The following is a 62,244-nucleotide window of genomic DNA, read 5'->3' as shown; positions in this document are numbered from 1 at the left end:
TTGTTGAGTGTGTATGTTACATTAATTGTAACATAGCATTTGCCATATAAAAATATTTAAGCGGTGCACTCAGAAAAGGGATTTTTTCAGGAACTTAGAGGGGTGCCAATAGCCCCACTCTTTTTATTTTATATATAATAAAGCCCGGGCTTTTTGCTCGAGGCCCACAACGTACGGGCCCTAAACTTTTGAGCCCCTATACTTAAAATATGCGAGCTGGGCCGTCCCAGGCTTTTTTTGGACGAATCAGAGCAAGGCTCGTCACAATGTAAATAATTAATCCTTGTTATATATTCTCAACAAAGAACTAGGCCCAGACTTCCAAACCAAACAAGGAAAAAGGGGAAGAGCTTCGCGTCGGGTGCAGGTGGGCGACACGAAAATTTTTGGGAATGGTTATTTATCAGGGTAATTTTTAAAAACCTCCCCTGAGGTTTGAGGCTGTTGCAAATAGATGGTGAAAATCATTTTATTTGTAAAAGACCCCCTACCGTTAGTTAAAATTTTCATTGACTAACTGTTGACTTTAAAAAGACAATATTACCCCCAATAATAGTTTACCCCCAATAATAGTTTACGTCAGTTAAAATTTCCTTAAAATCTTAAAAAAAATAAAATTACAAACTTAAAAAAAATTATATTTTATATCAAATAATTAAGATTTGTAATTTTATTACAAACTTTAAAAAATTATATTTTTATATCAAATAATTAAGATTTGTAATTTTATTACAAACTTAAAAAAAAGTTTACGTCAGTTAAAATTTCCTTAAAATCTTAAAAAAATTAAAATTACAAACTTAAAAAAAATTATATTTTATATCAAATAATTAAGATTTGTAATTTTATTACAAACTTTAAAAAATTACATTTTTATATCAAATAATTAAGATTTGTAATTTTATTACAAACTTAAAAAAAATTATTTTAAGATTTGTAATTTTATTTTTTTAAGATTTTAAGGAAATATCAATAACTTGATCATAGTGAAAATAATTGTTTTAATTACTTATGAAATTGTAAATATTTAGAATTGTAAATATTAGGGGTAATATTGTCTTTTCAAAATCAACAGTTAGTCAATAAAAATTTTAACTAACGGTAGGGGCCTTTTACAAATAAAATGATTTTCACTATCTACTTGCAACAGCCTCAAACCTCAGGAGAGGTTTTTAAAAATTACCCTTATTTATCATGCGGCTGGCAGTGGATGTGTGCCGATCAATTCCAAGAATATGTAGTTACGTACGTGTGTCGATGATGGATATTAAAAGTGTTGAATAATGTCATCTTATTATGAAACTACAGGCACTCGTTATAGTTATGACCATTTTTCCCATAAAGAAAAATAAATCACTAGATGCGTACACGGTGGGTAATTATGTCCAATGAGTACGCCCACGCATGCAAGATATTTGTCGCATTGCCATTTTCTACGTGATGCAGCACGCGTAGAATTTGCTGACGGCAGACACAGTTTTTGCCCTTTTTCTTCGGCTAAAACGAATCGCGTCGTTGATGTTTTGTTTGTGACAATAATGGAACCCCCAACATAAAATGGACCCCACGCATGATTTCCGTTATAACCACGTAATAGGAAAGAAAAGGACCAAATTTGGACAACCAGTCAACCCGTGATCTGTCTTAGATGAGATTATTCAGCACTTCACGACTTCATAAGCAGAGCACACTATCATAAGTTTCACTAAAGAAGGAAATTGGGAGGCGATTTTTTTTTTTTTTTGGGGGTTAATGAGATGTTAATTGAAATGAAATATAGATGTGTAGATCCATTTGTGCGTAAAAAATATACTCATCAAGTAAATAATACGTTTGATTTTACGGTCTGTTTGGCAGTTGATATTACACGACAGAATTTTTTTTTCTTTTTAAATTAAAGATATGTATAAAAAGCTTAAAGATTCCATGGGGTTGTAGTTCCTAATGTTGGATTAGTTGGCATGATTTAAGTAATTAAATGAAGTTCTGATTTGGTAAGATTTTAAAGAAATTCGGTATAAGACAAAATTTGACTTATAAGGAGGATGGATAAAAACAATTTGAAAAAGTTATAAGAACACGTATACATTTGAAAATATAAATCCATAGATAAATTACACAAAGCAATTTGGAATCCCATAAAAATAAGAATTAAAAAAGTTAAACCTTTTCAATAAACAATTAACAAAGAGGGATTTGAACACAATAACACCCTTTGCCTTTCTTGCAAGTTTATATGATCATTCAATAAGAACTAACCAAAAAAAAAAAAAAACAATAAACAAATCAACCCTCCTAATTACGCAAATTCAATAGACAAACAAACAATTTAATGAAGTTGGTGTTGGGATTATATGCTCTTTTAAAGCATATTAATTTATTTTCTGATTAGTAAAATATTTGAGATATTTTCAATTGCATAAATATATATTGAATAAGGTCCGTTTAATCATATTATATGTATTTATGTGATCATCATAAAGATTCACAGAAGATATAAATACAAGTTATCTTCTGATTAAATAAATTTAGTTCGCAGTTGATAAATAGAGTTGGACGTTCTATTTATATTTAGACTGTAGTAAATTCATTGAATAATTTGTCTTAATCATATATGAATTTACTGATGTAATTTGACTACATTGAGTTGGGTCACATATGAGATTTAATTAACCTTGAAATAACTGGCAGATTTATTAAATCTCATAGACATTGATTTTACTGTAATCTTAATATTGAGTTAATTATGATTTCATGATTGTAATTGTTATTCCATTTGAGTTACCAATGGGCACGACACACAATTGTGGTCAAGATTATCCAGTATTTTGGTGGGAGCAATTATTAGTATTGGAGTTATAGATTAACAATATAGAATTTGTACAACACATCTCTTGATGGGTTTTCGGCACTTGATCATAAAATTCTCTGGTTAGAGTGTGTCAACATATTTAGTATGTTGAAAATGATCATTAGAGAAAATCAGTAAGTATCGAGGAATAAGATGTAATTAAATCAATTGGACAGTTGAGATATCGATTTAATTAACGATGTGGTACAAAAGATTATGCAGTAAATAAATCAATGTGGCTTAGGACGAATTATTATTCGAGCATACAATTATGGAGGTTAGTTCCAATCTTTTAGTGGAGTAGATTTGGAATTAAATAATTGGGCTAGTTTAATTACATGCCTAATTATTGTAGCCACTATTGTATGTTCCCAAATGATCCCCGGGTTAGCTCATTTAATTGACTGCACCACTACTGAATTAATAAGTAAGATAACTAGCTATTTGAGTCAAAAACCTAAATATATCATTTAGTGGGAGGCTCCATTTAATTAGCTTGTGTGTAAGGGGCCATATGTTATTTTACAAGGTGGGTCCCTTATAGAAAAAACAAGTAATGTGACTTTTGATTTTTATTATTTGGAGTCTAAGGGTTTCACTAAAGAGAATATACAAAAGCTTATTTTCTCTATAAAAAAAAAAGAGCAGTTATTTTATACAGATCAGATAAAAAGATTTTTCTCTCTAATTTTGAGAGAAAAATTTTCTCGTGCTAGTTGCTTTAGTGGTGATAAAGGCGCCCACACGTCAAGTGCAGATCAAACCTGAGTCATAACTTGGAAGATCATTGTTGACAGTTCGTGATCTAACAAGCGTGGTGGTGACAGATCGTGATCTAACAGGAGTGGTGGTGACGGATCGTGATCTAGGAGCCTAAATCACTTCAGCAGAAAAAGTCAAATCGAATTTTCAAGGTACGATTTATAGATTACATATTCTTATGTATTGTATGAGAGCGATTCTAAAAATTTTTATAAAATTTTAAAAATTGATTTTTCTCTAACAATTGGGTATATCAACTACCTATCAATCATCATTGAAATGGGAGGCAGAGGGCATAAAAACCTTACATGCCATTATAAAAATTAACCAACATGTTCTCTAATCTCTATAACGTTAAGATTAACAATATTACCAAAAAAATCATAAAATTTTGATCCTAGAATGAAAATATGTACGATAAGTCATATACAATTTAAAACATAATCGATACGTGGGACATTAAGTGGTTTTTATACAAACACGTGTACATTACTTGGTAAAAAATTTATGCCAAAATAAAATCATATGATAACTCTCGTTCAAAATTTTAGAAAGGTAAACTTCATGCCACGGCTTATGATTAACATTTAATTAAGGCAACATTTGGTTCGTCAAGCAGTGCCACTTCACCAATTACGCAACAACAACGCAAGGTTACAATTTCATTAAGCCAATAGTAACAACTCAATCGTGTCTTTGACAGCGTTGTGTCTCTTGGCAAGTTGATTAATTAATCTTCAGTCTGTCGTCCATAGTCGACTGGTAGACTTTTCAGGGCGATTAGAGAGAGCCGATCAACTTTATTAAATGTGTACAAATCAGAATTATACATTTGGTAAATCATGCCCAATCCCAATACGTCACATACTGATCAATAAAAATTATTAGCATAAACTTTAGATGAGTATAAAATAATTTCATCAACAAGTGCATTGTACAAAGACATTCGCAATTTCCGTAACATCAAAATCAATCATTTTATATATTATATGAAATTAAATCTATTATAAGAATATAATTGTTATATGCAAATAATTAGTAGCTACTTATATATCTAAAAGCCTTGAACAGTCGACAATTTGATCAATAGACCTGTGATGCATGCATATGTGTTCAATTATTGTATATTTAAACTCTACGTTCATCCCCTTTTTGAAATGAAAGAGGGCCACCAAGAAAAATGAGAAGTGGTGAAGCAGATGATATAGATAAAGAAAAAGTTGATGATGATAAGAATGAGCAAAATGAGAATCTTTCAATTACCAAACAAGACAATGGACAAAGTTGACTTTTTCAATTTTGTCCCGATCCCTCCCTATGAGTATATCCATCTCTCTCTCTCTCTCTCTCTCTCTCTCGTGTTTTCAATTAAGAATAACAAGTAAGATACCCCCCTCGGATTCGGATTCGGATTCGGATTCAGATTCTCAATGGCAATCACCTCTTTCGTGTATTATTTATTTATATGATTAAAGAATAAATAAAAGTTGCTTCTCTTTCGGTCTTTTTTTTTTTTTTAAAGAAAATTGGAATAGAAAGTTGTGAGGTTAAATTAATTTATTAATATAGTATAATAGTCAAATCAATTCTTAGTCAATTTCTTACATTTTTCCTTTCTTTTTCTTTTGGAATCTCAACTCACGGGATGTTTGGATCCACACACATCCACCAAAGTCTCATCTAGTACGTATTTTTATAAGATTCACTCATTCACACCTCACCTGATGATATTTGTAACATTTTACTAGTGTGCCACTTCCGCCTTGGCCGAAGTGGTGTGCTGCAGCCCTCACGCTTCAAGCCCCCACAATGTACTTGATAATATTTGTAACTTTTTACTAGTGTGCCACTTCAGCCTTAGTCGAAGTGGTGGGCTACTGCCCTCATGTTTTAAGCCCCCACACAAGTATTGTGGGGGCTAAAATATTTATAACTTCTTATTTTTTGCGAAATACAAGTGAAGTAGAGGCATTCATCTTCTGTAAAGATAATTTATTTGAGCATGTATTTTATAGAATTTAATGTAATCATATATAAGTCCTAATTAGGTATATCTGATTGTAAATATCAGTGTACTATTGTGATAACAGTTGTAAATATTTATAAATATATGTGCAATACAGTAATTTAGTGCGTAACCAATACTAAAACAAAAAAAAATAACTTTTTACTAGTGTTGGAATGTACCCAATAATTTGGAACTTTTAATACACTATTACTCTCGGCTTCCGAGACATATTAAAAGTGGAATAGTGATATTCAAACAGAAAGAAGATATATAATTTAACTATTGCATCGTACAATGCAAGAGAAAAAAACAAAATTAATCAACACTTTAGTACTATACGATGTTATAGTTTATTATGTACTCCTTTAGTTCGTTTATTGTTATTATTCAAATTATATCTAAATAAAGCTTTAGCATCTTAGCCGAGTCCTCATATTAAATACTTAACTCGTCCCATTATAATCACGTCTTTTTGAGAAATTGCCATGCACATGCAAATTGCAAATGGGCCAGAGAATTGTTGGGATTTATTTTCTTTTACTAATTTAATTGGATAGATATAAATTTCTCTCTCATTAATATAGGTGGAACATATATTCCTCTAGTATATATTAATTAAGGGTAAAAATTTAGACTGTGTCATAATAAATTGTTAAAGTTAGTTTTGATAGATTTTCAACTATAAATATCAGTAAAACTTAATTGTAATATAGGTGAGACTGCTTGAATCATCAAAATACAATCTACACCTAATTTCTCATTACACCCATTACAAAAATTTTAAAATCATAATTTTCTTGTAAGAGCGTCTTAATTTCAAGGACATCCCTACCTTTGTCTTCATTAACGTATTGAAGAGTAAACCAAATCAAACGGGATACTAATATATAAAAGCCATCGCTTCTTTTTGAAATTTCGTCATAAAGTCTTTCCAAAAGTTATGGCTTCCAGGTTCAGTTTGAAAAGTCAAGTATGGATGGCTTTGCCCATGTTGTGCGGCCATAGCAAAGAGGCTCGGACGGATTCAGAACGAGAAAAACGACTTCGAGGAAACCCACTTCGATAAAACATTAATTTCGTTTATAAAATTGAAGCCTACCTTTTGAGTAGCGGTCTTCGGTGAAGATGCAAGCTTTGCAATTGTGATTGGAGAGATGCTAGAAAGTCATAAGGATTGAAAAGTAATTTTATTTGAGTTTTTTTTTTGTACTATAAAATTTAATTAAAGAATTAGTGTAATGAATATTTAAATGGGGTTCAAATAATCTTACTGTTGTAATAATTTAGTGTATAAAAGAAAATGTATTTTTCAAATGCCGCATGCTGCCTCCATAAAAAACAAAAACAATAAAAAAGTAAATTTTAGCCACGAATGCTAATATTTGCAGAATTTCTCTTAATTTCTCTTTTCTTCTTAGTCTTCTTGAAACTTCTAAATTTATGTCTAAACATTGAGAAATTTTAAAATACCTCAGGTGTACTGCAACCAATTGATGTATGCATGACGTATGTAATTGAATTTAATACAATTACCACTTGTATGATAGTGGTTCAAAATAAATACACACATGTCATGGTATCATTGCTTATTGTATGAGTAACATATTACCTCAGAATCATCATTTGATGTCATTACTTGCTATTTAATTAACTAGCAAGTTAACATTAATTACCGACCTTGAAATAAGCATAATTTAATAGTTGATTGAATAAAGACTATTCCCAGCTAGTCAATTGCTACCAATCTTACCAAATATTCCACTTTTTTTTTTTTTTCAATTTGACAAGGTCGTGTGGTTTCAATTAGTATTGATTGTGCTGAAAATAGACTACCAAGTTTGACCATAACAGTATACAAAGGCAATGTTTCTTCTTCCCAAAGAAATGGAATTGCTTGTTTCACAACATCAAAAACAAAAAGTCACATTAGAGTGATTCTTGATTTCCTTCTGTTTCAATAACCATATAAACCCATATTTTTTGAACCTAGTGTAAGAGCGATCAATAAGAAAAGGGTTAACAACTGATTATTGTAAGCCTCATACAGTATTTAACTCTTTGATTGCTCATGTTTTCTCTTTTTTTTTTTTTTAATACTCGGTACCTCGATTTTAATATAAATAAATTGTCCATAATACTTGCAAACGTAATTGAAAAACTTTCTAAAATATTTTTCTTAAAATAAACTCTAATTTTTATAGCGAAATTGAAAATCTTTTCTTTACAAAACACATCATTACTTCCACTTTCTGTTTGCCTTTCTTCAAAAGTAAAACCGAAACTTTCTTCAAAATAATAATAATAAACAATTATCAATCATAATATAATAATAAGTAGTAAAAAGCTGAACAATTTATTTAGTGATTGCGATGCTGCCAAATCAGTGCTGCATTTTTTGTCACTGAATATTGTCGACAAATCAGCTCCTCACGGCTCACCTTGCCTACCGACTACCGTTCACAACACAATACCGAAACTACCCTTCACCCCATTGTTAAGCCTGTAACACTAAGCATTTTCCATCAAAATATTAAAAAAAAAATTTCTTTTTTAAAATTCATCGTAAGCGGTGACGCACTGTCATTTTGTAACTTTTTTGGTTTGGTTATTATATTAGAAGTTTTAGACACAAAAGACTACAGACCAAGAGAGAGAAGTAAATCGCCCTCATTCTTCTTTGATCCAAAAGGTAACGAAACACTAATAAAGGAGCCGTTTTGCGGCACCATTCAAGAAAATGATTTTGGGTTTTCTTTTACATTACAAAACGTTATTGCCCTTTTCAGCTTTTAGTAATTTGGATCCAAATGAGTTGGATTCCGTATCTTTTGTCTTTGTTATTGGTGTCTGAGATGCAAGAAAAAACAAAAGAAGTTTAACTTGTTTTAGAGGTGCTGTTAGCGTTTTTCATTTCTCCAAATCTTCTTTTTCAGGGTTTGGACTATGTGATAGTCCTTGAATGTACGTAGATTTTGACACCTTTTTTTTTCATGGTATTTTAGTTTTATTTTATGGATTGTAAACAAGGCCAAGGGAGAACTGTTTTATATCCTTTGGTTTTAAACTCTAGTGTTTGGTTGCTGGGAAAATTTCTTTCAGGAAATGGGAAAAAGATCAATGCTCTGGCCTTGTTGATAACGTCACTGATTGAAAATTTAAAAAAAAAAATCAATTTTCTTCCAGATAAATTTTTTCAGTGAAAATGCTTTCTGTCATGGCAGCTGATTGTTTTAACTAAATTTGTTCTCCCCCCTTCCCCCCCAAAAATTCTATCCTTTCCATTTTTTTCTCCAAATTTGCAATCTTTTTTTTAGCAGATTGTTCAACAGAACACATATGACAGGAATAACTTATAGTTATACATACGGATGCTTTGTATTTTTTCCCTATATAAATTTTCTATTTCCGGTTTCTTTTAAATTGTATGTTATTTTTCAAAGCTGTTGATACTAAACATGGGCTTGTTTTGTTGCAGAGACTGTACTTTAGAAAGTCAACTCAATTTTGTTGCAAAGAAGAATTGAGAGGGTACTGGATTATGCATAGTTGGTGAATTGTAGTGATAGGAAAGTGACAAAGATCATGGCTTTCAAGCCGTTGGATTGGTATTGTCGACCGGTGGCAAATGGGGTGTGGACAAAGGTTGTGGACAATGCCTTTGGTGCATACACACCTTGTGCCACTGATTCTTTGGTGGTCTCCGTTTCCCATTTGATTCTTATGGGCCTGTGTTTCTACAGAATATGGTTGATCAAGAAAGATTTTAAAGTCCAAAGGTTTTGTTTGAAGTCGAAACTCTATAATTACATGTTGGGGTTTCTGGCTGCTTATTGTACTGCTGAGCCTTTGTTTCAATTGATCACGGGTATATCGGCTCTGGATTTGGATGGACAGTCTGGTCTGGCTCCATTTGAGGTAGATTCTCGGGTTTATAATAGTTAATTACTTGTTGTGATATCAGTTTTTACTTTCTTTAATGTCATATCTTGTCTCCCTATTTATTATCATGTTTGATATACCTCCCTGTCAACGTGAATGGGGAACAGTGTTGCGTATAAGGGTATATCCTTATGTACAATGGAGAGAAACCAAATGGCTCCAATATTTCTTTCAAATAGAATTTACTTGTCAGTCTGAAAAAAATAGCATCTACTCTCGTCCTTCCTCATCTCTTTGGTGAATGAATTTTGCTTAGTTTTAATTTTAGTCGTTCTACCTAGTTGCTTGAAATTTTTTGAAAGATGGATTTGCACTTCAAATGTGTATTTTTTTTTTTATAGTTTTTCATTTAAATTGAATTTTCAGCATCAATCCCATGTCATATTTACTTACCAGCATTTAAACATCATTCAAATATATCACTAGCATGCTCTCCGGATGATCTCTCTGTTTCCGTTTCTGAAGTAAAAGATGCATATCCAACCAAGCAGGAAAGAAGGAGTTGTTTTGGGTGTATAAAATCAATTAGTCCTTGTATTTTGATATTTATTAGGCAGTATCTCTGTCTTTGGATTGACAGTATTTGCAAAATAGTGTTGAACCTTGCAGGGAAAATTGGGACAGATAAAACTGATTATATGAATTTCATAGTGTTTATACTTGCACTAATGCTTGCCCTGAGTGAGGAAGCTACCTGCATTCTATTGTTCCTCAATTAAAATTTTGTCTGTCGATCTGTTTGTTTGTTATCAATTGTTTTACTTTGCAGTCATGATTATTTGAAGACTGCGATGTCCATTTCCAGAATTTCTTAATTTCTTTGTTTTACGGCAGATTTTGTCCCTGATTATTGAGGCTCTTTGTTGGTGCTCTATGCTGGTTATGATTTTTGTAGAAACAAAAGTCTACATTCGTGAATTCCGATGGTTTGTCAGGTTTGGAGTGATTTATACTTTGGTAGGGGATGCTGTGATGGTCAACCTCATTCTGTCAGTGAAGAACTTTTACAACAGGTTTTGACTTTGCTAGTTCTCTAGTCGGTTCTCTCTCTTTCTGCTCCTCAGTTTCTGGATGGTCATTTATTTTGCTGCAGTAGAAATTTTTTAATTCTTGTGGATTAAATACAGTAGGGAAAGATAGACTCACGATTACATCTTGTTTCTGCAGTTCTGTACTGTATTTGTACATGAGTGAGGTCATTGTTCAGGTTTGTCTCATATTTCTTCTCTAGCAGCGTTGGTTGTTATTATTAATTTTATCATAATTTCATGTACAGTGTTAATTTTGGGACTTTGCCTGGTGGTTGGCTCAACCATGTAGGTGAACTCCCCTCGACTAGAAGTGTTATATAGCGCCTGAGGCTGTTCAATGAATCCTCAGACCTTGATAGAGGCATGCTATGTCTCCAAGAATGGTCTAGCAAGTCCTCACAAACCAAAAGTATTTTTTAGTAAAGTAATATCAACCGGTGCTAGCTGTTTTATTTAAAGCTACGTAATTTGGTTGGAGGGAGGGTATATAAATTAGCTCATATATCCCCTCAAATGGTTTGATGGGCTCTAGGCTTGAATGTCCTATCTTTATGGTTGTCTAATTAATGACAGGCAGTAATTAGGATGAATAGAATTAGCTGGAGGCATGGTGTGTAGAGATGGAAAAATACTCTGTCAAAACGATATGCAGGATGATATAACCAAGAAAGCAAGTAGTGCATTATTGTTATAGTTTTACTGACAGTTATATTGCTAAGATGCCAGTTTAATCTTGAGATGTGACTGTTGTTTTTTTTTTTTTAAGGCTTTGTTTGGTCTACTCTTGCTCGTGTATGTTCCTGAACTGGATCCTTATCCTGGTTACACCCCAATGAGAACAGAATTAGTCGACGATGCTGAATATGAAGAGCTTCCAGGGGGAGAGCAGATATGCCCTGAGAGACACGCCAACATATTTTCCAGTATGTCTCATGAATGTATTTCCTCATAGGGCCTAATATTTAGAAACATAGAGACGGAATTACATGTTTGGAGGACAATAACAATTATCCTTAAAATAGGAAACATTTGGAAAAGTATCAGTTTAGTAATGGATGGTCTTCCTGTGACCAAAGAGCACATCTTGCTACATATGACGTGATTTTTACTTTCTTTGATCTAAGATGAATTAACACATTGTTGAACAACAATTACAGTTACTCACTATATTGAATCAATTTGGTTTACTTCCATTATTTGCTCAAAATATTTTGATTTTCTTAAGTTATAGTGATGATTTGGTTAGGATCATTCCTGATGGCATTTTCTCCCTTCTCTTTCTCAATCTAATCATTATAATGCTCAGGCTATTTGTAGCTTGAGAATAGCGAATTACATATTTGACTGTTGATATGCTTACTAATCCAATATCTGTTCCTTGTTTGTGCTAGGAATATTTTTTTCATGGATGAATCCCCTCATGAAGAAAGGCTATGAGAAATTTATCACAGAGAAAGATGTTTGGAAGTTGGATACATGGGATCAGACAGAAACGCTCAACAATCAGTGTGTGCTTGTTTTCTATACTGAATTCTACAGTTTGCAATTGGCATGGAGTGTAATGTCTTTTGTTGATCATGTAGGTTCCAGAAATGTTGGGCTAAAGAATCACAACGGCCAAAACCGTGGCTTTTAAGAGCACTGAATAGTAGCCTTGGGGGAAGGTAAATGGTTTATATTGGGGGTTGTTGGTTTACATTCTTGTACTATTACATTACATTACAAATTTGTTTTTCCTTTATTGAGGAAAAAGAGAGAGCTCTCCAATGATGTTGCACAATTGATATTATCCGCTTGATCGGTTGTATATTTGATGCTTCATTGGCTTTTAGATTTAATATAGTAAAACATTTGGCAGTTTATTGACGAAGAAAAAGGAAAAAAATAACTGAAAATTAATTTGAAGATGTCTCTCACAGTATGGTACTTTTTTACTTTTTAAATATAGGTGTGAAACGCTTTTTGAAATTTATTGTCTACATAGGAGTTTCTTTTTCTTTACTTGTATATATGTCATCTGATTGATATTCTCCTGCTTGTAGGTTCTGGTGGGGAGGCTTTTGGAAGGTACTGAGTTAGAAGAACAAAATTATCTTCTTGATGTTACTTTTGTTGACTTTACAAAAAATTTGGTGCAATTGATTACTTGATCAATACTCCTGTTTATTTTTTTAAAAAATATTTTCCAGGATTTTCATTTTCAATCTTCTGACCTATTTGTTGTTCTTTTTAACATCTCATAGATTGGCAATGATCTTTCCCAGTTTGTGGGGCCTCTTTTATTGAACCAACTCTTACAGGTCTGCTGTTATTTTTCCCTATTTGTGTATATGATATTTGCATTCTAAGGGGACTGCTTATTCTGGATTGTAACTGGGGAATTTTTCATTATTATTATTATTATTATTTTTTGATGTAGTTTACTTATACCATTTGATGACCTATCTACAGTCTATGCAACAAGACGGCCCAGCTTGGATTGGTTACATCTATGCCTTCTCAATTTTTGTTGGAGTGGTATGATTAAATGATTTCCTATACTTTATATTGCTGGAGGAAGCTGGCTTTCAATTGTTGATTATGCTAGTCATATATCTGCTGCTTGTGAGAGTGCCAATACATATTTTATGTTTAATTATGATTCTTCATTCTGCTTAAAGTATATAGTAAATGTCTTCTCCACTTGATTGCTTTTTGTTGATCCAATTCTTAGTACCTGCAAATATGTGGCAAATATCACGTTGAGCCACTTTCTGAAACCTTCTCACCTTAATCTATTCTTATAGGATTTAGAATTCACTAAAAAACTTAGAAGACTTTTTTTAAGCGAATTGCACAGCCAGTACTTCAAAAGAAGCAGCTTGTAGAGAATTTTTACCTTTTGATGTTGAATTTTCTGGCACAATTATTTAATGTATGTAGGAGTTTATTAGATACAAATTTATCTGAAGCTATAAGTGATAAATCTAAGGTTTTCAAGATTTAATTATAAAATACTTTAGACCAATCGGGCACTTGCCATTTTGAGGAATAACTAGTGGCATGATCTTTACTTTTGTCAATCACAACTTTGGAATTTTGATGAGGTCCCCTGGAAAAGGTAGTGTATTTGCGTATTCGGTGCCTCTGATTTAGAGTAAATTGGATCCTACAGATCTTTTCTTCTCTTTTTCCTCTTGATATAATCTGTCTTTTCTCATTCAGGAGAAGAATCTATAACATTTTGTTAACTGGCTCTTCTATATCCTTGATGAATTTAGGCCATTTATTAGTACCTTGTTTGGTTTCTTGATTGTGATAAACAGGACGTTCCGTCTATGGGGATCTCCTTGTTTTCTGCTAAACTGGAAATAATTATTCAATTATTGATCAGAATATACTGTTTCTGAGTTGGTGTAACTTGATCCAGGTATTGGGGGTGTTATGCGAAGCTCAATACTTTCAAAATGTCATGCGTGTTGGTTTCCGGCTGAGATCTACTTTGGTAACTTTAATTTCTTCCTTAATAATTTGTGTATGATATGATGTAATATAGTGTGCATCTTGGAGTATCCCATGCAGGTTTGTTTTATAATACCTTTATATTGTTTATACCAACCTTTTCACGTAGCTTCTAAGATGGGACTGAACTTTTGTGGAAGGATTTCTTTGTCTTTAATGCTTCTGTATTTAGTCTTTTGCATCTTGTTCTGCTTTGCTGTGGGTTTGAATGGCATTTTGGTAATTAATTTTACTTTTGCAACCAAGTTTACCATTGTTTTTAGTTAATTTAGAACATTCTTGCTGGTAATCTTTTTTTTATTTTTTATTTTATCTTATCTTTTCTCTAGGCTGTTAATTTATTGCATATATGAAACCATGCACTGTTAACAAGCAATAAAAATTAATTAATGTCACTGGATCACATACCTGGGTTAACTAGGCCTTGATACACCCCAGCCTGGGCCAAACCAATGAGTGGCGGTTGGGTCTACATCTGGTTTCTAGACTAATGATGTGGGTAAATTACTGCCCTGGTTAGATAATTAGTTGTAACTCTGTTTCATCTCCCAAGAGAAGTGATTGATTGTGTAGAATTTCTTAATAGAGAATGCCGATCACAGAAAATTCACTGTTTCCTCTTCGCTTCTGTTGGTGAAGCATTTATGGCGTACTTAGGTTGGTCCTCTGTGTGGTGTTTAACCATCTGGCAGTGGACATGGGTATTTTGATTGGTATCATACTATCATTCTATATTTTAGGCTTCTGAATTCTGATCCTGAGATCCACTTGAAATGTTCTTCACGCTATAGTTCCATGTGACTGTAGATCTCATATTGATTTATTTAGAAGCTGCAAATTTATGAGCAAGTTGGAACTTGATACACTCGTAGCTTTCAGTCAATTGTTTGTCATATATATTTTTGTGGAGTTTGGTAAGTATTCAGGGGGGCCTACAATATTGAGTAACATGATTAAATTCCATTTTGCTGCCTCGTAGTATAATTGTTAAATAATTGTATTACCGCTGTTGTCGTGATCTAATAGATGTGTATAAATGCTGCTACTTTTGAGCCTTGATGTATATTATTAACTTTAGCTTCTGAATTTGGAATATTCCTTACATTACAACATTTTGAAAATTTATCTTGCCACTACAAGATCATAATATCATTGAAATCTGCATTCTGTTTATTGATGAAATGTACACACTAGTCTCAGTTTTAAACGTCTTGCTGTATGACCCTTTTTCAGGTTGCTGCTGTATTTCGAAAATCTCTTAGAATAACCCATGAGGCTCGTAAGAACTTTGCATCTGGGAAGATAACCAACTTGATGACAACTGATGCTGAACAACTTCAGGTATGTTCTTTTCCTATATCTCTGCAGTTTGGTTTATAATGTTCCTATATCGCTGCCATTTCTCAAGGTGGCTTGACTCTAAATCTTAAAAATGGGCCATTGCTGATAATTAAGTTTTGGATGTTTGGGCATTATCTCATGTGTACTGCCGTTCCATATGGAAGTTTTCATTTACTTTGCTTTAATTAGTTGTTAAACTTGTTCTTCCTAGTTTTGTGTGTGCATTTTGTTTGAAAATTTTCGTGTGCAGATGGCCAGATATTTTTAAAATCCTGTCCGTCAACTCTCTGCACCCCAAAAAAAAAAAATTGCTTAAAGACAGATTGGAAATCCGGTGCATTGATTATGCTGTTTTTGAAGTCAAGAGTTGGCTTATTTTCCACTGTTTATTAACTTTTAGTACTAGTGATTATCCTGTAAAGTCTGGCATTTGTCCCTTGTTTCATACCTGGTTTACATATTAAGAAATTTCTGGGTTAATGATTAAAAAATGAAATTCACTTGTCTCTGCCTGAAGCTGATTACGATTTATTGTTGCTTAATTTTCATTGTTTTGACAGCAAGTATGCCAAGCTCTTCACACTCTGTGGTCAGCACCATTTCGTATTATTATCTCCCTGGTTCTTCTTTACAACGAGTTGGGTGTGGCTTCACTTCTTGGTGCATTGTTGCTGGTTTTTATGTTCCCCGTCCAGGTACAAGAGTTTTGTCTCTTGGTTTTTGAGTTATCATTGGTTTTGGGTTTGTTTAGTTTTAATTTGTCTAACCTTTCTCTTCGCTGACTTAACATATATATATAAATATTTTGTTGCAATAATGTTAGGGATCCTAATAGTTAAGTCCCAACTATTATGTATCATTCATCTATTGAATAGTAAATTTCATAGTTGGTAAAATTAATATTCTACCATCCAATAGATGAATGGCACATCAATTGGGATTCAAGTTGGCACTCAACTGTTGGGATCCCTAGCATTACTCTTTTTTTTTTGTTGAGTTTTTGGATATAAAAATATATTATTAGTGTTGTTGTTTTTATTATTATTATTTACTTGACTCTTTTGTCTTTTAGAGCTTCCAATGTAAACTTTTATTCTACATTTCAAAAAATTACAATGCATTACTTTGTTTTCTGTTCATAACTGTCTCCTTCATTACATAGTACTTACCTCTTTTTTTTTGGTTGTTTGTGTGTGTTTGGGGGGGGAACAGACTTTTATCATAAGCAGAATGCAGAAATTGACTAAGGAGGGCTTGCAACGTACAGACAACCGAATTGGGCTTATGAATGAAATTTTGGCTGCAATGGACGCAGTGAAGTAAGAAACACACTAATGTACTCTTGATTTCTTGAGCAATATAAGGACATTTATGGACGACTTTGACTTTCTGGAAATGTCTCAGGTGTTATGCATGGGAGAATAGTTTTCAAAGTAAAGTTCAAAATGTTCGTAATGATGAATTGTCCTGGTTCCGCAAAGCACAATTCCTAGCAGCGGTATGGCCACCAAATAAATTTTTGAAGATGTAGAACCATATTTATATAATATCAAATCTCTACTGCAATTATTCAAATTTTATTTGAAGAGGTTTCTTCCTTCAAATTTTAGGAATGCCAATCGTCAGTAAATTTTTTTTTTTGGGTCTTCCCTATTGCATTAGTGTGCCACACATGTATTTTTTTGTTTTTATGCATTTATTTTTACACAACTGTAGTGATGATAATGAGGAACCTTACCTGCCACATAATGCTCTTCAATATCTGCCCAAAAGTGAAACTAAATGCAGTATAAGTGTTGGAAGAGCATGATAGGGCGTATTTGTTGAATGTTAAGAAGCATGGATGGAAATATTCTTCTAGAGAGTCTAATTTCACAGCTAATGGAGACAAATGTAGGATTGAAACGTTCTAAATAAATTCTATTTATTTAAATTTGTAACCCTTAACTGGTCTGTTTCTACCACACTCTTAATATTGGATGCTTATCCATAATGCTCTGTTGATTACACTGACGGTATTCTATATCGGTCTTGTATGAATACATTTGTCTACCTTGGGACCATTGGTTTGTTTGGTTTTGTTTTTTCTTATATATTTCTGATTCTTTCTCTCATTTTGCAGTGTAATAGCTTTATCCTCAACAGCATCCCAGTTTTGGTGACTGTGGTTTCATTTGGCATGTTCACTTTGCTTGGAGGGGATCTGACACCTGCACGGGCATTTACATCCCTTTCTCTATTTGCTGTGCTTCGCTTTCCCCTATTCATGCTCCCTAATATGATAACTCAGGTTCTGTTCTGCATTTTCCGCAGAAGATTGATTTTGGTCACTGTTGTCACTCTTCAGTTTTTATAGTTTCTTCATGTCATGCTACATTTTTGTTATTTTCCTTTGCTGATTGTATATCAGATGCAAATTCTATGAATTCTTCTATCTAGTATTCTTTCAACTAAGAGTTCGCTCCTTTCTATTCATGCATTTTCGAAGTTTGTTGAACTTCGACCCATAGTGAGAGCTAAACTTGGCTCTCTTTCTTGCTATATGTATTGTGCAAGCGAGTTGAACTGTACTGCTTTCCCATTGCTCTATTAGTTTCTGGTTTTCTTCAATAAAAAAAAATTAAACAGTTTGTTTGGAATTTGGTTAGTTAAAAAAGAAAAAAAAAGGATCACTTATTCCCAATCTACCGAAATTGGTTGCATTGTTTCTCAGCTACTAATGTTTGTTGTGGCTTGGCAGGTGGTAAATGCAAATGTATCATTGAAACGAATGGAGGAATTTCTGTTAGCTGAAGAGAAAATTCTTCTACCTAATCCTCCCCTTACTTCTGGATTACCAGCCATCTCCATCAGAAATGGATACTTTTCTTGGGATTCGAAGGTCTACTTCCTATACTCTTATCTCTTATTCGTCTTGTTTACATGAAATATCTCCCGTATGTATGAAAACCTTTTCCAGCTTGCATTTCAGTTTCGAGAGCCTTGATTTTTATGCCTTGTTTACATGCAATAGCTATTGAAAGCTTTGATTATTATTCCAGGAAGAGAGCCCTACGTTGTTAAATATCAATCTGGATATACCAGTTGGTAGCCTGGTCGCTATAGTTGGTGGTACAGGGGAAGGAAAGACCTCCCTTATATCAGCAATGCTTGGAGAGCTTCCTCCAGTGTCTGATGCAAGTGCTGTTATCAGAGGGACAGTTGCTTATGTTCCTCAAGTTTCATGGATTTTCAATGCGACTGTAAGTAGTGACATTCTTATAGTTTGTATTTACATATGTTGACTCTTATTTGGGGTTGGGCTTGTATGAAGACCTATATAATTGCTATGTAATTGTGCTGCAATCATCATAGCATAAGTATGATTCTCTTATGTAAACATGGTCAAGGTGGGTAGTGTTTTGGCTGTTAGATCTTGCACAGCAGAAGTGGCAAGTAATGCAATTATTATAAATTGGTTGCCCTAATGACAAGAGCCTATTTTTCTCTTAGGTACGTGATAACATTTTATTTGGATCTGCCTTTGAACCGGCAAGATATGAGAAGGCAATTGATGTGACCTCATTACAGCATGATCTCGACCTGCTGCCAGTAAGTGTCTCTGCTGTCATTACCGATCTAGCTAGTTCTTAAAGATTTGAAGATTGGCCTTGTTCTTTCTCATGTGACCTGAGTTTCTTGTCCATCTATCATGGTTGATGATTAGGGTGGTGATCTCACTGAGATTGGTGAAAGAGGAGTTAACATTAGTGGTGGGCAAAAGCAAAGGGTTTCCATGGCTAGGGCTGTGTATTCCAATTCAGATGTGTTCATCTTTGATGATCCCTTGAGTGCTCTGGATGCTCATGTGGGTCGACAGGTAATGATTTATAGTGTATTGTTGTGTAGGGTGCTTCAAGGAGAATATGATTTTTCCTAATGTATGGCTATGTTTACAATTGCAAGCACGTACTTTTAACAATTACTTATCCAAGTTTGTGAGAATTTGGATTCTGGATTGGGTGTAAGATAGTTATCTTGATCTGTATATCTGACTGCTAGATTTTGTCAATTAAAGAGTTATTACATTAGTACACATGTAAACATATTAATATGTATTTGAAATTTAAAAATCAGTAACAAGTCTCTAGAAGTGGATAAGTGTTCTGCTAGCATAACTGTTCTTGTTCTATTCATGTCATCAATGTAATTTTGAAGACACAATGAGATATTTTGCTTTTCCCTATATTTCTCCTCTTATAGTATTCTTTTTCAATTTCGCTTTTCTTTTGCTTGTGTTTACAATATCTTAAGCATTTTTTCTTATTTTCAACATATCTTTTTCTTTTATGATTTGCGAATATTGCTCTGCCTTGATTTTATTTATGCGGGGCTAATCTGTATCATTGATCATGCTCAGGTTTTTGATAGATGCATCAGGGGAGAATTAAGTGGGAAAACAAGAGTTCTTGTCACAAACCAGTTGCACTTTCTTTCACAGGTTGATAGAATTATCCTGGTCCATGAGGGCATGGTAAAAGAAGAAGGAACCTTTGAGGACCTTTCCAATAATGGCGGGCTATTCCAGAAGCTGATGGAAAATGCCGGAAAAATGGAAGAATATGTGGAAGAAAAAGAAGATGGGGAGACTGTTGATCATAAGACCTCAAAACCTGCTGCTAATGGGGTAGACAATGATTTGCCAAAAGAAGCAAGCGATACAAGAAAAACAAAAGAAGGCAAGTCAGTTCTTATTAAGCAGGAAGAAAGGGAAACAGGTGTTGTCAGTTTCAAAGTTTTATCTAGGTACGAAATTTTGTTTTTACTCCTTGCCTGCAATTGCGTCTGCTGTTGCAAGTTGGTTTTTGAAATTAGATTGATAGCTATACCAAACCAGAAGATATAGGTCTTTCAGATTTTGTTGTACCTCTTAATGAACCCCATGCAGCCCAACTTGCTCAAGAATGCAAACACATAAAATTTCCTTTTTTGGTTGGCATATAATTGTCAATTGAATTTTAATTATGTACAAATTATCCCAGCAGTTCAGTTGATTATGTTTTGAGAGGGTTTCATGTGCATACAAAAAGATAAAAGTTTGTGCAGACATACAGTGTGCTTGTCTGTGCATGTGAGAAAGGCGGGATGTTCTTGTGGAATAATTTTTTTTTTTAACCCCCTCCATTGGCAGTTTTGGCAAGCTACCTTGATGAATTATATAGTTTCACTTTCTCATTTTATAATTTTGAAATTTCGATTTTCTCTTCCCAGGTACAAGGATGCATTAGGAGGCCTATGGGTTGTACTTATTCTTTTACTGTGCTATTTCTTAACGGAAACTTTAAGAGTCTCAAGTAGCACATGGTTGAGTTATTGGACAGATCAAAGTTCTCTAAAGACTCATGGACCCCTATTCTACAATACGATATATTCACTTCTGTCATTTGGTCAGGTATGAGTTCAATTTTATTTTTTTTGACTTCAATTTTATAGTAAATTTTTTTCACTGAACCTATGCCAATCTTCTTTTCTCGTCCTGCTATACTTTAGGAGATTTTTTTTTTTCTGGCTAATTGAAGAAAGGAAGTATGCTCTAATTGCTCACATAATTAGTGTTGGATATTGCTGTCGGTTTGCTTATCACATAATTTTTCATTTGGGTCTCAGGTTTTGGTGACATTAGCTAATTCATATTGGTTGATCATATCAAGCCTTTATGCTGCAAAGAGGTTGCATGATGCTATGCTTCATTCCATATTAAGAGCTCCAATGGTCTTCTTCCACACCAATCCATTGGGACGAATTATTAATAGGTTTGCAAAGGACCTAGGCGACATCGATCGTAATGTGGCTGTATTTGTGAATATGTTTATGGGTCAAGTGTCACAGCTCCTTTCTACTTTTGTCTTGATTGGAATTGTCAGCACTATGTCCCTGTGGGCTATAATGCCGCTATTGGTTTTGTTTTATGCGGCCTATCTCTATTATCAGGTACATGGAATTCCATCCTTTGTTGTTCATGCATTTTGTAACCTGTATTTGATGTGTTACTGAATGCGTGTCAACCTTTCATATCATTGCCTTAAAGAGTATTAGTTTGACAGTCTTGGTAGTGGGTTCTTCTTGGGAAGTTCAGTGGCTGCTTTATCACTATTTAAGTTATTAGATATAATTGTTTTACCTTCAAATATCCAAATGTGTTCTTTAGTAACACGTCCTAGTTTTGGCTAAGGTGAGTGGTGGCCCAATGTTAGCTGGCAGTCTCTTATCTTCTATTCGCTTACACTTTCCCTTGCCATCTTCCATCCTTTTTTCTTTTTCTGCTAAGAAAGAGTACAAATTTCTTTCAAAGAAAAGTTAGAATGGTAGTGAACCAGAGTCCAAGTATCAAATTTACCAGAATTCACTTATACGAAAGAAACCTCTTCAGTTTAGTTCCCCTCAACATTTTCCATTTTGAAATCCTGATTCCTAATTGGTTCAGTTTATGGGCATGGGTATGCTTCTAATTTGCACTTCAAAGACTAAAAAGATTTATGAATTTGTTTTGGAATAAAAAGAATATGAGCATCATGTAAAAGTCTGGAGATCAGTGCACCATTCATTGTCTAATTAATAAGAGTAAAGCATGTACTAGTGTGAATTAGTGCCTACCTTAATTGAATTTCCCTTTTCTTCTTATTTAAAGAAACTAGTGCATTCATTTATTGTTGTTGTTGTTGTTGTTGTGTTGTTATTATTATGACTCCTTGTCATACATTTGGTGGCATGAATGATTTTTTTAGCGAGTTTGATACTTAGATATCACCATTTGCTGAAGTATATGAGTTTCAGAGTATTGATATGCTAACTGATTATTCCATTAGTTGATATCTTTTGCTTTTGGAAGCATGGTTATTAGTTTTTAATGGTGCTTCTTTTGTTTCTATAGAGTACAGCCCGTGAGGTAAAACGTTTGGATTCCATAACAAGATCACCTGTTTATGCACAATTTGGTGAAGCACTGAATGGTTTGTCCACTATTCGTGCATATAAAGCTTATGATCGGATGGCTGATATTAATGGGAAATCTATGGACAAAAATATCAGATACACTCTTGTGAACATGGGTGCTAATCGCTGGCTTGCAATTCGTTTGGAAATTGTGGGAGGCCTGATGATTTGGTTGACAGCCACTTTTGCTGTTGTGCAGAATGGAAGTGCTGAAAATCAGGAGGCATTTGCATCAACTATGGGTCTGCTTCTAAGCTATGCTTTGAATATTACAAGCTTGTTGACTGCTGTACTTAGACTTGCAAGTTTGGCTGAGAACAGTTTAAATGCTGTTGAACGGGTTGGCAATTACATAGAGTTACCATCAGAGGCTCCACTTGTTATTGAGAGTAACCGTCCCCCTCCTGGATGGCCTTCATCAGGATCGATAAAATTTGAGGATGTTGTCCTACGTTATAGGCCTGAGCTTCCTCCAGTACTGCATGGATTGTCTTTTACAATTCCTCCAAGTGATAAAGTAGGAATAGTTGGAAGGACTGGTGCTGGGAAATCTAGCATGCTTAATGCATTATTTAGAATTGTAGAGCTAGAAAGAGGAAGAATCTTGATTGATGGTTTTGACATTGCTAAGTTTGGATTGATGGACCTGCGTAAAATACTCGGTATTATACCACAATCACCAGTTCTTTTCTCAGGTACACAGCATCCTCAATCTTAGTTATAGTGGTAGCAGCTGTTCAGTGCACTTTGTTGAAATTTATGTTATTTTCTGTTATCATCAGTGTCCTTTTGAGTTATTTAGTGGACTATCTGATTGATTGTACAGACAAATTATTATTTGTGTTTTACTCATTAAATAGGCCATGCATGCCAGCTCAAGTTTAAATATTTTGCCCTAGTATAACAAATTGTTAAATTAAGAAGCTGCATAATTGAACCACCATTTTGCTCTTCTTTTTTCAGGAACTGTAAGATTTAATCTTGATCCTTTCAGTGAACACAGTGATGCCGATCTTTGGGAGGCCTTAGAGAGGGCACATTTGAAGGATGCCATACGCAGGAATTCTTTGGGTCTGGATGCACAGGTACATGATAATAATTATAGAAGAATTTGTGCTGGCTATGTGCAAAATTTTAAGACACATTTGGAAGTCAGTTTTGCTTACTGCAGTCTCTATATATCAGTACAAAGAAGCTACCCCCCCCCCCCCCCCCCCCCCAAAAAAAAAAAAGATCAGCAGTAATCTATTGTTGATTCATGGTTGTGGATTTCGAAATAATTCTGTGAGCTGTGAACTAAAGAATCTTCCTTGGGTTTTGCCCAGGTCTCGGAGGCAGGGGAGAATTTTAGTGTTGGACAAAGACAACTATTAAGTCTTTCTCGGGCGTTATTGCGGAGATCTAAGATACTTGTTCTTGATGAAGCAACTGCAGCTGTTGATGTTAGAACAGATGCACTTATTCAGAAAACCATAAGAGAAGAGTTTAAATCATGTACTATGCTTATTATAGCTCACCGTCTTAATACCATCATTGACTGTGATCAGATTCTTCTGCTTGATTCTGGCCGGGTATGCCTTCTAAGGCTTCTTACTCTCGTTTGTTTGTTTTTCTTGCCACCATTATGAAGATATACTGCCGTTAGATGACGCATGCAATAAGTTTTCCATATGTGAAATTCAGGCATTTTCCATTGGATTTTTTAGATTCATCATTCAATATTCAGTTAATTTTTATCTTGTTTTTGGTTCCTTCTTTTTCTTTGTCCGGGTTGATGGGAGGGCTGAAATTTCTGATTCTTCAGGTTCTTGAATATGATACACCAGAGGAGCTGTTGTCCAATGAAGGAAGTTCTTTCTCTAAGATGGTTCAGAGCACTGGTGCTGCAAATGCTCAGTACCTACGTAGCTTAGTACTTGGAGGGGAAGCGGAAAACAAATTGCGCGAAGAGAACAAGCAAATAGATGGACAAAGGAGATGGCTGGCCTCTTCTCGGTGGGCCGCTGCAGCGCAGTATGCCCTTGCTGTTAGCCTTACTTCATCCCATAATGACCTTCAGCGTTTGGAAGTTGAAGATCAGAACAATATTCTCAAGAAAACAAAGGATGCAGTTGTAACTTTGCAAGGAGTGCTTGAAGGGAAGCATGACAAAGAAATTGAAGAGTCTCTGAACCAGCATGAAGTTTCTACAGATGGATGGTGGTCAGCCCTTTACAGAATGATTGAAGGTACGTATCTAAAGGTGCCTAGTGCATTACATATATCAAAGTGGAACTTACTTTTCTTACATGTGGATGCACATCCGTAATTTCCTCCTATCCTTTTTTCATTCTAATCTTTGGGGATCCTCCTCTTTTGTGAGTTAATGGTGTGTTTACTTGTGGGTTTGGGGAATGGAAATGAAGGAATGAAAATGAATTTACTTGGCAAAATGTAATTGGAGAATGAGAATAAAATGTGTGGGTTCCACACAATTTAGGAATAAGAAATGGGAATCTCATTCCCATCGAGGGTTGGCAAAATGTAATTTGGGAATATGAATAAAATGTGTGGGTCCCACACAATTTGGGAATAAAGAATGAGAATCCCCATGGAATGGGGGGGTTGAGAATGAGATTGAAATATAAATTTATTTTTCTATCCTTCTAATTTTTTCATATTTCTTAAATTACACTTGTTCAAATCACAAATAATTTTATTATTTTAAATGTCATTAATAATAATAATTATTATTTTATTTATTATTATTAAATTTTATTAACTTTATTATTTTAGTTATTAATTATTATTATTATTTTCATTACTATTATCATTATTAACAATAAAAATAAAAATTAATAAAAATAATTAATTTATCATTATTAACAATATTATCCTTATTGTTGTTATTATTATTATTAATTTTATTATTATTATTAAATTTTATTAACTTTATTATTTTAGTTATTATTAGTTACTGTTATTATTATTTTTATTAACTCTATTATTTTAGTTATTGTTAATTATTGTTATTATTATTTTTATTAACTTTATTATTTTAGTTATTATTAATTATTGTTATTATTAATTTTATGAATATTATCATTATTAACATTTATTATTATTATTATTAAATTTTATTAACTTTAATAGTTTAGTTATTATTAATTATTGTTATTATTATTTTTAATAATAATAATAATAAATGTTAATAATGATAATATTAATAAAAATAATATAACAATAATTAATAATAACTAAAATAATAAAGTTAAAATAATAAAGTTAATAATAATATAATAACAAAAACAATAATGATAATATTGTTAATAATGATAAATTAATTATTTTTATTAATTATTAATACTATGGGTATTTTAGTAAATTGATTCTCATTCTCATTCCCATTCCCATTTATTTTTGGTAAGTAAACATTGAAATCTTATTCTCATTCCATCCCATTCCCATTCCTAACTCATTCTTATTCCACCCCATTCTCATTCCCATAAAGTAAACGCACCATAAAATCTCTCACTTTCATAGGGGAGTGGATTGGGTTGTTGGCACATGCGGACATGTATGACCACATTGATCCTTTTTGTCAGTGTCTGTAGATCATCATTTTGGTCATCGTTATTGTAGGAAATTTTGTTAATTTGACTAGTAAGTGAAGTTTTAGTTGGATTTGAATATAGGCTGCAGCTGATTACAATCATTTAAACAGGCACTAGGATGCATGTACATGTCCTCATAATACTTGTGATACGCATCACTATTCACGACATATCTATTTCACGCTCAGTCATTGATGATATGTTCTTGAAAGATGTATCTGTTTGTGTCAGTCTTATTAAATTTCTTGTCTTTGCTACTAATCTGGTATCAATTCTCTTGTCTAAACTCTTTCAGTCATTGCTCTCATTCCAATGGTTTGATTACAATGATCCACACATAGGTCAAGAATAGACTTAGTTCTTGGTTTACATATAATTTATAATATTGGTAGATATTTATAACTGAATGAACTTGTATCATCTTCATCTTGGACTAAACTTCTATTTTCCTTCCTCAGGTCTTTCTGTCATGAGCAGGTTGGCTCGGAACAGGCTTCATCAATCAGACTATGATCTTGTAGAGAGATCAATTGACTGGGACCATGTTGAAATGTAAGGGAGTATGATATCTTTGGCCTTTGAGGAAAGACCTCACAGCTCTGTCCAAGAGACTGTTCACTTGCATTGGTAACTTAGCACAGCCACTGGACATTCTTCTAGTATATAGAATGTCTAATTTTCCAAAAAAACATTACATGATGGCGTGTCTCCATCATACTTTTTGTCGATTTAACTCAAGACAAGTTTGGGACCAAAAATAGATTAATCCTTGGAATTATATATATGTATACATTGTATGAAAACTAGGATAAAATGATTATTTGTGATTTTTGAAAAATTTACAGTAGAAAATTTTATGTTGAGTGCTTGGATGTGCACTGCATTTCATTTTACAAATTTTCACCATGCATCATCATTCTCTTCTTCTTCTTCTTCTTCTTCTTCTTCTTCCCCTTTCGGTGTGAATGTGATACTGACTAGAGTATGCAGTAGCAAATCCAAAATTATTCCAGTTACCGTTATGACATTCTTAGGCTTGCTTTGTAGTTTATTTACACTCAAAAAATTACTCTGAACACTCGTTTTTTAAATTTAAAAAATTAAATTTATTTTTTACACTTTAAAATGATAAAAAAGAGCTAATTTAAATTGGTTAAACTAATTTACTAAACACGAATTAAATTATTTAGTATAGTGAAAAAAAATTAATAACAATTTAGTATATATAACAGTGTAATCAAATTATGTTGTAGATAAATTCTTTAATATAATTTTAGTTATCAATTTTTGTTTATTAAAGAATATATTCAATATTGATATTCACAGCATAATTTTTTAATATAACATTTTAAAAAAAAAAGGCCATCTGCCCAAGAAAAAAAAAACACTGAAGAAGAAGACTAAAACGAAGGAGAAAACTATGAAATTTTTCATTTTTTTTGGAGAAAATCAAAAGACAACAATATGTTCAAAATATTTTAAAAGTATTAATTTGTTTACTTTTTAACCTAATATTGTTAAATAATCATCTATTGAATAGTGAAAGTACTATATGGCTGTTTAGAATAATTATGTTATTTTATTTTACAAGAGAGAAACCTAAATAGTAATTCATATGATAAGTATTTTTAATAAAATAATTAATCAGATAATATTCAGAGTAAATAACCTCATTCTATTATGATACATCATTATTTATTAATCGTACTAAAATATTATCGTAATAAAAAGAACGAGGTATTCTATTATAATAATACTTGAAATCCTGATTAAATAATTTGGTATGTTTATCTGTTTTGGCAATTCAACCTGTAATTGCAGTAGATAAGATTGGTATGTTCTTCCTATATTTCAATTATTAAGCAAACTAACAAAAATCTTTGGTCCAAAATCATTAATCTCGAATTGAATAATCTGCTTAGAGATTATAAATTAAATATGAAGATTTCCACTTCATTCTGAGAACCTAACAAATTTGGATTTAGGTTATTTTATCCATAGGTGGTGATTTGGTACGAATACGACACCAATTAGTATCTTTAGGTTGATCGAAAACGACATTATCTTATCATTAATTGCGAAGAATCTATGTCACCCTTTCATAAATGCGTCGGGTTCAGGTTTGGAGTCTCGGCAATTCTTTGGGGGAAAGAAAAAAATAATAATAAAGGTTAGATGTTATCACAATTCACAAGCCAAATCCAATAATTGTGTGAGAAAAGAACTCATCAAACTTAGTCGCGATGACTTGGCTAAAATACAAAATGTTCACCATTACTCAAAAGGTCAAAGAAGAATCAACAAAACCATTTTTTATTAAAAAATTTGCCATGATTCATCACCCAATCCCTCCAAATCTTCTACCAGTAGGTAGCCAAAAAATGGAGTTATCAATTGTGGCCTTCATTTTATTCACATTATTGAATTATTAGGTTTCTTGTCCCCTTCTTTATCTTTAGAGTAAACCCACGTAAGCCGTGACGCATGCAATGCAAAGCTACTCGTATTTTTTTGCGTTGGCTTGTGTTATGTTTATTATTATAGTAAGTTGTAACAGTGTCTGACAAGTGACAATTGTCTCTGCTTCTTGTCGTATGTCTTTGAAACTATTAATAACGAACTCATGCAGCCCACGTTAGTTGTGATTTCTCTTGCCTTTGTATGTTTCAGTTCTGTTTCTACTCGAAACTGAAGCAAAATCAAGAGAACAGCGCTTGAATTTTGAGGTGTATAGTTGTTTCCTCTGTTCATATATGTTGTTATTGATATGTTTCTACTTGGTTTTATTTTGTCTAACTGCTGAGAAAATCTAGGAAATGAAAAATGGTTTTGGGTTCTGGATTTTACATTGTTTGGATTATGATAACGCTAGGATTTAAAATGGCAGAGGCTCGGTTATTATTTTAGTTATGAACCTGACATTTTCTCTCTTTCACTCTGTTTTCTCGGCAACTAAATGCAAGGTGGTCGAATTTCCTTTCGTTTTCCTGTACATGATCACTTTTCCTTATTAAAGTTCCATCGACAAAGGTTTAAATTTCAATGGGTTTGTTTTGTGTACATGAAGAGTTCTTACCATGTGAGTTTATTTAGTTGCGTCTGGTTGCCAGTGTTTTTGTTGTTTGAAAAATGAATTTGATTTGTTCTTTTTGCCGTTAGTTCATTGAGTGGAAAATCTAAGGCAGTTTTTTCGGGTGCCGTCTGTTAATTGAGTGGAAAATCAAAGGCAGTTTTTTCTACTAATTTACTGAGTAAACAGACAGAACTTCGTCATGCTTTCATGGTTTCTCGTATGCTGAAAGATATTATGCATGTACAAAGTGTCTTAATCAATTTGTGAATCTTTTGAAGGCGATAAAAATGGCTTCTGGGCCATTGGATTGGTATTGTCGGCCAGTGGCGAATGGGACTTGGGCAAAAACAGTGGATAGTACTTTTGGAGCATACACAACCTGTGCAGTTGACTCCCTAGTGATTTCCATTTCTCATTTGGTTCTTTTGGGACTATGCATTTTCCGGATATGGCTTATGAACAAAAATTCAAAAGCACGAAGGTATCGTTTGAGTTCGAATTGCTACAATTACATGCTGGGATTGTTGGCGTGTTATTGTACAGCTGAGCCTCTATTGAGATTGGTGATGGGTATCTCTATATTCAACTTGGATGGAGAGACCAGCTTTGCTCCCTTTGAGGTGGCTGTTTTTACCGTTTTATTTTTTCTCTCTCTTCTCTTTGCTTTCTTGAATTTGACATATGCCTTTAATATTTAGAATGTTTTACCCAAGATAAAATGTTCTGAAAGTTGATATTTTTAGCTTCAAGATACTTGCGAAATTAGTTAGATATTAAATATTACGAGCATATTTTCTCTGGTTGTCATTTTGGGTACATAATCAGCTAGAAAGCTGAATCCATTACTGTTGTTTTATTTTCCTAGATATGATATGTATAATTTGGTTTTGATCTTAAATGAAAATGTGTTTGAATATTCATTGCATTGCTGACTTGGGTATTCCAAAGCATAGCAGAATATGCAAATGCATATACAAGACTTAATTTCCCCGTTTCTTTGTTGACTTTCTGATGGTTAACTGATACCATTGTCTTTCTAATTGTACGACACGCAAAATGACTGCATCTTCTCTTGCAGATGGTTTCTTTGATCATTGAAGCTCTTGCTTGGTGCTCAATGCTTATAATGATTTGTCTGGAAACAAAATTTTACGTCCGTGAGTTTAGGTGGTATGTGCGGTTTGGAGTTATTTATGTTTTGGTGGGGGATGCTGTGATTCTAAATCTCATTATTCCAATGACGGATTACTACAGTAGGTTAGTTTTCCTGCTGTTAACAAAGTTATTCACTAAAGTGTATTTTGCTTTTCCTTCCACTTGTTTTGTTTTCTTGCTGAAACCCCAACATCAATGAAATTGATAAAATAATACATTGAAGCACTTTAATCAACAAATAAAAGGCAAGCTGTATCATTGGAGGAAGGATAAATGATATTTCTGTTGTATAATTACTATTAGATTGCATTTTGAGTTTCATCAGTTCTTTGTTTCTGGATTTCAATGATTTCGGATTGGTTCCATTAGATAGCCTTTGTGTTTGGAGGCCTCCGCATATTTATGGATTAATTTACTCATTGCAGAATCACGCTCTATTTGTATATCAGCATGGTTTTTTGCCAGGTCTGTTACTCTTTTTTATTTCTTTCTCCTGTCTTTTCATTCTTGTATTTACTTGTACTTCTTTGGCCTGTGATAATTCTAAGTGGTCTTGGTACTAAATTGGAGCCCCTGTAGAAGGTATCTATATTCCTAATCGGGCTCAGCTTCAGGCTGTTGAAAGTCACTAACTTAACCTGAAAAGACCACAGGGACCTGAGCCTTTTTTGGTTTAGCGGATCAGAATCAATTAACCTTGGTTCTATATTTGTTTCATTGGAAAGCTTAGTCATTTTGGTTTGTGCCCTGTTCTTTGTTGTAGGCTTTATTTGGGATTCTTATTTTGGTTTACATTCCTAATTTGGATCCTTATCCGGGTTACACCATAATGCAACCCGAGTTTGTTGACAATGCTGAATATGAAGCACTTCCAGGAGGAGAGCACGTCTGTCCTGAGAGGAATGCCAGCATACTTTCGAGTAAGTATTTTCCTTAATTGAGTGTTATTGTTGGCTAGACCGTCAGACTGCACAGCTTCTGAGATGTTTTCTAAAAGGAAGAAAATTAGCGTCACAGGAATAGTAATCCTATATGCCCCATAACAAGTTCTAATCTTTCAAGGTTTTAGTCTCTGTGAAATAGACTAAGGTGGACACTGGATTGTGCAATTGTTGCTACGTTTGATTTTCTTTCATAATCATGTAAGACAAAGGCCACTGTACATTTGACAATTATATCTGTCTATTGATGATTTCCTGTGTTGCTTTCTGTTAGGGATATATTTCGGTTGGATGACTCCGCTCCTGCAGCTAGGCTATAAAAAACCTATTACTGAAAAGGATGTTTGGAAGTTAGACACGTGGGACCAGACAGAGATTCTAATTGAAAAGTGTGCATTCATTGCTTCCCTGCCAATTTCTTGTCCAAGATTTTCAAAAATTGTGGCAGGTATTCCTACCAGGGGGAACTGAAAAGGCTGCTTTGACTTTTGCAGGTTCCAGAGATGTTGGATTGAAGAATCTCAGAGATCCAAGCCATGGCTTTTAAGAGCATTGAATAATAGCTTTGGTGGAAGGTATTGAGTAGACCTATTGTTCTTGCTTTTTTCCCTCATTTCCATTTGAATTAGACAGTTCAAGAAGGAATGTTCTTTCTAAAGTAAAGATGTTCTTATTAGTTTATCTCATTTAACTTTTCCTCTTAACATTTTCTGTAGATTTTGGTTGGGAGGCCTTTTCAAGGTACTGAACTCATTCCCTTTCCTTTATGGATGAAAAGTTTCTCCGAACCAGTTTAATTCCATAAGAGAACAAGTTAACATTCCAGGCATTCATGCGACAGTTTCCTTTGTTGATTATTAATTCTCCTCGCCATTTTTTGTGATTTTGAGTTTCGTGAACTTGAAGTTATTATGACACCATGCTTTTTGTGCATCCTTAATCTGTTCCTCACAATTTGTCAACTAATTGAACAAGTGAACTTTTGAATTGTGTCACCTGATTTTTTATTTTGCAACCTAAATTGCAGCATCCATAAGTGAAGCACAAGTAACAATGAGATAGACTTACAGATTACACTATATTTCTCAAAGCTTAGAGTTTCTCGTTATATATGGATACTATGAAGTGTGCAGCTCAGGGTATAAAGGACTATGGGATATTGTCAAAGATTGCTCACACTTGCATTTGAAAAATGGCTTCAGTTCTTAATGTTGATAAGTTATCCTCAACATTGAGAAACTCGTGGTCATTTGAGGTTTTTATCCCTTTTTCTTTTAGGTGTTTTCATTTTTTCATATGATATTTTATGAAAATAAAGAACTATGTTCTTTAATAGTAAACCATGTGAATGCTTGTGAATATGAAGCACCATTACTGCATGGATATCTGGTTTCCGTAATTTGTCTTAAAAATCTGCAAAGCTTCCCTCTAATGGAGTGAAAATTTCTGTGGAATGGATTATCTAAATTGCTTCAAGTCAAAAATAATCTCTACTTCATCCTCTCATTTCTCCTACAAATCTAAATTCTTCTTTGAACTTGTTGTAGATTGGAAATGATCTTTCTCAGTTTGTGGGCCCTGTTTTGTTGAATCATCTCTTACAGGTTTGTTTCTTCTCACCAAGACTTGTCCAGTGGGGGTTTCTTTTTTTACTACCTTATCTAAAATATAAATACATGAGTTGTTTAATTCTTTATGATACTTGTGATGAAAGAAAATCTTTTCTAATTTACTCTTATAATTTTTGTACATGTTAATTAACAAAAAGGCACTATTTAAATTGATTTTCTGTCTCTGTAGTCTTTTCTTTTCTTTCTAAGCAAAGAATAAGATGGACCTCCTTATGAAATGTGTGCATGGTGTCTGGACCAAAAAAATTGTAATCTCTTGTTTTGTTTTGCAGTCAATGCAACGAGGTGATCCTGCCTGGATTGGTTACATCTACGCATTCTTAATTTTTGTTGGGGTGGTACGATTCCTTCTTTCTTACTAAGTGATGTTGCACATCCTCTTTCTTATTCTGGTTTGGTAGCTTTTCTTTTCCCCTTCCCAATAAATATAAGATTTGCTGCACCTGGGTGCAGCTTGCTGATTCTGATAACTGATGGTTTGATTTAACTTGTTTTAGTCATTTGGCGTGCTAACCGAAGCCCAGTATTTTCAGAATGTTTGGCGTGTTGGTTTCCGGCTGAGGTCAACTTTGGTAAAATCATTTCTCTTTGTTAACAATGGGCGTGGGTTTGTGTGCATGGAGTTATGGTGAATCTGTTCTCGTGATTCCATTCAGCTACTGAACTTAGATTCCTACCTTAAGGTTCCAGAATGGGTTGGTCATTTCTAAATTGTTGCTTCATGATTTACCTTTTCTAATTTTAGGTGGCTGCTATATTTCGCAAAACTTTAAGACTAACCCATGAGGCTCGCAAGGATTTCCCATCTGGGAAAGTAACGAATATGATCACGACAGATGCGAATGCACTTCAGGTATGCTGTTTGTTTAACTGAAAGTAAAGCCACCATAATCTACAACTCTGAAATTCTTATATTTTAACTTTCTTAGGGAGATTTTTGTGGGGAAGTTTGAATTATTATTAATACACCCATTACATCTCTCAGCAAATAAGCCAACAACTTCATGGTTTATGGTCAGCTCCATTCCGCATCACAGTGTCTATGGTTCTTCTATACCAGCAATTGGGTGTTGCTTCGCTTTTAGGGTCACTAATGCTAGTGCTTATGGTTCCACTACAGGTAAGAAAGTTTCTTGCAGCTGTATTGCCAAATTTGTTTCAGTTTTATGATCAAGATAGAATGCATTATTATTGTTTTCCATTCATCCACTCGTATTGTAAGCCATACCTTACTGAACTATATGAGTTAGCCACATCTCCTAGTAGCTACCCACATAAGGTCTTTTTGAGAAATTAATCTTCGCGCTCAGTTAATACACAGGCTCACTACCAACAACATTTTGGTACTGCTACATTGTTGAACATGCTTTTATGTTCCTCTTTAATCTAATTTTTTAATTAGAAAAATTCATATACAGATCAGTACTTTTTATTGATCACTCTGTATGGTCCTCTCATTGTTTTTCTGAAAACAGACATTTATTATTAGCAAAATGAGGAAATTAACAAAGGAAGGACTGCAATGGACTGACAGAAGAGTCAGTCTCACAAATGAAATTTTGGCTGCCATGGACACTGTGAAGTATGGTCAAATTACATAAGCATTTTCCTTAGATTTCTATACAATATGATGTTGACAGAGACTGTTCTAACACTTCGCTGGAAAATGTTTCAGATGTTATGCATGGGAGAAGAGCTTCCAATCTAGAGTCCAAAGTATACGGCATGATGAGCTGTCATGGTTTCGCAAAGCACAATTCTTATCTGCTGTATGACACAGAACACATTTCTTTCTCATATCTAGTGGCTATATAATTTTCACTCCACAATTGCTGTATTGACCATTATATGAGAATACAAGTCTGACCCAACCGCCGACTCAACTGACACAACAACCAACAGTAAAATTGTATTTGTCATTGCAATTATATTTCTTGCTATTTTATCATCTTTCACATACATTTTATGCTTGCTTATTGATCTAAACTTAATCAAACAGGAATAATGTATGACCATGAAATTCTTGACCTATCAACTTATGGGAGTATATGGCATAAGCTTTGAATATGCTACATAAATAACATCTTTCTCTTATTTTGGAATCATTTGGATAATTTAAAATTTGCATTTACATTGACTGTTTACTATCCCATTCTTAGCTTAATATTCTTCTAATTAGATGCTTCCTCTTGCAGTTTAACAGTTTTATATTGAACAGCATCCCAGTTGTTGTGACGGTCGTTTCATTCGGAACATTCACTTTGCTGGGAGGGGATTTGACGCCAGCAAGGGCATTTACTTCACTCTCTCTCTTTGCAGTGCTACGATTTCCTTTAAATATGCTTCCTAATTTATTAAGTCAGGTGCAATCAATCTTTCCTCTCTTAGATTTATGCATTACCGACATGTGCTGAAAACACCACATTATTTCTCCATCTAGAGCATACATAATGTAACATTACCATTCAACTTACTATTTAAGGCTCTAAAACAGATTGATTTATTTTTAACATCTAGTTGTATTATATACCACCCTGCCCAATTAGAGCTTGCTCCAAGAATGCATCTGTATTGTGTTTTTTCTTTGGATAAGAAACGGGTAAGCTCTTCTGTTATCATGTTCAATCTAGACTTCAAAGTGGGATTCTGAATAGCCAACCATTGGTTGTATTTCTAATACATAAACATGTCCACGATGACCCAGAAACATCCAGATGATCTTTTCTTGGAAGGATAGGACAACAGTGTTCACTAACAAAGTCTGAAATGTTGATGTCATTAATTACCAGCCAACTACTGTAGATTAGTTGCCACAAGGAGCAGTCATTTGGCACAATCTAGACACCTGAGACTTATATACTCCAACCAATATAATCTTCAAAGATACACAATGTATCAGCATAATTGATGAAAATATAAGAAACTATCCCAACGAATAACTTAAAGAGATCCACTGAGTGCCTGCTAACTTTTTCATTTTTTAAGTACCATCTAATGCTATAATCGTTTATCAGGTTGTAAATGCAAATGTATCGTTACAACGTCTTGAGGAACTACTTTTGGCTGAAGAGAGAATTTTGATGCCTAATTCACCACTTGAACCAGAGCTCCCAGCTGTCTCGATCAAAAATGGAAACTTTTCTTGGGATTCAAAGGTAAATACTTGATCATTTTTCCCTTTTTTACCAGTGGTAAGGCAGTTCAAAGGCTGCAGAAGGCTGCAGCTCTGGTAATGCTCATTCTTAGTATTAATGTCAAATTCTGGGATCTGTTTAGATGATACCAGATTTCATTAAATTAAAGCATATACGAAGTTTGTATTATTTCAACAATGAGATTAAAAAAACATGAGAGTTCATTTTAAGGCACAAATAAAAAATAAATGCATTTGGTTGGTACTTCGGATCAACTTCATTATGATACTACTAAGGAAATTATGATACTACTAAGGAAGTGATATATGAGGCACCCTGCATTTTCCTTTGTTGAAAATATGGAAGTACTTTTTGATTGGCTATTTTGAAGGCATTAATGATTTATTAGTCATATTGTTACACAAATATATAGCTTTAAGAGGTTTTGAAACTCATGTTTTTTCCGGTACAGAGCCCTACGTTATCAAATATCAATTTGGACATACCAGTTGGCAGCTTAGTTGCAATTGTTGGTGGAACTGGAGAAGGAAAGACATCACTTGTATCAGCAATGCTTGGCGAGTTGCCTCCTTTGAAAGATGCAAGCGTTGTTATCAGAGGGACCGTTGCCTATGTTCCCCAAATTTCATGGATTTTTAATGCTACAGTGAGTTGCAGCTTGCTTTTTTTAACTGATATTTGATAATTGTCTTATACTTTCCATCTCTCTAGCTTCCTAGTGAATCCATTATCTGTTTTCACTATGCAATCTTCTGACCTTCAATTTACATTTTCTCAGTTACGTAAAAATATACTGTTTGGTTCTGAATTTGACCCTGCAAAATATTGGAAGACTATTGATGTCTCTGCATTACAGCATGATCTCGACTTACTTCCTGTAAGTAATTATACAAACATTTATCCTTGCAATGACTTCTGCTTATTCCAGAAAGTGCTGTAACAATCTTATACTTATTTCTCCAGGATCGTGATCTCACAGAGATTGGGGAAAGAGGGGTGAATATCAGTGGTGGGCAAAAGCAGAGAGTTTCTATGGCTAGGGCTGTCTATTCCAATTCAGACGTCTACTTATTTGATGACCCTTTAAGTGCTCTAGATGCTCATGTTGGACGCCAGGTATTTTTATTGCCTACTTGCCTGAGGCTCTTCTTTAAGGGCAGTGTGTTATGTTTTATTCTGAGGTAATAAACTGATTGGAGCGAGCAGTGTGTTGTGTTTTGAACCTAATTTTTTCCTGTGGTGTTTGTGTGGGAAAAATTCCTTGATTATAAAGTAATTTTTCCTTGTTTGTTAAAAGGAGACCGCCAATTATTTGTATATCCTCTCAAAATTATGCAGGATTGGTGCTTGAATAGTTCTCTGTGCTATTATTATCAAAAGCATGACCTCTGAATATTTATTGACAAGTTCATTGAAGTGCACACCACATTGATCTAATCTGAAGTTATTTCCAGGTCTTCAACAGCTGTATCAAGGAAGGGTTGCGTGGGAAAACAAGGATCCTTGTTACAAACCAACTACATTTTCTTCCTCATGTGGACAGAATTATTCTGGTTTCTGAAGGTATGATTAAAGAGGAGGGAACCTTTGAGGAGCTCTCGAAACATGGCAGGCTATTCCAGAAACTCATGGAAAATGCGGGGAAAATGGAAGAAATGGAAGAACGGGAAGAAAAGGATGACAGCATAAACTCTAACCAGGAAGTCTCCAAACCAGTTGCTAATCGGGTGGTCCAGGTGAATGAATTTCCGAAAAATGAAAGCTACACCAAGAAAGGGAAAAGAGGGAGATCCGTGCTTGTCAAGCAAGAAGAAAGGGAAACAGGAATTGTCAGTGGGAGTGTTTTGACAAGGTATTTTAAGGGTGTTATTTTCAGACTCATGCATTGTGAAATGTTTTCAAATCTGCAATTGCTTCAAATTTAAATAGCTTTTTCTAAGTCATAGTAAATTTAGCTTACAAGAGCATTAATCCTTTCCAGCTCTCCTTGTAAAATTTATGTATGACATTATTAGCGGCCCATGGCTATAGCATGAAACTGAAATTCATCAGTAAGACATCTTCGGCTGAATGTGGACCTTTAATGAAGCTTAAACTTGAATAGATGTCATCTCATGCCAGGAAGCACTGACCTTTCTGAAACAACCCAACTCTACTTTGACAGTTATTCAGATTATTACAGATGGGTCCACAGTTCTGTAAGTTTTTCTAGTGGGCACTTAATAACATGTATTTTCCACAGAGTAGAGCCTTTAGTTCCACCGTGCAGTGCAGCATGGAGCTCTCAGAATTCTCACAACATACACCCCATTGCAATATCAGGAATCTGTTTTTAGTTTATTTCTTGATGCTCTTCAGTACTTATTTTAATGAATTGTGAATTACCCAAAAATATCTTTGCAAAAAATCCTATGGTGGTCCCTTGAATCCCCTAAATTCAAAAACCAAGCACCAGGTGCTATTTATCTGGAAATCACTTCTGCACTAACTAGTATCTTATGACTTATCTTTTGATCCATTTATACTATTTCTATTTGCAGGTACAAAAATGCATTAGGAGGTCTATGGGTAATTATGATACTTTTTGCATGCTATTTGTCAACTGAAGTTCTTCGAATTTCAAGTAGCACTTGGTTAAGTTTCTGGACAGATCAAAGCACTTCAAAGAATTATAATCCTGGATTCTACATTGCCATCTACACAATTTTGGCTTTTGGTCAGGTGGGTCGGCTGTTATTAGATGGTTTGCATCAATTTTATTTTTACCTGGAAACTCATCCTTTTGCTTTAACTAATACTATTGTTTACTTTCCAACCTTCTTAACCGGTTATTCCAAGAATGATATTTTTCTTCTGTTTGATTTGACATAATATTTTTTTCCTTTTCCGGAAACAGCAAACGCAGTTATAGCCCAATCTAAAGACAGAAAGGGCTTGTTCTTTGTAACCTTGTATACTGGCATAACATGGTTTTAGTGGATGAAGTATGCTAATACATCTTTCTCGTCTCCCATAAAATTAATAGAGAATGAAAAGGAAATTTACTTCTTTTGTAATTTTCTTCCCTGGCAAGAACCAAAACTGTATTGAAGGGAAAATTTACGTTACTGTAATATCATTTTGACAACATAATCCTTATTTGCTGAATTCAGGTGACTGTGACACTGCTGAACTCTTATTGGTTGATCATTTCAAGTCTTCGTGCAGCCAAAAGATTGCATGATTCCATGCTAAATTCGATTTTAAGAGCTCCAATGCTATTCTTCCACACTAATCCAATTGGACGCGTAATCAATAGGTTCTCAAGGGATCTGGGTGATATAGATCGCAATGTTGCTAGTTTTGTCAATATGTTTATGAACCAACTGTGGCAGCTCCTTTCAACTTTTGTTCTGATAGGCATTGTGAGCACTATATCACTATGGGCCATAATGCCACTTCTTATCTTGTTTTATGCCGCTTATCTATATTACCAGGTAAATTCAATATTTCATCACTTAATTTAATTTTATTTATTTATTTTGCTTTTTAAATATCAGGAACTGTCTTGACTATCTAATATCTGTCTCCTGTTCCAAATATGCACAACTATCAAAAGAGCTGACTTGCTCCAGTTGTTTACTTCCTAACATTTTGGCACTCCTCATGCATTAATTTCCTTTAATTATATATTTTTAAAAACATGAATTGTCAGAAAGTTTTAGTTAGCTGTCCAATCCACCATACTACAAAGTTTTTCTTGTTTACAACATTTAATAAACATCTCCTTTTTCAATTTACAGAGTACTGCTCGCGAAGTGAAACGCTTAGACTCCATTACCAGATCCCCTGTTTATGCTCAATTTGGAGAAGCACTAAATGGTTTGTCAACCATTCGTGCATTCAAAGCATATGATAGGATGGCCAAAATCAATGGAAAGTCAATGGATAATAACATCAGATTTACCCTTGCAAATACTAGTTCAAATCGTTGGCTCACCATCCGGTTGGAAACACTAGGAGGCATCATGATTTGGTTGATAGCAACTTTTGCAGTCATGCAGAATGGAAGAGCAGAAAATAAGGTCGCATTTGCATCTACGATGGGTTTACTTCTCAGTTATACTTTGAACATCACCAATCTGTTGAGTGGCGTATTGAGACAAGCAAGCAGGGCTGAGAATAGTTTAAATGCCGTTGAGCGTGTTGGAACATATATAGATCTTCCTTCTGAAGCTCCGGGCATGGTAGAGAGTAATCGCCCCCCACCTGCTTGGCCTTCATCAGGATCAATAAAGTTTGAGGACGTCGTCCTATGCTATAGGCCCGAACTTCCTCCAGTCTTGCATGGGTTATCATTCACAGTTTCCCCAAGTGAGAAAGTGGGAATAGTTGGAAGAACTGGTGCTGGAAAATCTAGCATGCTTAATGCTTTATTTCGAATTGTAGAAATGGAAAGGGGGAAAATATCCATTGATGGTTGTGATGTCTCTAAGTTTGGGTTAACTGATTTGCGAAAAGCTCTTAGTATCATACCACAATCACCAGTTCTTTTCTCTGGTATTCACCGTTTTTAAGTCTCTGTTTCATTTAAACATTCCTGCATCAACCTGATTTTATCTGGTGATTGAATTGATATTGCATCAGTCGTGAATTTGAAAGATATCCGTAAAGTAATCTATACCTTTGTGCCTACATCATATTACTTTACACCCTTCCTTCAAAAACTTGACAATTATGATGTTCACTTTATTTTACAAGGAACTGTGAGGTTCAATCTTGATCCGTTTAATGAGCACACTGATGCTGATCTTTGGGAGGCTTTAGAGAGGGCACATCTGAAGGATGTCATCAGGAAGAATTCCTTTGGTCTGGCCACTGAGGTATAAAGATAAGCCATTCTTGGGTAGTAGAATTTGTTGTATTTCATTTTGGATAACTTTATGCTGCAAGAGAAGGGAAAAATAACATGCGCTGAATAAGATGTAACTTTACTTGTGTAAAGGTCTCAGAGGGAGGCGAGAATTTCAGTGTTGGACAGAGACAACTGTTAAGTCTTGCTCGAGCACTGCTGCGAAGATCAAAGATTCTTGTTCTGGATGAAGCAACTGCAGCTGTTGATGTCAGGACAGATGCTCTTATCCAGAGAACCATACGTGAAGAATTCAAATCCTGCTCAATGCTAATTATTGCACACAGATTAAATACCATAATTGACTGTGACCGAATTCTTGTGCTTGATGCTGGGCAGGTATGCTCGGAGACTTTAATATTTGCGACAAATATTGTGTTATGGGAGAACATTGAGCCTCTAACTAAATGAAATCCAGAAAGAAAAAGAACCATTTCTTGTCTGTCTAAATTTAATCCAATTTTTGCTGATTTGTCATTTAAGAACGTTCAAACTTTTCTTCAGGTTTTAGAACATGATACTCCAGAAGCACTACTATTGAGAGAGGACAGTGCATTCTCCAAGATGGTTCAGAGTACAGGGCCTGCAAATGCTCAGTACTTACGTAGCCTAGTTTTTGAAGGCAAAGAGAACAAGTCAGGCAGGGAAGAAACAAAGAGACAGGATAACCAGAGGAGATGGCTGGCCTCTTCCCACTGGGCTGCAGCTGCTCAGTTTGCTTTAGCTGCTAGTCTGACTTCTTCGCAAAATGAACTTCAAAGGCTGGATATTGATAACAATGATAATATTATCGGAAAAACAAAAGATGCAGTCATAACACTGCATGGAGTTTTGGAGGGGAAACACAATAAAGACATAGATGACACACTAGATCAGTACCAAGTTCCCAGGGATAGATGGTGGTCCGCTCTCTATAGAGTAATTGAAGGTACATAATTTTAGCACCCTTATATGACACAGCTTGATCATTCAAGTTCATCTGCAAAGTTCCATTCTATACATCACATACATCAGCATAAACATGTGCATAATTCTGCGACTGTTGTCATGATTTCAGTATACATTTGTTGCTAGAAAAAGAAGCTAACTAGTAAACTTATTTAACCGTAAGATGACCTTTAGATTCTCTAAAGAACTTGCAAAATTAATTTTCTTGTTCCAGGTCTTGCTGCGATGGGCAGATTGGGCCAGCACAGTCTTCAACAATTGGGGTGCGATTTTGAAGAAAGCTCCTTAGATTGGGACCATGTTGAAAGTTAGTTCTTGGAAAATGTTGATATTTCTATGTCCTCCTTTTTAGTGCTTTCGTTAAAGGTAGACAGTGGTATTAGAGATTGTTACCTTTTTCCTTTCTCTTTAACAATTGTTCACAAAATCCTTGACTCTAGAGTCTGGTATTAGTGGGACTTTGACCCACATTGTATTAGAGACAGCTTGAAATGTTAATAAAATGCCCAATTTATTTATATAATTTTATCTAAACTAAGATATTGTACTGTAATCCTGCACATTTCACTCATATGGCCATACTGTCTATCTAGATTATCTGATCCACAGTAATTACTTAACAAGCTAACTTAGCATTCAAATGTTGCTAGGAAGTAAATCAATAGGAAAAGGAACGATCTACTTGATTTACCAGTGGCGTATAAATCATTCATCTAATATTATCAACAAGGAAAAATCTGCTAGTATAAACATCCTAATTTAATCGACATACCTGAATGACTTCATGGAAATCATACATGCTGCTTCACATCATAATTTAACATATTTAATTCTCCTGGTCTTCTGGGTACTCTGGTGCATTGTGACGAGCTGCTACTTTGATGTGGCTGTGAAGAGCCTCAAAGGCCTTGGCAGAAGCATTTGAGAATCCCATCAATGCCTGGAATACATTGGGGAGGCTAGTTTTCAGGTTGTTAAGAGTCATGGCCTGGGTAATCTGGGCTGCATTCAGATACTTGGCCTTTTCGCTTTCCACCCGCTTCTTCAAGGCTTCAACTTTGGCAGCCTTGAGGATTAAAGGATGCTTTGGGCTCAACTCAGGGTGCTCAACTCCAACAGCAAAGTTCCCTTCAAACCTCTGCTCCATCTCAGCCATTGAATTAAACTCCTTCTGCAACCTTTTCTCAAGCCTATCAATTTTTTTGTGCAATTTCCGTTCCTCTATCTGCTGCAGGAATATCGCGTGGATGGCTGATAAGAAGCTATTAATGGCCTCTGAGGCTACCTGTATGCACATCAGATTAACAAAGGTTACTGCCTCAAGTGACTGTTTCTCCAACACTCCCAATTAGCTTCATTTTAGAAAGCTGAAATAAAATTATAAAACCAAATTGACCACAGTTTTCACTGTTCGCTTGGATGATCAGCACCTCAGACATATCTGTTGCTCAAACCCAGATATGGCTATGTTGATGATGCAGGACAAACACATCAATGCTATGTATCAGTTATTAAATCCTAACTTTGCATCCATGAGACAGAAAACTATTGCTCTTGTTTAGTTATCATGCAAACCAAGTGCCAAGCTAGTATAATACTTATTTAGTGACAGGAGAAGTGGAAGAAGTAAAAGCTGTATTGAGTTTTGACATTAATCTACAAAATTTACATGAATAGTTCCAATCTTTTAGTATTCAGGAAATATAGTAATGTCCAAAAGAGTATAAAGCAAAAGTACCTTCTCAGGTAATTTGTCAACAACAAGCTGCCAATTTTCACAGAGCCTACGAATTGTGGATGAGCAATTACTCTGTTGATGCTCATCCACAAGGCACTCAGTGAGTTTGATCCATCCAGATAGGGTTCTTACATAGTCTCGTTGAAATTTTGTAAGTTTGCAGAAGCTGTTGTACCACGAAGTGACCTCAGCCTCAAGCTGAGCTGTGGCCTGGTGATGATAATCAGTGGTAAAGTCCATGCTTTGATTATCAGTGACATGATTCAAGCGCTGCGAAATATGGTTCTGAACTTGAAGACATTCATACATCTTTCTCCACATACGCATCAGCCTATGTAGGATTTAAGCAAAGAAAACAAAGTTAAGAGGATGAAACGAAAGTATCCATTCTACATGCTGCTTAGAACATTAACATACTGAGTTTTCATCAATGTCAGAGAACAGCTTAGACCAGTTGAGAATTTTATTTCACAAGTACACAATCACCGCAGAGTTAATTTTAGCTTGTTCAAAGATGGTTCCATGATATGCTTTTTTATTCTAAATTATGGAATCTTACCATGCAATCTCCCTTTTTATTAAACCTTTTATAGGGATGTCATCAAACCTCCTATTCATAGCTTCACACAATTGGATTTGGAATAAACTCAATATTATATGGCTTCCTAAATGCCCAATACCAATTGATTATTTGAAAGAAAATGCAATTTAAACAACTAAAGTATTAATGACTTCATATCATCAAGATGATAATTGTGATTTGATGTTATCAACTATGTAAGGTTCTCCCCCATTTTTAGATAACGGATTAAATTGGTGATTGAGAAGACTAAAACTTCCTGGACAAACTGCAAAGGGTTTATGGAGCTTCCAAGAATCATCTTTCACATCATAGATTCTTTCAGTGGCAAATGAAGATTCAACAGAAGTAAGAGTTGACAATCTCTCTGTAACAACAGCTTTTAACTGCTAGTCACTTTAGTTCACTAAGGGGACAACTACCCACATATGAATTATAGCATAGATGACCCATGCAGTGACAAGCTTCATCAAAAATAGCATGGAACCAACAGTTGTTCACATGGTTTACAGTCATTTTGGTGAAGCAGAGAATTTAATCAGCCAAGTATAAAATGCCTTGCACCCTTTACTCAAGCTCTGGGTGTTTGTTAAATTCATAAAAAACAGTATGGAACCAACAGTAATTTACATGGTTTACGGTAATTTTGGTGAAGCAGAGAATTTAATCAGCCAAGTATAAAATGCCTTGCACCCTTTACTCAAGCTCTGGGTGTTTGTTAAATTCATTAAAAATGGTATGGAACCAACAGTTATTTACATGGTTTACAGTCATTTTGGTGAAGCAGAGAATTTAATCAGCCAAATATAAAATTTCTTGCACCATTTACTCAAGCTCTGGGTGTTTGTTAAATTCAATCTTCCCATTCTACATAAATATGATACAATGCCAGATGATATAAAGAGTTTATAATAGATAACGAAGTTTAAAACTTTTACCCAGAAATTAGCGTAGCCAGCTGAGGATACAGCTCCTTGTCGATGACGTTCAATATGGATGAACAAGTCTCACTTATTGAATGTTGCAGGCGCCGTATGTCAACCTCCAAACTGTCAACTGACAACCGAATTTTCTCAATCTTGGTCCAGTCATGGTTTTCCTCGTCTTGTTTTTGCAGTATCATGGATTTCTTTTCATGTTCCACTTTGGTTCTCTCTTCCTCCTACACAATGTGATTATTTCAGTAAAACATTAAGAATAACATATCTAAAAACAGAAAATAAAGGAAGAACAGTTATCATCACTTAAACAACCAAACCAAGCCTCATTAAGTGCTTGAACACAGGCAGACTAGAAAAGATTTTCCTTTTCCCCCCCTAGACCAACTTAAGTGAAAGAAATTAATTGAAGCTATTAATATACAGCTATTAGCCCCCAAACTTTGTTGGTTGGAGGGAATGAGAATCGAAAGAAAGGGGTGGAATGAAAGGGTGCGAGTGAAAGCCATGGCCATTTCCCATATTCAGTTAATGAAATTAAAAAAGGATAATAATAGCTTTCCTTTTGATAAAAAAAATCTATTCAGCCAAACTGGATGGAATTGGAAGTAGAGAAGATGGTAATAATTCTATAATTCCACATTCAATTCCTTTCTTTCCTTTTAAGTAAACATTCCATAGAAATAAAACATTTCATCCCTTAGATTTTGGTTTCCACCTGCTTTTTCCTTCCTCCTCATAAGATACTTGGCATTTATCCATCATCTTCATCTAGTATCCTAAGAAAGTGTTAACAAAAATGTTATAGCAAATGTATTTCTGATCCATTTTTTTCCCCTTCATGTTATTCAAGAATCGCACACTGTGACTATCACGTGATGATCTGCTTAGTTATGAGTCAAATGTCATTCTTACCTTTATTTCCTTGTAAAGTTTCTGCTCTGTTGCATATAATTTTGCAAGTGTGATGCAATGAGCTCCAGGCCCACAGGGTTCACTGGAACCACCCAAAGGGACAGCATCTTGTTTGAATTGAAGTGACCTAGAAGACCAACTCCATGACAAGGCACTAAAGACCTTAGCAGAACTGCTCATGTTCCCTGTCAAATATACAATTATTATAATTTCCAGGGAACTTGTGACACCCATGTCAATCAGTTTCCCAAAAAGAAATCACAGCTTGCTCAACTAAGTAGAAGTCAAAGTTCAAGATTCAATACCAAAAGAGAAACCAACTATTTACATATTTCCTTGAGCAACTACAGCAAGATCAACGGTACAACAATTAAAACAGAGTCATTCAAGTACAAAAATATGACAATAAAATGAGTACTGAGGGAGTGTCAACTTACAAGTTTCTACCATCAAACTTTTAATGTTAATCAAAATGCATTTGAGAAAAAGATATATATAAATCCTATATTTTAAAGGAGCAAGCATTTACTTTTGCTTTCTTCAAAATTATGAGGGGGAAAAGAGCCTCCTTTGTTGATGTCCACAAGAACAGCTATTTCCTTTCCACCAGCTGATGCTTTGAGGAAATAATCATCTAACTCCTTAATGATACCATCCAAAGTCTTCTTGCTCCATACTACCATGGCCATTTCTGCAGTGTCTTTAGTACAACAGCTCGTCATTGATGAGTTATCATCAACCAGTTCCACAGGCTGCTGTGGCTTCTCTCGAAGTTTATTAGGAATACCCTCCTCTTCACTATCTTCTTCGTCAAATTCTGTTTTAGTTTCAGCCCAGACTTCCTCTTCAACTTTTTCGAGTGTTTCACACTCTGTCGTCAGCTGCTGATCGGGTGAAGAAGAAGTAAAAGGATCCAAATAATCCCAGACAGAAGTTCCAATTTGAGGAGGTGGAGTACTGCTGCCAATTTCATTGATATCTATGTTTTCTTCATGGACAGGTTCATCTCTTTTATCATCATCAACCTTTCGCAAATCAGGACTAAAAGGTGGTGGTGGGGGAGGGGAAGGAGGCAAAGGAGGTGGTGACGGAGGCAATGCTGGGCCATGAGGAGGGGTACTTTCAAGCTCTAATGACTCTGATTCAGTGAATTGCCTAAGGGTTACGCCAGTATTCTTTAATGCCCTCAAATAAGCCAATTGAGCCTCAGCAAATTGTCCTCTAACTCCCACCAACTGTTTCATCGCTCTCTTTCTCTGCCTACAAATCTGTACTCTCTCATCCTTATCAATCCTTGACGTAACACACCCCATCTGTCAATTAAAGGAGTTTCTGCTATTTGCTTTTATTTGAAACTACATCAGAGAGCATAAACACAAATGCAGGATCAATTTTGCGGCGATTAAAACAAAACAAATGCCAAAAATATCTCTTTCCCCGACAGAACTAAAGTTTCCAAGTGGGTATGCTTTCTTCAAATGAAAATTTCAAAACAAGTAAGCTAAACCAAAAGCACTCTCCTTACACTGGAGCTGACAACAATATTTTTATTTTAAAAAAAAAGACAAGCTGAGTGCTGACATTAAAGAAGCACATGCATACCTAGAGAGCTACAACAGAAATCTCCAAACGGGCTAGCGTGTTCACTGATTTTCCAACCAAAATTGACCTCCATATACCCAAAGATGAAAAACCATCATCCTCAAATCCTTTGCTTGTACCTAACACTTCAAGCATTCCCAGCCATTTCAGCTGTTTCGTGACTCTCAAAAGAAGACAAAAGATACGCCACCCAGCTCTAAAAATCAAATATTTACATCTCCCAACAAACAAAAATAAATAAATAAATGAGGACAAAGGCTGCAATAAAAATAGTGAGAATATTAGAAAATAACAGTTCAAGGGAAGTAAAGAAATCAAGACAAGTCACAAGAAAACAGAGGATCCAACTGACTTGGAAACTGGCAGAAAAATGAAAGCAACAGCTGTCTTGTTTTCTTGTCACTGCTAACTGCTAAGTGCTAAGATTACAACGTAAATGAGGTTGGTTTCTATAGTTTGAAGAAAAATTTTCAAGTTTCGACACCGAGGGAGAAAAAGAGAATCTTTTGAAAGGGAAAAGTTTCAAAAGCCCCGGTCTCAAGTGTGAGTTTTTAGCTCAGTGTTCACGGGTCAGAGCTCGAGAACCGAGTGAAGTATCCAAAGTAGAAGGAAGCAGGCGCATGTTAGCAACAACCTGTTACTTTGTATATAGATATCCTTGTTGATGAAGCAAAAGCAAAACCAAATGCAAAGCAAAGATTTTGATGCACTAGTGCCTAGTGGCAAATTATTCAGACAGAAAAGAAAATATTACATGTCACGACCATCGAGTAGCTATGTCATTTGCATGCTTTACATTGATGCCTTTTACTGGTTAGGCGTGCACCTTAGCAGTATGGCCTAGCTTAGCCGCGGAAGTGCGTATTTTAGCATGCGTCATTATTATGTACGTTGCATCGGCAGAGAAGCCTAACACGCGATTGGGCTTTTGCATTCTTTTCGTTATTTAAATAAGATGTAATAAAAGTTTGCGACCCTAAATTCAATAATGAAAGAAAAGAAAACATGTGTTATATGCTTTTCTTAACTTTAATATTTAATAGAGTATTGTACGTCTTTTTATTAATTTTTATATTTTATAAAAAAAATTAATTCTATTGAAAATTTGAATACATATACCTGAACAATACCTAAAAATTTATCAAGTAAAAATTCAAAATTGTACCGCCATAAAATATGCGTATATTTTAGCATGAAGAAAGAGCGCAGCTTAGCACGATGGGAAATGAGTTTGACGTGTCATCAGCAAAAGAAAATCCAAGTTCCAAAGCCTTAATCCCAGTTTCAACACAGCTGGTTGTATACTTTCTTCTTCTTCTTCTTCTTTTTAATTCTTTTTTCTGGCTTTCTAAAAAGCACTTTAATCAAAAGCACGTTTCTACCTACCAACTATTAAGATTTGGCTTTATCTTCCGTTGGCTTTTGGCTCTTTTTCCATATCATCTCGCTGGCCTTGCGTGATTACTTGGCTTTGCTTATTTGTTGTTCTTTTCTTCTACTTAATTCTTTAATTTTCTTCTTTATTTTTTTTCTCCTTGAGAATCTTAAATTTTTAAGTTGACTAGGAAAATTCAATTAGGATCCTGCGATTGTGATAGGTTCGGAATTTAAATTCGTAATTTTGTTTATTTCAAAATTGAAAAAGTGATTGGTTTAAAATTGAGAATTGAATGAGGGTTATATAATATTTGATTGAGACATTATTTTAAAAATTTGGAGTGGGTCTGAGGTAACAGATGAATGGCGCCAACAGCATTTTAAATTTTTAATATTTGCTGCGCTGGGGCAGCTCATTAATTTTCAAAAGGGTTATTATTGGGCTGCATCAATAACCCAGAATCATTAAAATGCAGTTGGATTTGAACCTGTCTTTTGAGCGTCAATTAGAAACAAGGGCCTCAGCTCCCATCTCGCGGGCTTCCCTTCCATAACAGGCCGGCCTATCGGCCTCAAGCTTGACCCGCCCCAGCTAAAGACACCTGACGGACAAAGCTTGAGGCCCGTCAAAATGAAATAATTTAGTGAGTCGACCGTACCGATAATATTATTAGCGCTTTATCAAATGACAGAATTACGCGGATTAACCAAACCATACCGTGTGATAATACTATTTATCATGCCGTGAGTATCGTTACTCACTAAATTCTTATACATATTTAAAATTATTATTTTCTTCCCTCATATGTGTAAGTACGAGTAGGGTTGGCAAAAAAGCTCAGGCTGGCCCAAGCCCGCGGGCTTAGGCCCGGCCCTCACCCATGAGGGCCTGGACAAGGGCCCAAGAAAAAAAGCCCGGACAAAGCCTAAGCCCACTACTTTTAAAAAAATAATTTTATAAATTAGAATAATATAATGAAAATTGAAAAGTAATTTAAAAATAAAAAAGAAAACTTAAATTCTTAACTTATAAATCAATTATGATTCAAAAAAATTAAAATTATGATACTAAATTCTATCTTTTGTGTTAATTAATTAAGAGAGCGTTTGAATTAGAAAACCCCGTATTAAAGAAAATTAAAGTTATGAGTTTTTATTTGCTTTATTTATTATTTTAATTTAAAATATTGATTTTCTTTAACTTATCTATGATTGAAATAACTTGTTGATCATTAATTTATTTCAAATTTATAATAATTTAAAATTTTTAAAATAAATAACTAAAGCCCGAGCCCGGCCCGGCCCGGCCCAGGCCCATATACTTAACTAACAGAGGGCCTGGACATGGGCTTGAAAAAGCCCGGCCCAGGCCCGCTGTTTGCCATCCCTAAGTACGAGAGAATAAAATTTGTAGTTGAAATAGTTTATTGTCTTTAAAATAAATACCCAAATTGATTAATAATACGTCATTGGCCATATCTTGTAACAACATAAAAATCCGCTCCCTTGAGTGTAAATGTTGAATTTTTATGGGCAAAAATTTAGTTGAGATATATATTTAATATTATTTTATTAAAAGAATTTTAATACTGTTTAAACTTCTTTAAACTTCCTCATTTATTAAATAAAAACATGCAATTCTTGAGCATATCAAATTAATTATCATTGCAGGGGTTTTCGGGTTGGATTTAAACGAGACAACTGAGCACAGAAGTCGAAACCGGCGTCGTTCGTGCCGCTTCGAACTCCAAGGCCCATTTGAGACTCGATAATTTAGTAAAAGGCAAGCAAAGAATCCTTCCCCAAACTGATTTATTTAAAGAAAAAAGGTCTTCCTGGTAGGTTTGATTCTCCATGAACATAAAATAAGCCAAATCTAATGACTACTTCTATACCAAGAAGAAAATACACGTGTATTTTGAAAATTTTAAGGCTGCATATGCCATTGTACAAAATACACAGACAATAAAGAGGTCTGCAACTGCAAATGCTGATTGGTCCCCCAAGCAAGCAAGCAAGCATGCATGCATGCTTATTGTTTTTAATACAAATTTTTTGCTGCCACCGGCGATCATGCGCACGACAACACTTTTTTTTTTTTTTTTTTCTTACGAAAATATGTGTATGATAGTTACCATACGGCTTCTCAGTAGTAGCCATCAATACCATGCAATTGATATTGTGTCTTCGACGCGTGACGCATCTATTATGTGATTGTATGTTGTGTCGTCGATTAATTAGCTGTTAAAAATAATTTTATACATTATCACGAACGGACGATGATACATACTCGCATATCACAAGTTCGGGAATTAGGTAAATTATACAAGAACGTATAGTGGTTATATTAGGTCCTATGGGGATGGTCCTCGCTATATATGATCGCCAACATACCCCACGGAACTTAAATAATATAAAAACTCTCATTATCAATTCTTCATAATTCTGGCCCCCCCTGCGTAATCATATTCTAACTCCTTCAGTCAAGAAATAATGAGGTTCAAGTTGTCTGATTCATGCGTTAATGTTTCGTCGTGGCTATAATTCTAATGTTCTTCGGTGTTGCAATAATTTGCAAAGGAAAACAAATTAAATGCAACCACTAAATTGACGCTAGGTAAACGTCCTTTTTAAATCATTAAATTGGTAATCTGTCTTATTAATATTAATTAATATGTTGGTCTGACATGTATTCGGGGTTTTAATGTTCTTTATTACAAGTTTGAAGAAAATTGTTATCTTACATTGTTATATAAGATACATGATTCTTCCACAGTCATTGAATGAAAATCTAACGGTTGTGAAAATATAAGATAACATATCATGTTATTTATACAATTGTTGAATTTTCATCTAACAATTGTGGAAGAATCATGTATGTTACATGATCATGTACCATAACTAAAGCCAAGTTTAAATTAAATATGATTATAAATCTGAATTTATTCTCTTAACATGGCCATTTATTAAACATTTTCCGTTAAAAAACTAAAATGACATTGTTATTTGTTTGCTTCGTTTTCTGTCAATCATCAATTCAGATCAAAACTTGCATGCAAGGAAGTAGCTAGGAAGACACTTCATTAGCCAGTACTCAATTGTCCAGTTCCATTTGTTTGATGTAATTGCTCCCATACCATACCATTCACTTTTGACTTGATCTCCACGCAAAGACAAATTGTCTCATTAAACAATTCCTCTATTTGAACTTTTAAGGCTGGCCCGAAACTTTTGCCTTTGTGGATTGACTATTATTCGAGTTAATTATATTGAATATATTGACAGTAAAATCACAATTTATTGTAGTTTGCATCTTAATTTAGTGAGTATAAGATTATATTATAGATAAATTTTATCGTGAGACTTGTTACTCACTCAACTTGAAGACTTTTTGATATTAAATTCTAAGTGCTTATTATGTATCTTAAGCTAAACCGTTTTCATACAATTTTAAGACTAAAGTTCTTATATTGTTCACTTTATTTCAATTAGATTATTTTCGAGCCGCGTATATATTTTTCGGCCCACTTCTCGGGCCTTGACTACATCCATCAAAATACAAACAACTTTAAAATTAAAATTATGAAATTAAAAATTTAGGTAATCTTGTATCGAATCCACATGACCACATCAGTTTTGAAGTCAGGTTTCGCTAAAGGTCAAAATTTGTTCCACTAGCAGTCAAAATTTTACAAAACAAAAGAAGTTTCTTCCGAGCAGTTGAAATTCCAAACTTGCCCCTGCATCGCATTAAAGACTTGTAACCGTACCCAAGACAGCATTTATCTCTGTCTCTCTACCGGCTTTGGTCCCAACTCTTGCATGGAAAAATAGACTAATAAAATACAAAATCCTCAAGTCAATAATTTTTTGCCCCGTAATCTACTGGAAAATATATCTTACTTGCTTAATAATCAATCAATCAATTATTGATTTTAAATAAAAAGCCAAGCAACGGCACCCACATGGCCTAGCTGGACAGGGAAGCAAGCCGTAGCCTCAAAGCTAGTCATTGAATTAAAAAAATCCCCTTAATTAATACACAAATTAATTAAAATAAATAGTCTTCGTTACTGGTCAATGCATTATGATGCATCACTGTTAATGTTTTTACCAGAAGCAAATTCCACGACTAAGTTCGAGGCAATGAGTGGGATTTAAGCTAAAGGGTCCCACATGAACGCATGTGTGAGAGTTGATTTCACTTTCAGAGCTGCCATTAAGTACCCATGTTGAGATTTTCAATCCATTTATGGCTTTGCATATCATAACTTCAAACACTTTATTATTATTAATTATTATTCTCATGGGGGTTAGAAGAATTTAGACAACAGTGGTTTTTTCTTTATTTATTTATTTCTTTTTTAAATGATGGGCATGAGTGGTTTTGGTCCCTTGTGTCTTACAAAGGTTTTGTTTATGGAATCTTCTCCGTGAGGCTCGAGGCCGAGATGAAAGGGTTTTGATTTTATGAAAGGAAAAGTGGAGGGGTTGACCAAATTAGGAAGTTTGGTGGTTTTAGGCTGAGAATTTAGTGCTTCTTCTGAAGTGGTTTTATGGTTAATTTTACATGGGATCAGAACTGGGTTTCTGAAAAGATTAACCTATTGATTGACTTTGGGGAAGCTTTTTTCTGAGAGTAGAGCGGCCTTGTGCTGTTTCTGGGCTTGTTTTTGACATAAATGTCATAGAAGAAGCTACATTTTGGTGCTCTTGCTACAATTTAGAAGATGAAGTCTGAGGAATTTTGGGTTGTTTTCTCAACGTTTTTGTGGGTAAATTTGGTTTGAGAGTGGTGTGCACTGTGCAGGAGCAAAACTCAACTCGGATTGTGTGTTTGTTTGTGGAAGTGCTTTGGTTTGGGGTATTTTAGGTTGTATTGTTCTTAAGTTAGGTGTTTAGCTTAGCTCTTTACTTGAAGCTCTATTTTTTATTTGATCCCAGCCTGCATCGTCAGAAAATGGCTTGCGTGAAACTGGGATCCAAAACTGATGCGTTTCAACGGCAAGGACAGGCATGGTATGTAACTCTCTAACTCGGCTTCCATTTTCTTTTCATGTATTTTCTCTGTGAATTCTTATGTAATTATTAACTCTTATCTTTTGGGTGAGAATTTTTGAAATTTGTCTTTCTATTTTAGTCAAACTTGGCCATCTCTTATAGCAGTTTAATTTTGGTGGAGATTCTGTTTTTGTGTCCTTCTAGATTCCTGTATTTCCATAACAGAGACAGATTTACATGTTTCATTTGTGATATGGATCTGCTAATAATAGCTGTACATACATGACGCTGAAAGCTCACCTGCAGCCCTGCACTTACACTTGCCCCAGGAAAAAAAAAAAAGTTTTGGTTTCTTTTATTTTGAAGCTGCAGCTTAAATTGATTGAATAAAAGGATAATATGGATATGCTATGGAGATTGAAGCGTAGTATTAGGTGAAACCTTATCAAGTTTCAATTGGTTTGTTGAAATTGAGAGAACTACTTGTGGTTGATGGACCTACTAAATCCATAACAACTCTAGGGCTTTGGAAGGTGATAGATGGTTCTGTTTGCTCTATGAAAGATCGTCAATTGCCTAACAACTTATTAGACATTTGATTTGACTCTTAAAGAACACTTGATATGTCCAAGGTCATTCCAATCTTAATGACAGGTTTTTTATCATTTAAGTTACATGAGGGAAAAAAAATTCTGCTTCGGAGGCACGATAGGCTTTCTTTGCTACAGTCAAACATCCATTTCATGGGAACATTTATAGATGATAATTAGGTTCAAGGACACCAATATTATAATACATGATACATGTCAGAATTTGAAAAGAATGTATATATAGTCATATTGGAAACAAATGCTTGTTGGTTAGTCTTTAACCCATGGATCATGGAAACAGAAGAATGATTGGTTTTTTCTTTCTCCTTTTTGTCTCATTTCTGACACTGAAGAAGGATTTTAGAGACCTTTTGGTGAACTGTCTTATACATGTTATACCCTTGATGAAATTTAGCAGATAGATAACGTTGTAGTAATTCTAGTTGTCATGACTGCAAACTTCAATTTATGACAGAGATTTGTCCACTTTAAGAATAACATGATGAAGACCCGTCGAGATATGTGGTTGAGTCAGTTTATTATATTGAATATTGTCTTATGGTAATATTTGATTTGATGTGGGATTATTTTAGAGATCTGTTGACTTTTATTGAGAGTTCATTGCTTAATGAATGTGACTTCTCATAGTAAGCAATTCTTTTTTGATGAATGTATTCAACTCCCTTTACTTTGCCTCAGTGTATGCGTGTTATTCGTTTTCTTGTATCTTTCATAGTGACCTTCTTGGCTTGTATTTACTATAGGTTCTGCACATCTGGTCTTCCTAGTGATATAGTTGTTGAAGTTGGAGAGATGTCCTTCCACCTCCACAAGGTATATTTATCTTACCTTTTTCATGATGTATAAGTATTAAAATCAATTGCTTTCTTGATTTGAGGAAGTCGTGCATTGGCAGTATACTGAATATATATCTTCAGTTTGGTGTACATTATGTTTTGCTTATATGACACATAAAAATCAATTTTCGAGTTACATATTTCATTACAAGTGGAACATCTGTGATCAAATTCAGGTTGGGGTTGGATTTTTGACAGATGAATGGGTCTATTAGCCTGCTTGCTAATCCTAGTAAGATCGGGACAATAGCATTATATTGCTTCTGATATTTCTATGCCTTTTGTTTCCTGTGTCTTTTGCATGGCCTGTGAAGCCCCTGCTCTAATTGTTTATTTCTTATACCTTTTGTCCATCTTTTAATGCAGTTCCCATTACTCTCTAGAAGTGGGGTTATGGAAAGATTGATTGCAGAAGCATCTGAAAAGGCAGAAGAAAAATGTATCATAAACCTCCTTGACATTCCTGGCGCGGCCAAGACATTTGAACTAGTGGCCAAGTTCTGCTATGGTGTGAAACTTGAACTAACTGCCTCAAATGTTGTGTACCTACGATGTGCTGCTGAGCATCTTGAAATGACAGAGGAATATGGCGATGGCAATCTTATTACACAAACAGAAACCTTTCTCAATCAAGTAGTCCTTCGAAACTGGAAAGATTCTCTAAAAGCACTGCAGACCTGTGACGATATTCTCCCTTTTGCAGAAGAACTTAACATTACAAAAAGGTGCATTGAGTCACTAGCTGTGAAGGCATCTACTGACCCAAATTTATTTGGTTGGCCTGTTGTGGAGCATGGGGGGCCTATGCAGAGCCCTGGTGGGAGTGTCTTGTGGAATGGGATAAGTACAGGGGCTAGACCAAAAAATTCAACTTCAGATTGGTGGTATGAAGATGTATCAACATTAAGTTTACCTCTTTATAAAAGGTTGATTGATGTCATGGAATCTCGTGGTATTAGACAGGAGATAATTGCTGGGTCCCTTACTTTCTATGCAAAAAAGTACCTACCTGGGCTGAACAGGCGTCAGGGTGACTCAAGCACCCGTCTTGCACCAGTGGTTTTGGGGGCCCCTCCATCAGAAGAAGAACAAAAGCTTTTACTAGAAGAGATTGATAAGTTACTCCCAGTGCAGAAGGGCCTAGTCTCCGCTAAGTTTCTGTTTGGTTTACTTCGAACAGCCATGATACTTAAAGCAAGCCCTTCTTGCATATCGAAGTTAGAGAAGCGGATTGGAATGCAACTTGATCAAGCTACTCTTGAAGATCTCTTAATGCCCAATTTCTCTTATTCCATGGAGACACTTTACAATGTTGAATGTGTTCAGCGGATTCTAGACCACTTCCTTGCCATGGATCAGATCACAGGTGGAGCCTCTCCATGTTCAGTTGATGATGGACAGTTGATGGGATCACCTTCATTGACACCAATCACAATGGTAGCCAAGCTGATTGATGGGTACCTCGCAGAGGTTGCGCCAGATGTTAATTTGAAGTTACCCAAGTTTCAAAAGCTTGCTGCTACTGTTCCCGATTATGCCAGACCCTTGGATGATGGTCTTTATCGAGCTATAGACATATATCTGAAGGTATTGATGAATTTTCAGATTAAAATCCTGAAAAATGTAGCTCATATCATTAGTTGCTCGTTCTGTTCATCCAAATTGACTCATTAACATGACTTGAATTAGAGGTCACATTATCACTCGCGTCAGACCAAAAACAAATACCATCAGAGCCTGGATATAGATAACTTTAAACAGCTAATTTAGTTTCCACCTTAGAACCTTCTACATGTGTCAATGTAGTCTTTGCTTGTTTTGGGACATTCTTGCTATCCTGTTAGCCTTTAGAACTATGTAACCTGGAGCTGCTTCTCTTTCTGCCAACCTATAAAAACTTAATTTTCCTAAACTTTGATGGGTTTTATGTTGAAAATTTGAAATCAAACCCTACCTAATTTTACCCAGTAGTTGACCTAAATGTCCTATATGCATGCTTGGATGATAATGGGTCTGTGATTGTGAGTGGTCAAATCAACACACTTACTGCAACATTGAATCACATTCTGAGAATCTTAGCAAAATGTGAAAACAAGAAGCTGTAAAGGGTTGTAATTAAGCACAGGACAGTATGGTACACATATTCTAATTTTCTTCTTGTTGTCATACTTGCAGTCACACCCGTGGTTGGCAGAGTCTGATAGAGAACAACTTTGCAGGCTGATGGATTGCCAAAAGCTATCATTGGAAGCCTGCACCCATGCTGCGCAAAATGAGCGGCTTCCCCTCAGAATAATTGTCCAAGTCTTGTTTTTCGAGCAACTTCAGCTTAGGACTTCCATTGCAGGCTGCTTTCTTGTTTCTGATAATCTTGATGGATCAAGGCCATTAAGAAGCGGTTTTGCTGGTTCTAACGAAGGAGGGTGGGCATCAACTGTAAGGGAGAATCAGGTTTTGAAGGTTGGAATGGATAACATGAGGATGAGAGTTTCTGAGCTTGAGAAGGAATGTTCAAACATGAAACAAGAGATTGAGAAGTTGGGTCGGGGGAAGCCTTCTAGCACTTGGGGTAATGTGTCAAAGAAATTTGGGTTCAAGTTAAAATCTCAGATGTGCAGTGCTCAGGAAGGCTCTGTTAGCAACCAGAATAATCATAGTGGAAAGCTTGAAAAGGTGAAAGACCGGCATGGAAAGCACAAGAACAACTTGTCACCGGATGGGTAACCTCCCTTTTCGTCCCTCGTCCTGCAGAGTTTTAATTGTTTGTAGTTTCACTTCTAAAAATTCATTGCAAAACTAAACTTTCTTTCCCTTGGGGAGTGTCATCCCTGTTTTATATCCTTTTTTTCCCCCTTGTAACTTTGTTTCACGTAAGAATATGCACATCAAAAAGGCTTTATTAGTCTGCAGTATGAAAATTGCACACATTGAACCTGCTTTTTCTTTTTCTTTTTTTCCTTTTTTTTTTCTTTGAATGAGTTTTCTCATTTAGTTCACTATGCAATTGTTGCTTCATCAACCTGAACTTTTACAATAACCATGTGGGCTTCCTGTATGGTGGTAACAGGAATTTGATATATTGATATTATTCTAAGGTAGAATAACTTTCCTATAATATAAGGGTTCCTTAATGGCATGTTTGGATTGAAGAAAAAAAAGGAAAGAAGAAGAGAGGAAAGAAAGAAAAGGGGGAGAAATAAGGGAAAAATAGATGATTTTATGTTAAACTAAATAATGAAATTAAGGTTGGCTCTCTTTTTTCCTTATTTTCTTCCGCCCCTATTCTTTTCGTTCTTCTCCTCTCTTCTCATTTCTTTCAATTAAATCTGGATTAAGTTATTAAAGTAAGGACAAGTTAACAGATTTAACTATAGAATAAAATATATTATATTGGAGTGTGTGTTTTATTTATCTTTTAATTTATTTTTATTTTAATAACTTGAGAAATTTCTTGTTGTATTTCTTATTAGATAATGACTTTGTAAAGATAAATGAGTACCCGTAATAAGAATAATTAATTAAATTAAATGTGTTAATGTTTAATCTCTTCATCATATGGATATGGTGTTGTCATAGACTAGGAATTTTCAACGTAATGTCACCAGAGTTGGCTTCCAATATGTGCAATTATTCAATATTTCTGTATTATTTAAAATTTTGGATTTCGGACGTTCTAAGTTTAAAAATATTTGCTTTGAATAGGAATTGTGGAAATTGGGACACGGGATAATCGTTGAATTGGCTGCGGCCGAAATCTTCAAACATCGGATAGAGATCAAAAGAAAAAGAAAAAGAAAAGGACAAGTGTGATCTGATCTTACAAGGGCAACATAAACATGCATTTCTATCTATTTATTTATTTTTAAAAAGAAGGCAAAATAATAATAATAATAATAATAATAATAATCATCATCATCACATCCTTTTAATTGGAGATGTGGCAAAGGTGTTACTGTGGTAGCGTCAAAATAACAACATTTTAATGGTTTAGCAACGCTTAAATGTCACATTGTCCTGGGCATTCTATAAACAAAAAATAGTTTTGATGACAAACAAAAATTTAAAAATTAATGAAAATTATTGATGTTAATAATTTGATGCTACAAAAGGAATATAATAATAAAGCATACTGAAATTTATACCAGGAAAAAAGAATTTTGCTACCATAAATAATAGTCTTAAGTCTAACATTATGCGGAACACATCTTTTAAAATTTAGAAAATTTTATACATTGACACACAACTTCGTTCAAAATTCTCTTATTTTGTATTATGTTTATTTAATTAAAATATTTAATTTATATTTCAATTGATATAACAAATGACATGTTACTATTTAATTATCTCAAGTGATCGTTTATATTTCAATATCATTTAATAATTAACTAAGTGTTTCAATTGAAAAAATATATCATCACTCGTTATTTATTCAGATTTTTTTTTTAAAATTACAGAAAAATTCACTTGAAATAAAGAATTTATTAAAGACAGTCATCTTGAACCTTGAAGTGGCACAACTATAAATAGCGTTCTATTTATATGCCCCCGGCGAAAGTCTGACCAGTTTCTCCATTTGCTAATACCAAATAATCAAGAAACGGGTCGGATTTTTTAAAAAAATCCATTTTTCTTCACTTTTTCTTCAATTCAAATACGTCTGTCTCTGTTTCTTCTCTCTATATCTAAGATCTCTTTCGTGTGAATCTTGTTTTTATTTATTTGAAGGCAGAATTTGGATCTGTGTTTGCATATTCGTGGATAGAGATAGAATCAAATCAACAGATCGGAAATATAAGCAAAAATGGACAATGAAGATATTGAAGGCGGAGAAGAGGAGTTTCGCGCGCAGCTAGGACGAAAGTACCGGCCGGTGGTCGCTCACGATCGCGCCGTTCTTCAGATGTCTTCTATGGATCCTGGATCAACCTCCGATTCTTCTCCCAAGTAAAAACTCACCTATCTCTCCCGCTCGCTGTTGATAATATATACATATACTTGTGATTGTGTATGTGAATAATAATCTATTGGATTTGAAAATGAGGAGATGAAATGGATGTGAAATTGTACTTGAAGAGTAACTGAAATGAAGATTCTACTGTGTCTGTTACTGATATCTGCTGATTTTTAGTTGTAACTGTTTGCATTCTAGTGTTTTCTCTTGCATTCATTTCTATTAGATTTAAAGTTGTGATAGGATGGGCATGCAGCGTGCTATGTGGAGCATGAGTATGGAGTGTTTGCATTCTAACTTGAAACGACAGTTTATATAAGGGGTAAAAGAACCATTTTATAGGATGAAAATATTATCTGATTTTAAATGTTCTTTGTGCTTGCAAAATTAGAATTTCCATTTCCATTTCCCTGGCATTGCATCTGCATCTGCAGCTGCATTGGTATAACAAAACTCTCAACACAAATCTACTAGGTGATATTTTTATATATTTAATAATTCAAATTAGATGTGAAAAAAAGTTTATGGGCATTTTTATTGAATGTGTATTTGCTTACGTGAAGATACATTTCGTTTTTGTTCAGATTGTCTTTCTAATCTGTTATATATCATGGCAGGAATGTAAAAATAGATGGGAAAGAAAACATGGGATCTGATGCAAGAGAAGGATCTGCTCCGGATAATCTAAGGGTCAATGAATCCGAAAGAGATTCCAAGTTGGAACTGTTTGGTTTTGATTCTCTTGTAAACATTCTCGGTCTTAGGAGGTTAGCAACACATTCTTGTTAAAATTTGCCCTCCTCTTGTTTGGTGATTTTGACTGTTACTCCCTGACGTTGGGAAAGCTTTGTTATTAGACACCAGTGAATTTTTTTTTTTTAAAATGTTTATTTATTGTTGGTAAGTTGCTATCTAAAAGTTTTGTTAATATTGTTGTAACTTCTTGTTTCAGTATGACAGGGGAACAAATTGTAGCACCTTCAAGTCCTAGAGAAGGTAGGGATGGTGAAGATGCACCTATCACTTATGGACCTCCAAAGGTATGGTAATATCTTAATCATCCCACTGTCTCGTGGATAACTTTCAAACTTTCTAGTGCTCTACTCATTCTTTTTTCTTTTTTTAATAGAATGCAAGGTATCAACTGTTCGACTTTTGGCTATTATGATGTGGCTTCATTTTGTCTGCCTTGTCATCATTATACTCAAGACAGAAATAAGCTGTGTTCTATGTATTAAAAGAAAAGAAGAGAAGAAAAATCTGGTCAACTGTTTGGGTTTGGGGTTCGATTCCTTAAGGTCACCTAACTTTGGGAAAACCACAAGTTTCATGTTTTCCAAAAGATTGTAGGCTTGGCAGGGAACCTCGTTCTGGCTTCAGTTCCTTAAGCAGGTGTTTTTTTTTTAAAACAAACTTGGAGGGTGGTGGGGGGGGGGGGGGGGGGGTGGTGTTGTTGTGGGTGTTGTTAGGGATTTCTAAGATTATCAATATAATTTTAAAAAGTAATGTGCGTGTCTCTCATTTTTTTCTTCACATGTTTCTTCTTCGTAATCCACATGGATTTTTTTGACACAATCTTCGGTTAGGCTTGAAGCAAGTGATTGCAAATATTGTAGTATATTGATCTTTGTTTGTTGACCTTGGTTATTGTGCCTGCAGAGTACCTGATGGTTTTCCATGTCTTTTGATGTACATGTAACTTGCAGCCTAGTGATGTAAAATTAGGTACATTGATGGGTGTCTTTATTCCATGCTTGCAAAACATATTGGGAATCATCTACTACATCCGATTCACATGGTAACACTCCTATCTGCTGATGCTAATTTTTCCTTTCTACTGTTACTGTAATTCTATCATTTTAGAATCTTATTCTCTTTCAATTGGTGATACTGCTTGTGAAAT

General features: G+C 34.7%; 5 protein-coding genes across 15 annotated transcripts in view; 4 read left to right on the top strand and 1 right to left on the bottom strand.

The window, feature by feature from the left end:
* Positions 1 to 7,972: 7,972 nt before the first annotated feature.
* On the top strand, positions 7,973 to 26,776 carry LOC18052595 (ABC transporter C family member 2). Of its 4 annotated transcripts, none has more exons than XM_006448887.2 (28): positions 7,973 to 8,310; positions 9,097 to 9,536; positions 10,395 to 10,573; positions 10,728 to 10,767; positions 11,358 to 11,514; positions 11,983 to 12,097; positions 12,175 to 12,255; positions 12,634 to 12,658; positions 12,835 to 12,891; positions 13,043 to 13,108; positions 14,001 to 14,075; positions 15,326 to 15,433; positions 15,994 to 16,128; positions 16,646 to 16,752; positions 16,838 to 16,931; positions 17,556 to 17,723; positions 18,174 to 18,314; positions 18,475 to 18,675; positions 18,926 to 19,024; positions 19,140 to 19,292; positions 19,833 to 20,218; positions 20,684 to 20,864; positions 21,080 to 21,403; positions 22,344 to 23,100; positions 23,369 to 23,490; positions 23,731 to 23,976; positions 24,210 to 24,633; positions 26,457 to 26,776. In XM_006448887.2, exons 2-28 carry the CDS (start codon positions 9,204 to 9,206, stop codon positions 26,552 to 26,554), a joined length of 4,872 nt encoding a protein of 1,623 aa, XP_006448950.1. In that variant the 5' UTR covers positions 7,973 to 8,310; positions 9,097 to 9,203; the 3' UTR covers positions 26,555 to 26,776. The 4 variants fall into 4 exon arrangements, with proteins under 4 accessions (XP_006448950.1, XP_024046309.1, XP_024046311.1 ...); XM_024190541.1 differs by lacking the exon at positions 7,973 to 8,310 and adding an exon at positions 8,473 to 8,582; XM_024190543.1 differs by lacking the exons at positions 7,973 to 8,310; positions 10,728 to 10,767 and having other exon boundaries at positions 9,455 to 9,536; positions 10,456 to 10,573.
* Positions 26,777 to 28,624: 1,848 nt separating this feature from the next.
* Positions 28,625 to 42,289, top strand: LOC18052594 (ABC transporter C family member 12). Of its 3 annotated transcripts, XM_006448883.2 has the most exons (28): positions 28,625 to 28,724; positions 29,350 to 29,691; positions 30,150 to 30,328; positions 30,652 to 30,691; positions 30,990 to 31,146; positions 31,442 to 31,556; positions 31,662 to 31,742; positions 31,884 to 31,908; positions 32,715 to 32,771; positions 33,071 to 33,136; positions 33,296 to 33,370; positions 33,544 to 33,651; positions 33,784 to 33,918; positions 34,274 to 34,380; positions 34,474 to 34,567; positions 34,994 to 35,161; positions 35,813 to 35,953; positions 36,405 to 36,599; positions 36,732 to 36,830; positions 36,917 to 37,069; positions 37,408 to 37,805; positions 38,494 to 38,674; positions 39,106 to 39,429; positions 39,736 to 40,492; positions 40,694 to 40,815; positions 40,938 to 41,183; positions 41,349 to 41,772; positions 42,007 to 42,289. In XM_006448883.2, the coding sequence occupies exons 2-28, from the start codon at positions 29,359 to 29,361 to the stop codon at positions 42,102 to 42,104; spliced, it is 4,878 nt and encodes a 1,625-aa protein (XP_006448946.1). In that variant the 5' UTR covers positions 28,625 to 28,724; positions 29,350 to 29,358; the 3' UTR covers positions 42,105 to 42,289. The 3 variants fall into 3 exon arrangements, with proteins under 3 accessions (XP_006448946.1, XP_024046810.1, XP_024046811.1); XM_024191042.1 differs by lacking the exons at positions 28,625 to 28,724; positions 29,350 to 29,691; positions 30,652 to 30,691 and having other exon boundaries at positions 30,246 to 30,328; XM_024191043.1 differs by lacking the exons at positions 28,625 to 28,724; positions 29,350 to 29,691; positions 30,150 to 30,328; ... (3 more) ...; positions 31,662 to 31,742; positions 31,884 to 31,908 and adding an exon at positions 32,199 to 32,422.
* Positions 42,290 to 42,452: 163 nt separating this feature from the next.
* LOC18052593 (nitrate regulatory gene2 protein) lies at positions 42,453 to 48,885 on the bottom strand. Of its 3 annotated transcripts, none has more exons than XM_024191044.1 (6): positions 48,731 to 48,885; positions 46,493 to 47,761; positions 45,964 to 46,148; positions 45,049 to 45,272; positions 43,531 to 43,861; positions 42,453 to 43,077 (listed from the first exon to the last, which is right to left on the bottom strand). In XM_024191044.1, the coding sequence occupies exons 2-6, from the start codon at positions 47,274 to 47,276 to the stop codon at positions 42,619 to 42,621; spliced, it is 1,983 nt and encodes a 660-aa protein (XP_024046812.1). In that variant the 5' UTR covers positions 47,277 to 47,761; positions 48,731 to 48,885; the 3' UTR covers positions 42,453 to 42,618. The 3 variants fall into 3 exon arrangements, with proteins under 3 accessions (XP_024046812.1, XP_006448941.1, XP_006448942.1); XM_006448878.2 differs by lacking the exon at positions 48,731 to 48,885 and having other exon boundaries at positions 46,493 to 47,318; positions 47,566 to 47,798; XM_006448879.2 differs by lacking the exon at positions 48,731 to 48,885 and having other exon boundaries at positions 46,493 to 47,798.
* Positions 48,886 to 52,987: 4,102 nt separating this feature from the next.
* Positions 52,988 to 58,325, top strand: LOC18052592 (BTB/POZ domain-containing protein At1g30440). The gene is made up of 4 exons (XM_006448877.2): positions 52,988 to 53,961; positions 55,298 to 55,367; positions 55,757 to 56,977; positions 57,566 to 58,325. The coding sequence occupies exons 1-4, from the start codon at positions 53,903 to 53,905 to the stop codon at positions 58,112 to 58,114; spliced, it is 1,899 nt and encodes a 632-aa protein (XP_006448940.1). The 5' UTR covers positions 52,988 to 53,902; the 3' UTR covers positions 58,115 to 58,325.
* A 1,608-nt stretch (positions 58,326 to 59,933) lies between these two features.
* The window catches only part of LOC18052591 (cation-chloride cotransporter 1), a 10,937-nt gene continuing 8,626 nt past the window's right edge, over positions 59,934 to 62,244 (top strand). For 2 of the 4 annotated variants that reach the window (XM_024190330.1, XM_006448876.2), the window contains exons 1-4: positions 59,935 to 60,334; positions 60,959 to 61,108; positions 61,294 to 61,381; positions 62,048 to 62,139. In XM_024190330.1, the coding sequence (XP_024046098.1) occupies positions 60,192 to 60,334; positions 60,959 to 61,108; positions 61,294 to 61,381; positions 62,048 to 62,139 (473 nt within the window). In that variant the 5' untranslated portion in view covers positions 59,935 to 60,191. Of the gene's footprint in view, positions 60,335 to 60,958; positions 61,109 to 61,293; positions 61,382 to 61,470; positions 61,479 to 62,047; positions 62,140 to 62,244 lie in introns of those variants that run through there. The other 2 variants (XM_024190329.1, XM_024190331.1) reach the window with 2 other exon arrangements.

The sequence above is a fragment of the Citrus clementina genome, unplaced genomic scaffold (assembly GCF_000493195.1).
Source record: "Citrus clementina cultivar Clemenules unplaced genomic scaffold, Citrus_clementina_v1.0 scaffold_2, whole genome shotgun sequence".
NCBI classification, from domain to species: Eukaryota; Viridiplantae; Streptophyta; class Magnoliopsida; order Sapindales; family Rutaceae; genus Citrus; species Citrus x clementina.
The sequence above is the reverse complement of the archived record's forward strand: the minus strand, read 5'-3'. Positions and strand labels throughout refer to the sequence as shown.

Coding starts and splice junctions, on each gene's coding strand:
- LOC18052592 (XM_006448877.2), top strand. CDS start 53,903: ATGGCTTGCGTGAAACTGGGATCCAAAACTGATGCGTTTCAACGGCAA. Junction 55,368..55,756: donor TGTCCTTCCACCTCCACAAG/GTATATTTATCT, acceptor CTTTTAATGCAG/TTCCCATTACTCTCTAGAAG. Junction 56,978..57,565: donor CTATAGACATATATCTGAAG/GTATTGATGAAT, acceptor TCATACTTGCAG/TCACACCCGTGGTTGGCAGA.
- LOC18052594 (XM_006448883.2), top strand. CDS start 29,359: ATGGCTTCTGGGCCATTGGATTGGTATTGTCGGCCAGTGGCGAATGGG. Junction 34,568..34,993: donor AAGCACAATTCTTATCTGCT/GTATGACACAGA, acceptor TTCCTCTTGCAG/TTTAACAGTTTTATATTGAA. Junction 41,773..42,006: donor TCTCTATAGAGTAATTGAAG/GTACATAATTTT, acceptor TTCTTGTTCCAG/GTCTTGCTGCGATGGGCAGA.
- LOC18052595 (XM_006448887.2), top strand. CDS start 9,204: ATGGCTTTCAAGCCGTTGGATTGGTATTGTCGACCGGTGGCAAATGGG. Junction 10,768..11,357: donor TGAGTGAGGTCATTGTTCAG/GTTTGTCTCATA, acceptor TTTTTTTTTAAG/GCTTTGTTTGGTCTACTCTT. Junction 20,865..21,079: donor CACTTCTGTCATTTGGTCAG/GTATGAGTTCAA, acceptor TTTGGGTCTCAG/GTTTTGGTGACATTAGCTAA.
- LOC18052593 (XM_024191044.1), bottom strand. CDS start 47,276: ATGGGGTGTGTTACGTCAAGGATTGATAAGGATGAGAGAGTACAGATT. Junction 43,862..45,048: donor CTGGCTACGCTAATTTCTGG/GTAAAAGTTTTA, acceptor AATCCTACATAG/GCTGATGCGTATGTGGAGAA. Junction 43,078..43,530: donor TTGACAAATTACCTGAGAAG/GTACTTTTGCTT, acceptor ATGTGCATACAG/GTAGCCTCAGAGGCCATTAA.